The sequence below is a fragment of the Dama dama genome, chromosome 11, assembly GCF_033118175.1.
Source record: "Dama dama isolate Ldn47 chromosome 11, ASM3311817v1, whole genome shotgun sequence".
NCBI lineage: Eukaryota > Metazoa > Chordata > Mammalia > Artiodactyla > Cervidae > Dama > Dama dama.
This window is the reverse complement of record NC_083691.1, coordinates 95,536,823-95,608,542: the sequence shown is the minus strand read 5'-3', so window position 1 is coordinate 95,608,542 and position 71,720 is coordinate 95,536,823. Positions and strand designations below refer to the sequence as shown.

At 42.7% G+C, this 71,720-nt stretch overlaps 2 protein-coding genes across 19 annotated transcripts; both read left to right on the top strand.

The window, feature by feature from the left end:
- The first annotated feature begins 883 nt into the window (after positions 1 to 883).
- IL1RL1 (interleukin 1 receptor like 1) lies at positions 884 to 26,428 on the top strand. 18 transcript variants are annotated; one of them, XM_061155848.1, is made up of 14 exons: positions 6,018 to 6,125; positions 6,369 to 6,418; positions 6,507 to 6,605; positions 6,709 to 6,765; positions 7,061 to 7,211; positions 8,321 to 8,531; positions 10,126 to 10,300; positions 10,394 to 10,556; positions 11,976 to 12,047; positions 14,361 to 14,502; positions 14,599 to 14,738; positions 19,645 to 19,791; positions 21,082 to 21,249; positions 24,672 to 26,408. In XM_061155848.1, the coding sequence occupies exons 5-14, from the start codon at positions 7,151 to 7,153 to the stop codon at positions 25,055 to 25,057; spliced, it is 1,665 nt and encodes a 554-aa protein (XP_061011831.1). In that variant the 5' UTR covers positions 6,018 to 6,125; positions 6,369 to 6,418; positions 6,507 to 6,605; positions 6,709 to 6,765; positions 7,061 to 7,150; the 3' UTR covers positions 25,058 to 26,408. The 18 variants fall into 18 exon arrangements, with proteins under 18 accessions (XP_061011840.1, XP_061011838.1, XP_061011839.1 ...); XM_061155854.1 differs by lacking the exon at positions 6,507 to 6,605; XM_061155853.1 differs by lacking the exon at positions 6,507 to 6,605 and having other exon boundaries at positions 7,040 to 7,211.
- Positions 26,429 to 31,233: 4,805 nt separating this feature from the next.
- On the top strand, positions 31,234 to 68,810 carry IL18R1 (interleukin 18 receptor 1). Its single transcript, XM_061155844.1, has 11 exons — positions 31,234 to 31,682; positions 37,813 to 37,898; positions 39,730 to 39,973; positions 41,835 to 42,000; positions 43,369 to 43,516; positions 48,292 to 48,354; positions 49,567 to 49,687; positions 53,852 to 53,991; positions 57,295 to 57,456; positions 61,220 to 61,378; positions 64,934 to 68,810. Exons 2-11 carry the CDS (start codon positions 37,841 to 37,843, stop codon positions 65,287 to 65,289), a joined length of 1,617 nt encoding a protein of 538 aa, XP_061011827.1. The 5' UTR covers positions 31,234 to 31,682; positions 37,813 to 37,840; the 3' UTR covers positions 65,290 to 68,810.
- Positions 68,811 to 71,720: the final 2,910 nt, after the last annotated feature.

Genomic DNA, 71,720 nt, shown 5'->3' with positions numbered 1-71,720 from the left:
AAGAAAAAGAATCACACTGGGGCTTCCCTGGTATCTAGAGGCTAGGGGTCCACGTTGCGATGAGGGGACACTGGTATGATCCCTGGCCTGGGAAGATGCCACATTCTCCAGAGCAACTAAGCTCCTGGGCCACAAATATCGAACCTGTGCTCTAGAGCCCAGGAGTTGAAACTACTGAAGCCCATGTGTCCTAGAGTCCGCGCTCCACAACTAGAGAAGCCGCCGCGATGAGAAGCCTGAGCACTGCAACTAGGGAGGAGCCCCTGCTCACCGCAACTAGAGAAATGCGCAAGTATCAATAAAGACCCAGCACAGCCAAATATATATAATAGTAATAATAATAAAATCACATAGATGATTAAAGTCAGTTTATTCGGAATTCTCATGGAAAGAGTCCAGTTACAGAGGCTTTTGATTTTGGCTGTTGCCCTAAGTAGGGTAATTGATCAGCCCCTCTGAGCATCCACTAAGCCTCTGAGGAGTGCAGGGGTCAGCGTGTGCAGAGATCCCTGGGCACAGAGCCTGGTTCATGCCTAGGCACCCAATCATATCAGAGTTTTCAAAACATAGACATCGTGGCATCAACAGTAGAACCTCCTGCAGAGATGTACACTGTTGTTCTCAGAGCCATAGTTTCAGCTGCCAACTCACTGTAAGGGCACTGAGTACCTGCCACCTAGATGATGTCAGGACCCTTTGCTGAAAAAGTCAGCCACAAGGAAGGCAAAACAGAGCTAAGAGGAAACATGACCAACTGCAGAGCTACCGGTACAGTGGAAAGTGCATGCAGCTTCATCAGAGATCTTTCAAATAGAGAACATGGTACAAACTGAAGTCAGTATTTGTTAACAGAGCAGCTCATCAGCAACCTGGTTCCTGTCTCTTAACTGATAAGGAAAAGAAACGTGGCTGTCACATGAAGCACAGAGCTGTTAGAGGACTGGTCTTTCCAGTTAGCAAACTCTGCTGGTAGGAAGCTGAGGGAGGAAGAGCTCACCAGCCGGGTGGTAAGTGTCTTTCCTTGGGGCGTTTTTCAAAAATGCTTTGATCTCAAAGGGAATGGAATTTGAACACAAAAATTTAGGTTGAAAATAATCATTGCCCTTGATTTTCTGTCTTTGAAAAAGGTAGTCTTACCAATGGGAAAACCAAGGTACAGAGTGATGAAGTCCCTTAAAATCTTGTTTGTATTACATGGAACTTTGGCCTCAGGTGTATGCTAAGTCGCTTCAGTCATGTCTGACTCTTTGTGAGGTTTTACGGACTGTAGCCTGCCAGGCTCCTCTGTCCATGGGATTCTCCGGGAAAGAATACAGGATTGGGTTGCTATGCCCTCCTCCAGGGGATCTTCCTGACCCAGGGATGGAACCCACGTCTCTTACATTGCCTGCATTGGCAGGCGGGTTCTTTATTGCTAGTACCAAATGGGAAGCCCATTGACCTGCTGTACTAGAAAAGAAATGGAGGGGGGTGGGCTTGGGAGGGGGTCTTGTGGTATATAGTATGTGCAGAGTGCTCATATTCCAGAATTGTTCTTGCTGGAATCCGCTGAAATTCAGAAATGGAATCTGCTCAGGTGGTGGAGAAGGAAAAAAAAGCTTGGGAAGAAAGGAGCTCCTGGGTGGCGAGGGGTGGGGGGGTGGAGAGGAATGTGGTGTGTGGAAGGGGAGAAGGAAATAGGATGGCAAAAGAGAGTGGTATGCTTCAGGAGGAGGGCTGCTGGGAGCCTGTCTTTTGAGGGGAGTGGTGGGTAGGGAGGAATAACCGACTCAAATCCATGTCTGGCATGGACACCTCTGGTTGATGGCTCCGTTCCTCTCCTCTCTGAAGGCTCTCAACAAAGTGTGCAGGGTCAAATGTGGCAGAGCTGGTCGCTAAAGCTGTACCCACAGGAGAAGAGGGAGGTATGCATATTCATGTGCCATATTCAATGACATGTTCATGTGTCATTGCTCCCAAAGTCTCAATGTGGACTTTGTCATGCCATTCCTGCTAGTCTTTGAGAGAAAGCTCCAACACCCACAGAACCACATTTAATCCCTGCTCTTACTCTTACTGATGACTCTAACCTCTACTCTAACCTCTAACCTCTTACTGATTCATCTAACCTCTTTAATTCTTGTACTGTTGACGTATAAAGCCAGCATATTAGTACTAACGTCAGGCTCAGAGGGTGGTGTCTAAAGATGAAATAGGATCTGCCTGCAATGCCGGAGAGCCAGGTTTGATCCCTGGGTCAGGAGGATCCCCTGGAGAAGGAAATGACAACCCATTTCAGTATTCTTGCCTGGAAAATCCCATGGACAGAGTGTCGCAAGAGTTAGATACGACTTAGTGATTAAACCACCACCTAGCTAACATCAAATGCTTAATAATGTCAGCCCTCATCATCATCATTATTTTTTTACTTTTCCTACTTTGGGAACCTTCACCTCTGTGCCCTACTGTTGGCCCGCTGTGGCTGCTGATTTGAATCACAGAATCCCCAACAGGAAGGAGAGTTCTCTCTGCTCTTGAACAGCATGTGTAGGTGAGGAGCTTGATCCTTCTATATTTGGATATGTGGGCCAGTAGCTCAAAAAATTTGGGGACGTCTTTGGTTTTCAGATTCCTGCTTTTCCAGTAGGAGAACTCTTCATCTACATCCTTCAAAATATTTGTCCTATGATTATGAGGGTCTATATTTCTCTGCTTGCCCTTCCACACCTTCCAGTTTTTTGTGAGTATGGAGAAAGATGGGGCTTCCCAAGTGGCTCAGTGGTAAACAATTCACCTGCCAATGCAGGAAACTGGGTTCAGTCCCAGGGTCAGGAAGATCCCCGGGAGAAGGAAATGGCAAACCGCTTCAGTATTCTTGCCTGGAGAAACTCACGGACAGAGGAGCCTGGCGGGCTACAGTCCATGGGGTCTCAAAGAGACAGACACGACTCAGCGACTAACAACAAGAGCAAAATTCTCAATACTTCTGCAGTGATTTACACCCAGAGGTTCAAACTGATCTGTGAAGCAAAGATGAATACCTCTCTCCAGGGAAACTTTCCAGGGAAGGTGAGCAGCTTTTCTATTGTGTAGCTTCAAGGTCTATCTGCTTGCACTCTGGAAGATCTCCTCCAGTCTAGTGGGTTTAATTTCACCTATACACTCATGTATCCCCAATTATATATATCTGGATGTAGGTCTCTAATCTACATGTGTCTCCTGAACTTCAGCAGCAAATAGCTCATTGATGCCTTGACATCTCCAGCTGTATGTCTAAGAGGTATACCTGGTTGTACACGTCCCATACTGAGGGACTCTCACTCCAAACCCTGTCCCATGTCCAGACTCCATCTTAGTAATAGGCAGAAAAAATATATGGCCAAATTTTGTGCAAAGTCGCTTCAGTCATATCCAGCTCTTTGTGACACTATGGACCATAGCCCGCCAGGCTCCTCTGTCCATGGGATTCTCCAGGCAAGAATACTGGTTTGGTTGCCAAACTCTCCTCCAGGGGATCTTCCTTGACCCAGGGATAGAACCCGAGACTCTTGCATTGGCAGGCAGGTTCTTTACCACTAGCATCACCTGGAAAGCACCCTATGGCCAAATTAGATTAATTCTGAAAATCCTAAAGGAGATCAGTCCTGGGTGTTCATTGGAAGGACTGAGGCTGAAGCTGAAACTCCGATACTTTGGCCACCTTATGCAAAGAGCTGACTCATTGGGAAAAACCCTGATGCTGGGAGGGATTGGGGGCAGGAGGAGAAGGGGACAACAGAGGATGAGATGGCTGGATGGCATCACCGACTTGATGGGCATGAGTTTGAGTAAACTCTGGGAGTTGGTGATGGATAGGGGGGCCTGGCGTGCTGCAACTTTATTTCATCTCCCTGTCTCAATCATAAGAAGGAGAGATTTACCACCATAATCTCTCTTTTTAGTTGAGATTAGGGGCAAAAAAAGATGTGTCTTTGAGGTTCAGCAAGTCTGATTTCAACCCCAGCTGCAACTGTGTGAGCTTGGTCAAATTATTTAACCAGTCTCATCCTTGGGTTTTTATTTTAATCTGTAAAATTTGAATGCTGCTGATGATAAGTACTATGCAATATTGTACTATCAATGCAAGGACTTAATTGTTGAATAATTGAATTATTTTATAGTGATAGCTTTTATTTATCACAATAGCTAGACTTTATTAAATGCTTCTGCAAGATATCATGGGTATGCTATTAAAACTCTAACTGAAGCCTTATTGAAAACTAGGAAACCAAGATAACCATGGCCTAGTCTAAAGGAATAAATGCCTAAACTTAATTTAAAATTTTTAAGATGTTTTAGGATACAAAATGTAAGTTTGTATTCAAATGTAAGCATGTTTAAGGTAGTATTATTTTGTTTGTCAAAATGATACCTAGAGGTTACAGTATCCTGGGCGCTGTTCCAAGCTTGCCTGCTCCTGATTCTGTGGAGCAGATTCTCATGCCAAAACCCATATGATCTTAACAGCTAAGTCAAGAAGAGTGGCAAGCCGATCTAATTCCTTGAAGTGATGCCAGCATCTTGTGGTGAATCTCCCAGCAGTGACAAGACTTTTCATCTCTCCCTCTGAGACCACATGACTGATATTGGTGCAGAAGGAGACGCCTGCCTCAGAAACACTGCCAGCCACAGGGGAGCAGGGCGGGGAGTGGTGGTGGTGTCAACTGGCTCCAAAAATCCACTGGAACTTTTCTTGGGCAGCACCTCCTCTTTTAACCTTCATCATACCGTAGCAAAATAGTACAGAATCTAAATTAGGAATCTGGCCTTTGGAGCCAACCTGCTTGGGTTCAAATTCTGGCTCCTTCTCTTAGCATAACATAACTGGTACCATTTGCTTACCCTCTTGGTGTCTCAAGGCTTCCCTGGTGGATCAGACAGTAAAGAATCTGCCTGTGATGCTGGAGACCCAGCTTTGGTCCCTGGGTTGGGAAGATCCCCTGGATAAGGGAATAGCAACCCACTCCAGTATGCTTGCCCGGATAATCCCATGGACAGAGAAGCCTGGTGGGCTACAGTCTATGAGGTTACAAAGAGTAGGACACGACTGAGCAACTAACACCTACTGTCTCAGTGTCCTTGTCTGTAAAGCAGCTGTAACAATAATAGTGCCTGCTTCACGGGGTGGTTGTGAGAATGAAGGGGCTAACACATGGAAGTCATTGAGAACTGTATGTGACATGCAGTGAATTCTAGAGAAGCCTTATCTTTGGTTATTATATTACAGTGCTGGTCTGGAATCAGTCCCAGAATCCTTCTGGGATATGGTGAGTTTTGAAAGTAAGTCAAATTTACTCATGACTGAGTCACACCAGCTCTGTGGAGCTAAAGGCAAATGTGCCGCTAACATTTGTTTGACATGGAACTCAAGAGTTGAGGTTTATGGTTTTCCATGTCATTCCCTGTAAGGCAGTCTTACAACGTCCCTCTGTTTCTATGAATTCCTTAGGAAAACCTGCCTTTCCCGTCTAAGAGCCTGTAGGGACTTGAATCTGAGAATCTGGAATCCGTGTTTGGATGAGACTATGTTAGTTCTGAACCTTAAATAGTACATTTGCAAAATTCCTTAGAGTCTGTTTACTTCTCATCTCTTGCCCCCATTTGCTTTTGAAACTCTCTCAGCACCAAAGCTGTTATAACTGCCTGAGCCTTCCTCGCTAGAGTCTGCCAAATGAAGTATCAAGAAGTATTTGGATGGGCAGTTGTAGGGTTCCCGGATTTCCAGATCATTTGGAACTCGAAGTGTAATAATATCGGAGCCACAAACACCAAACATTACCTTGAGTAACGGATGCTAAAACAGATAAGATCTGATTACTTCTTCCAAGGGATTATTCACTGTCGTCCTTAAATATTTGCGTATCAGGGTCAAGAGTTTTTGGTATACAGTGAACCAGCACTTTTGAACGAGTCATGGATTTTGGCTCAAGGTGAAATTTTAGGGTGGGTGGAGTGGGTGTGTGGAAGGATGTCTCTTATCTCCCCTTTAAAATAAAAGAGGGAATTTGTGAGTGTGAGGAGTTGGTAAGGAAGAAGCCGAAAGAACTGGAAAGTCTTCACGGCTCAGTCACTGACTTGAAGTTCTTTCCTTCTGCCCTTCACTTTGGGTAAGCATCCCTTACTTAACTAAAGTTCATAGTAAAAACGTTTCCATATTAGTAATGAGAAAATTACCAACAATTAATGCTCAGAGGAAATGTGCTATCCTGAATATATTAAGGGTTATTGTAGTCATCCTATATTTGTCAGTTTCTTTATTGGTTCCATCCTTCCTCCGACTTTTTAAGAAAAAAAATATATAGCTGTTATCCTTTTGTTGAAAGAAAAAAAAATGTAATTGTTTTTCGTAGACCTTCAACTCATCTTAGAAAGCCTTTGGTGGATCTTGGGGACAAACAGGGTGAGAGACATATTTTTCAGGGTTTGGTATAATGTCTAGGGCAATAATTTGATGGCCATTTTACCCATCTCTCTCTTATTATCCTTAGGAAATATGGGATGACAGCTTCCCTGTGTTCTTGGGGGAAGAAGGGGATCATGTGACCGCACAACCAGTTACCAGCCTGTGTGGATGTTTGTGGTTTTATGTCAGCATTTATAATACTGTGTTGTCTAGGGTCTCTTAATTTTATGATTTTCTTTTTTTTTTTCCAAAAAAATAGAAACTTATTTTCTTTCCTCTTAATTTAGCTTCATTCATGAGACAGTGAAACAACACGGCCATCATAAGGTCTGCATGGCCCCAAGGTCCAGTATTCAATAATGTGTGTCTGAAGTCAGCTTGTATACTAAAGATCTGCCAAGGATGAATGCTCCTTGCAGGGGACAGGGGTATTAAGCAAGTCAAAATCATGGCTGCAAATATTTTGCTTGTGATTTTTAAAAATTATTTTTAATTGGAGAATAATTGGTTTTTTAATTAATTTATTTTTAATTGGAGGATAATTGCTTGCTTGTGATTTCACATGATTTATTTTTTTTGGTAGCGATACTGACAGTTCTTTGCAACTATCTGTCTTAGGGAATATTATCAATCTCCTAGGTGGGAGCTTTGTCATTGGATGTCACAAACTCAACCTGAATCAGCTTGAGAATCGGTTCTCAACACCTGCTCTCACTTGAGAAACTGAGAATGAGACTTTGGGTCTCAGTAATTCTAACAGCTCTGATATCTTCCACACCAGCCAAGTTTAGTAAGTATTGCTTTTGAACTGAGATTTAAAACAATTTTAATTAAGTAATTCCAAGAACATGTGCCTTGCTATCCAATTGCTCTAGCTGAATGGCAATGTGGAGAGTTCATTTATGTTCTACAGTTATTCTTCTTTAAAAATTCATTTATTATTTATTTTTGCTTGCTCTGGGTCCTTGTTGCTGCGCACAGGCTTTCCTAGTTGCGGGGACCAGGGGCTGCTCTTCACTGTGGGGCACGGGCTCAGGCGCCCTGCGGCATGTGGGATATTACCAGACCAGGGATCGAACGTGCGTCCTCTGCATTAGCAGGGGCATCCTTATCCACTGCACCACCAGGGAAGTCCCTAGAGTTATTCTTCATCAGCAGTTCTTCATTTGTCCCCTTTATGGGGACAAATTTTCTATAACAAATACAACATCATTTTGATTTAATGCATTCAAATACATCAAAATGTAACATGGTGCCTGCACATAGAAGGTATGGTCAGCGTTTGTTGATTCGACAACTTGCTTTGTGTAGGTGAACTTGGCTGCTTTTCTTTGGAGCAATGTGGAGGATCAAGGTCCAGGTTAAACCACTAAATTATGTACCCATTGTTAGTCGCTCAGTTGTGTCCAACTCTGCAATCCCACAGACTGTAGCCTGTCAGGTTCCTCTGTCCATGGAATTTTCCAGGCAAGAATACTGGAATGGGTTGCCATTTCCTTCTCCAGTGTACCCATTAGAATATTTCATAAAAGAGCTTAGATGATTTACTTATTCTTTCTCAAAGTATCACAGAGTATGACAACTTTCTCAATTTAATCTTGCTGTTGTTTAATCATTAAGTCATGTCTGATTCTGTGCCACCCCATAGGTTGTAGCCTGCCAGGCTCCTCTGTCCAAGAGATTTCCCAGTCAAGAATATTGGAGCAAGTTGCCATTTCCTACTGCAGGGGATCTTCCTGATCCAGGGATTGAACCTGAGTCTCCTGCATTGGCAGGCAGGTTCTTTACCACTAAGCCACTGGGGAAGCTTAGAAGGGGATATTTAGAATACCAAAATTGTAATCTTTTCATATGATCACTTCAAGAAATTTATGTGTGTGTTTGTTTTTTTTAATGCAGGCAGATCATTTTTGGGCCTGGAAAATGAGGCTTTAATTGTGAAATGTCCCAGACAAGGAAAATATCCATACTCTGTGGACTGGTATTACTCAAAAACCAACAAAAGTATTACTACCCAGAGAGGAAATCGGATAGTTGCCTCAGGGAAGTGTCTCAAGTTCCTCCCTGCCAAAGTCAACGACTCCGGATTTTATACCTGCGTTGTCAGATGGTATTATCCAGGCCTGCTCCTTTGTCTTTAACAGCTAATATTCTGAGCCGCCTCACTTCTCTCCCCTTTCTAGACCTCTCTGGAACAGTCAAACTTATGAAGTAATCTGAATAAAAGAGCACTTCTAGGAATGTCTTCATGGTGAAGTTCAGGTGGTGGTAAACTATTTGTTATTATTACTTGGAGGCACTTCAAAGTATGCAGTACAGAGACTGAGCTCTGTTTGGGATGTGCCCCCTGCAGTAGACTCATAGAGTCTTAACCACTGGACCACCAGGGAAGCCCCTGGTGAGCTATTTGGATGTGTAATTGCAGGGCTTAACTTGTAGCCCAGTTAGAAACAGACCAGGTTTTTCTAGTGACTGTGAAGCTGAGAGCACTCGCTCACTCTGAGTTCCAAATAAGAACAACCTAGTATACAAAGCAGTGACCGAGATGTATGACATCCAGGTTAGGCTTGTGATGAATGTAAAAGGGTGGGCACCTGGGCCTTCCACCTGAGGGGCAAGCCCGAGTCCATTACTCTACAAGTAAATTGTCACAAATGTTGTGATTTTGTGTCCGTTTGGTAAATATAAGTGAGGAGACCAACTATGTCAAAAGGCAAGTTGCTCTAGCTCGGCACCTGGGCTCTGAGGTCAGATGGTATTAGTTTTGAGTCCACGGTCCTCACCACTTATCTCTGTGTTGTTGTTCAGTCACTGCTCCTTCTCTGTTCCCTCATCTGTCAAATACACGTGATAACAGAACCCACTTCAGAAGCTGTTATGAGCATAAAACGAGGTAATGTTACCACCATAAATGGTATATAGGAAACTCTTAAGAGATATTAATTATTTTCATTATTATATCAGGTGTTGGTGTGACGGCACATATAGTGTATAGAGAAATGGTGAGGGAGTCATTTTCAAGGCTACAGTAGGGGTTATGTTTTAAGCTTCCCTGGTGGCTCAGTGGTAAAGAATCTGCCTGCCAATACAGGAGATGTGTGTTCATCCAGGAAGATCTGCTGGAGAAGGAAATGGCAACCTGCTCCAGTATTTTTGCCTGGACGACCCCCTGGATAGAGGAACCTGGTGGGCTACAGTCCCTGGGGTTGCAAACAGTTGGACATGACTGAGCAACTGAACCGCGACTGCAAGGGGTTATGTTTTATTTAAAATGTAACCAAAAAACCAATTAAAACTTCAGATTTTAATGATTATTTTAAAATAAGAACTACTCTATGTCAATGGTTTTAGGAAGAAAAATTAGAGTTGCATTATTTCATAATGTTTGTATTAAGTAAAATTAGAGTCAGATTAAGTCATTTCATAATGCTAATATTAAGTAAAAATTAGAGTCAGATTAGGCTTCCCAGGTGGCTCAGTGGTAAACAACCTGCCTGCCAATGCAAGAGACGCAGCTTTGATCCCTGGGTTGGGAAGATCCTCTAGAGAAGGAAATGGCAATCTACTGCAGTATTCTTGCCGAATTAAGAGTTGGATTAAGTCATTTCATAATGCTAAATAATATCAAGTAAAAGTTAGAGTTGGATTAAATTACTGCATAATGCTAAGTGACTTTTTAAAAATTGCTTGATTTATTTTAATAGTCCTACCTCCAATAAGACTGGATATGTGAACGTCACCATTTTTGAAAAGCAATCAGATTGCAATGTTCCAGATTATCTGATATACTCAACGACATTTGGATCAGAAAAAAAGTCCCTAATATTTTGTCCTACAATTGACCGCTACAATTGGACACAGCCTGTTGAGTGGTTTAAGGTAAAAAGAAACTTGCAGGGAAATAGATGAAAATACACAACCAAAATAGATGTGAAAGAATTACTAAAAGTGGACTGGAACCTTTCATTTCAGAACTGTGAAGTTCTCCAAGGACCAAGGTACCTGGCACACAAGACGTTTTTGCTGATTCACAATGCAACCAACAAGGACACTGGTGATTATACATGTAAATTTATGCACAACGAATATGGAGTCAAATATATTGTAACTGCAACCAGATCATTCACAGTTACTGGTAAGCTACTAAATGTAACAAACGGCAATACTAAAAAAGATAGAGAAATTGTGTCCTTCTTGTTGATTTGCCTGTATTTTATCCTCCTCCTTGAACTTCCTCCTGGCTCATCTTTTCTTACACATCCTCTAATATGATGCAAGGAGATTTTCTATATTATACACCATCAAGTTTTAAGACATTTGGGGGCAGGGGGTGAAATTACATTACTAATCCAAAGCCACATCTGCTCTCTCCTCTATATTTTAATTTTTCAAAGGTAATGCAATCACCTAACATTTTTTTGAACAGCAGCTCAACTATTTGAAGAACAGGATTAGCTCTCTTTCTCCCAATTTTTTGTCAGACTTTCTGTAAATAGAGCAAGATCTGTTTACTCTCTGATATAACTAACTGGATTAGAAGTATAATGAGAAGCTTTATAAAGAGATACATAGATACTATTGGGTGGTTTTCAATCTTGATTTGCAAGGCTTTCATCATCATCTACAACCTTAGGTAGGTCAGTTAATTCTAATTTTTATTTCAAGTTCACTTTACATTCTATAAAAATCCATCAGGGGAAAGGTTTCACAATCAAACCTGAAAGATCAACAAAGAGTTGGGGTCTCCTCAACATAGCTTGATCTGGGAGTGTAGATGAAACCTATATGCCTGGCACATTTCTTCGGGCAGAACAATAGTGGACAAGAGTTTTGTCTGGAGTTTTCCGGTGCTCCACCCCTGTAAAATGAACACCACTGGACCACATTTGTGTTAGTATCTCTCAGTGATCAACATCAAATCCCACAGAGGTCCTTAATCACAGCATTCTGAAATAAGTGAGAACCAAGGGGTACAGGAATGCATCCGTGCTCCATTAGAACTAATTTCTAATTCAGTTAGTTATACTAGAGATTAAATAGGTTTCTCTCTATTTACAAAACCTCTGAGAATACTTTTACCATGTCTAGGCAACAATGCTACAGGAATTTGAACTTTCTGATACGGTGAGCCACACAGGTGGAAGGCTGTGAGTACAAGTGTAGACTTATGTGTTTATCACTTGCACGGGCCTTTGGAAATCTTCCCTGTAGTGTTCTGCCTACTCTATAGAATTGAGGTTTTCTGGCAATTGCTACATTATGCAATTCATTTAATGGTTTGCATAGTATTTGTTTTAACAATAAAAAAAGAGAAGAGAAAATATAAAAAAAACAACATAGCTGGTAGCAGAAAGGTGTTGTTTGACTGTTTTTGTTTTATTTGTGTGTGCGGGTGTATGTGTATACATGTGTACTTGTTGCCATGGATCACTTTCGAAAGATGTGAGAAACGTCGCTATAAAAATAGGACAGAAATAAGAAAATACAAGCTTTGTATTGATGGCTACTCAATACTCTCCAAATACTGAAATTCTGTCTTTGTCTTTAATTTCAGAGGAGCAGGGCTTTTCTTTGCCTCCTGAAATTAAAGCACCTGCACAAAATGAAATAAAGGAAGTGGAAATTGGTAAGAAAACGATAAGAGTACTGTAAAATTTTTGCCTGGAAAATCCTTCCGTGTGACCCCGGGGTCAGGCTGTCTCCATAGCAGGTCTTGAGGATTGAATGAGATATACTTGCAAACACCCGTCTCGGGCACTTTCTGGTATCAGCGGTATGTGCTCACCACCACATATGGCACTTACATTTGTACCGTGCTCTGCTTTGCTTTTTGTGTTTTGGTGCTTTTGCCCATGTTGCCTCATTTCCCTCTTGCTTCTGTCCAGGAGGTAGATATTATCCCACTTTATGTTTGTGGATGGTTAGGCTTAGACAGATCAATGTGTCACTCAGTCATGTCCCACTCTCTGGGACCCCATGGACTGCAGCCCGCCAGGCTCCTCTGTCCATGGGATTCTCCAGGCAAGAATTCTCCAGGGTGTCTTCCCAACCCAGGGATCCAACTCGCAACCCACATCTCTTACATCTCCTTGCACCAGCATGCGGGTTCTTTACCACTAGCGCCACCTGGGAAGCCTGATCTTTCTATTAGAACACTAGAGTACCTTGTGTTCCGATTATCACAGATTATACCATTGTCACCTTCTGGGAGACTCTAAGCTCCTTTTCTCTCTTCAGATGCCTCTTTTTTTTTTTTTTTTTTAGTATTTTTAAAGTCTTTCCTGAATGTGTTACAGTATTGCTTCTGTTTTACGTTTTGGCTTTTTGGCCGTGAGGCATATGGGATCTTTTAGCTCCCCGACCAGGGATTGACCTCATACTCCCTGCGCTGGAAGGAGAATTCTTAACCACTGGACCACCAGGGAAGTCCCTGGATGCCTAATTCTTGACCCAGGAATGATGAACTCAGTAGGAGACAGCTGAATGCACTGTCCTAAGGCAGGAAACAGCCCTTAAGTCCTTCCTCTGAAGGAGGAAGTCTCAAATTAACAGGAAGGAGACTAGAAAGGCTCTTGTTAGAAGATAATAAATAGTGGAATAGTTAGAAATCGTGAAATTGTAGCTGAGTCAGGTGAAATGGTTTTACCTACAAAGGTAATAACAGGGAAAGGAGGGGGATTTGGTAGGATGAGAAAGGAGTGGAAAAGAGCCATTAAAAAGAAATTGCAAATGACCCAATTTCATTCCCTTTTATGGCTGAGTAATATTCCCCACACAGTGAAAAAAGTCAGAAAGAGAAAAACAAATATTGTATATTAATGCATATATGTGGAATCTAGAGAAATGGGGCAGATGAACCTATTTGCAGGGCAGGAACAGAGACGCAGATGTTGAGAATGGATGTGTGGAAACGGTGGAGGGGTGGGGCGTGAACCGGGAGATTGGGACTGCCATATATACACTGCCGTTTGTGAATCAGACGGCCAGTGGGAACCTGCTCTGTCGGGCAGGGAGCTTGGCTTGGCGCTCTGTGATGACCTGGAAGGTTGGGATGGAGGTGGGGTAGGGTGGGGTGGGGTGGGTGTCCACGAGGGAGGGGATATGGGTATACATACAGCTGATTCGTGATGTTGCACAGCAGGAACTAACAGAACATTGTAAAGCAAGTATGTGTGCTCAGGTGCTCACTCGTGTCCCACTCTTTTCAACCCCATGAACTGGAGCCCGCCAGGCTCCTCGGTCCATGGGATCTCCTAGGCAAGAATGCTGGAGTGGGTTGCCCTTCCCTTCTCTAGGAGATCTTCCCAACCCAGGGATCGACCTGCGTCTCCTGCATTGGCAGGAGGATTCTTTACCACTGAGCCACCTGGGAAACCCAAACAACTCTATCCCATTTTTTTTTAAAGCAGCTATATCCCAATTAAAAAAGATAAATTTCAATGTATAGTAAAGGGAAATCTTAGATTACAATGTGGCATTGGTGAAGCCTCTTGAGTTTCTGCTGCAGAGCAGGGGAGAAAGGAGAGGGGAGAGGGGGCTGAGCTTCACCCTGACCTGTGAGTGAAATGAAGATGCTGGGAGAGGAGAGGAGGAGGCAAAGGGGGGCAGAGAAAGAAGAAGGTGCTGACGATGAAGAAGGGAAATGGGGATCCATTTATGGCCACATATCTGCCTGCAGTGCAGGAGATGAGGACTGGCTCCCTGGGTCAGGAAGATCCCTCAAGGGAGTGGCAGCCCACTCCAGTATTCTTGCCTGGAAAGTTCCATGGACAGAGGAGCCTGGTAGGCTGCAGTCCATGGGGTCAAAAAGAGATGCGAGTTAGTGACACTTCCACTTTTTTTCATGGCACACAGAGGGTGTTCAGTGAATTTTTTTCATGTTAAATTAAATCCCATTTGAACAGAATTTTATTGGTGAGTTTCTTTCCTTCTCATCTAGGAAAACCCACAAACATAACGTGCTTGGCTTGTTTTGGGAAAGGCCATCAGGTCATGGCTGAGGCCTTCTGGCGGGTGAACGGAAGTGAGGTTAAGAACTTCAGTGAAACGAGAATACAAGTGATGCAGGAGCTCATGCAAAGGTACTTTTCAGTGGCAGTTAAAGCAGCCCCCACCTTCCCCCCGGTTTGCAGCTGCACGGTAAGCACTGGAAGTAACAGCCTGCTGTTTAATCCTAGTGGTGAGCTGACTTGCCGAAGAGCTGTTTTAAAAATCGAGGATGTCAGAGAAGAGGATTTGACATGGAAGTATGACTGTCTGGCCATGAATTTCCATGGCTTCATCACGCACACTATAACACTAAGGAGGAAAAATCCAAGTAAGACATGTTTCTGAGACTGCAGTCACTTGAGTTTGCTGTATCAACTGTAAGCTGAAATCATATTCTCAGAGAACAGTGTGTTGGCCGGTGGTTGCCGGAAAATCCATCAAGACAACAGAATGCTCCATCTCACAAATTGAAGAAGGCAGGGGGAGAAAAGATTTGTCTTGGGTGTAGGCATTACACATATATATACTGTATATAGAGATAGGTATATATTGTGTAGAGAGAATTCAAGACAGAAAGGAAGCCCTTGAACTGTCACTGTGCTTTTTACGATCAGCACATTCAGACCCTGTTAAACCAGTCAGTAAGGACACACGCCTTCTCCCTGGGAGTGAGTGCATCTTTCTTCCACTCCCTCCATGTACAACTGTGCACAATGATGGCTGCAAAACATAGTTTCACAAACACTTCCTTCCTGAGCACCTGTCAATTCTCTCACTTGTTTGCACATCTAAGTAAAGACACTCTGTTGGTTAGATGAAGCATTTATTCCAGTGTAACAAAGGGTGCAGAGAAATTTTTGATATCTTTTCTTGTCACTCCATGTGTGATGATGTAGAAATTATTTAATGTGTTTGTCATATAGTCACAGGGAGAGTTCAACTCCCAGTTTATACCCATAAGTGGGGTACTGTGCTGTGCTTAAGTGCTCAGTCGTGTTGGACTCTTTGTTACCCCATGGACTGTAGCCCTGCCAGGCTCCTCTGTTGATGGGGGTTCTCCAGGCAAGAACACTGGAGTGGGTTGCCATGCCCTCCTCCAGAGGATCTTCCCAACCCAGGGATCGAACCCAGGTCTCCCGCATTGCTGGTGGATTCTTTACCAGCTGAGCCATCAGGGAAGCCCAAGTTGGGTACAGTCCAGATTAATTTGGATAAACCCACAGAGGCACCACTTGATTGGGAGAGATGGGAAAGTTTAACTAATTTGATAGGGTTATTTAGTCTTTGCCTGAGGTGGTCTTTTGGATTTTTCTTGTTTGAATTCAACACAAACCACTGATTTGCAAGTTTTTATAAAACAACAGAACCATGACTACTGTAGGTGATTTTAAATATTATTATCATGTTCCATGGGTTGTCAGGATTCTGCTAGTTATATATACATATATATATATATCCATGTCATCTCAGGATGTGTTGACCCTGATGAGATGTCATTTTATGGTGACATTTGTGGTGCTGGTGGGCACAGAAGACCCCACAGGAAAGGGGAAGCCACCTGACCCAACTCTGCCATGGTGTCCTTATCCCATTGCTGTCTGTGCTCACATTGTCATTTTATGAATGTTCTCTAGGTCCCTGTGTATTGGAATTGCTTTCTTTCTTTCTTTCTTTTTCGATCGGAATTTAATTGCTTTTGTTGTGTTCATTTCTGCTGTTCAACCAAGTGAATTGGCTATGCATATACATATATCTCCCACCTTGGATCTCTCTCCCATCCCTGCCCCCATCCCACCCCTCTAGGTCATCACAGAGCTCCCAGCTGGAATTGTTCTCATGTTACGCATACATGTGATTTTGTTCCTTCTAAATCATCTTTATATGCTAACTTTCACCTGTTTTTCTTCAAAGCAACACAATTATACTCTGTCTCAATAACTGTGTAAATTAAACAAAAATTGTTGCAACTGTTTTTAATGGTCACAATAAGTTTCTTTGTTTCTAATAATACAGTAAAAGAAATTATACACTGTCCTGAATTTTAAAAATGAAAACTTAAAAAGCCTATGTCCCCATATGATTAAATATTCAACATTTGATGCTACTACTATTAATAATAATAATGTGTGTGTTCAGTCCGTGTTCAACTCTCTGTGACCCCAAGGACTGTAGCCTGCCAGGCTCCTTTGTCCATGGGATTCTCCAAGCAAGAATACTGGAGTGGGTTGCCACCCTTTTCTGCAGGGGATCCCCCAATCCAGGGATTGACCCAGGTTTCCTACATTGCAAGCAGATTTTTTACTGTCTGAGCCATCAGGAAATAATAATAATAATAGTAATAATAAACATTTATGCATTGTTCTCTAAGTATGAGGACCAGTCACTATTTTTCATATAATTTTTCATTTGTTTTATAAAAAATCCATAATGAAGTTACTATTATTATTATTATCTACTTTTATAGATTAGGAAACTGAAAGAGAGGTTGACTAATTGTGCAGTATTATGAGCCAGGACTCAGACACAGCTTTTCCTGTTTATAAACACTTACGGAAAATATTCAGTGTTAGGCATCACATATAAAGAGTATTTATATCATGGCATCTGGTCCCATCACTTCATGGGAAATAGATGGGGAAACAGTGGAAACAGTGTCAGACTTTAATTTTTTGGGCTCCAAAATCACTGCAGATGGTGACTGCAGCCATGAAATTAAAAGACGCTTACTCCTTGGAAGGAAAGTTATGACCAACCTAGATAGCATATTAAAAAGCAGAGACATTACTTTGCCAACAAAGGTCCATCTGGTCAAGGCTATGGTTTTTCCAGTATTCATGTATGGATGTGAGAGTTGGACTATAAAGAAAGCTGAGTACCGAAAAATTTATGCTTTTGAAGTGTGGTGTTGGAGAAGACTCTTGAGAGTCCCTTGGACTGCAAGGAGATCCAACCAGTCCATCCTAAAGGAGATCGGTCCTGGGTGTTCATTGGAAGGACTGATGCTGAAGCTGAAACTCCAGTACTTTGGCCACCTCACAGAAGAGTTGACTCATTGGAAAAGACCCTGTTGCTGGGAGGGATTGGGGGCAGGAGGAGAAGGGGATGACAGAGGATGAGATGGCTGGATGGCATCACCGACTCGATGGACATGTGTTTGAGTAAACTCTGGGAGTTGGTGATGGACAGGGAGGCCTGGTGTGCTGTGATTCATGGGGTCGCAAAGAGTCGGACACGACTGAGTGACTGAACTGAACTGACTGATGCATTTGTAAAGTAACATTTAGGAAGACACTGAACTTCAACTTCTCTTAATGTCTTGAATTAACTTCTTTCTGCTTGTAAATCAGTCACATGCATATTGTGCAAGAAATTGGGATTCCCAGCACATGTCCAAATATTATTTTTAGAAAAAGTGACCTGGAGAGGAATCGAGTTGAAATAATTTACTTAGGGAATATTTATCATTTAAACTGATGATAAGACAGATACTAGGCTCACTGCCAATTTTCAGTTTTGAATCAGCTCACTTCAGTCATTCTTTGTACATTTTTTTTAATTAAAAAGAATTTTTTTTTTGGTCGTGCCATTAGGCATGTGGGATCTTAATTCCCTGACCAGGAATCATACCTGTGCCCCCTGCAGATGAAGTGCAGAGTCCTAACCACTGGACTGTCAGGGAATTCCCCACCTTGGTAATTCTTGATTTCATAGTGCTAGATAGTCAGGGAGCTGATGAACTAATGAAGGAATTTGCAAATCCGGACCAGTGATTTTCTTTGGCAAAACTGGGAGCCTACGTTTTGAGATCAGATGGAAATGAAAAGGGAATTATACAGCCAAATCTCATTTGAGTCTCCTCACATTTATCATTAAGTAGGACTATTTGTCAGATAGGATGGTTAACAATTTTAAAGAGGGAAGTAAACTTACAACAGCCAAAATTACTATTGATGAGCACAGTCCCTACATTCAGTTTGTATATATCTGATACAGCCCAGATGGGGACCATCTTGCATATATATGTTGTGAAGCAATGAGTAAAGGTAAAGGTGCAGCAGTAGCTAAAAAATGTTCAACAGAAGGGAAATAACGGTGTATTTAGGACCAAAAACCCAGTAATTTGGCTTCATCAAACACTCATTAGAGACTTACAAAGTTCTTGTTTTCCCCTTTGCTTTCCTGTGTCACCAACCCCAGATGTGATAAGTCTCTAAAGACCTGTTGATTATTTCTCCCTGATGCCACCAATGCCAAGCTTGTCCATTCCTCTCTCCTTATTACACGAATCTGGCCCCTCCCATACTTCAGAAACTTCTCATCTCATTCTACTCCGAGGATTTATTGGCCACGGAAACAAAACTTCCATACCATCAGACTAATCTTGTTTGAAAACCACCTTTATTGTTAAGGAACCACTCAACACTCTTCAGTGGCTCCCACAACCAGGATAGAGACAAAATGCTTTAGCTGGACCCTCCAGTCTGATCAGAACCTAGGCCTAGATCCAGCTTTCCAATCATGTATTCCAGCAATTCCCCAAATTAGAGTATCTGTCTCCCTCAGAAAACACACTCCCATCTCTGCCCTTGGGATCACAGCATCCTTCTGTGCCAGGAGTGCATTTCTTCTTTTGAAACTCTCCGAGTCTCACTCATCTTCCAGGGACCTCATTCCGCAGGAAGTCTCCAATTGCTAGTTCAGCACACAGCGGGTACACCTTCCTAAAACCTCTTTTAGCTAAAACTGATGCTTTCACTTCCTATCTTAGCTAAGTTAACATGTGTCTCTTTATCTTTTATATTGAGAAGACCCTGATGCTGGGAAAGACTGAAGGCAGGAGGAGAAGGGAACAACAGAGGATGCGATGGTTGGGTAGGATCACTGATTCAATGGACATGAGTTTGAGCAAACTCCAGGAGATGGTGAAGGACAGACAAGCCTGGTGTGCTGCAGTCCATGGGGGTGCAGAGAGTCAGACCTGACTGAGCGAGAACAACTGTATGTCTTATGCTTTGAAAATCCCCTACAATGTCTAACCCGGTGCCTTGCACAGAATAGAGGCTCAATAACCATTAATTTACTGATTCTTGAAACAGCCATGAGAATTCCACATAGGCAGTCCTTGTGCGAATCTCTTGTCCTCCCAATGGATGCCAGCACCCACGTGTTTTTTTATTTTCTTCTGTTTTAGAAATAATAATGGTCATGTTTCTCCTCCCCCATCTTTTGAATAGTGGATCAACAAAGTACCTACTACATGCTTGCAGGATTTAGCCTGTTATTATTACTAATCAATGGCTTGGTGATAATTCTAAAAGTGTTCTGGATTGAGATTATTCTGTTCTGGAGAGACATAGCTAGACCTTCCAAAACTAGGAATGGTAAGTGGCAAGTTTCAAATTTTCTTTAATAGAAAAGGTTCTATAATGGCTGTTGTTTGCTTCTAATAATCTCTTAATAGTTATGCTACTAAACCTAGATTTTCTCTTGCTTATTATTAGCGCATTATCAATAAATCTTTTTGAGTACTCAGAGGACACTCTTCATCCTGTCTGGTCATTCCTTGTGGTTCTGAAATTCACCTAAATGGCTCCAATTTTCTCCCCAGTAGAATTGCTGTTCTTACTAATTCCTCAATAACAGAATCTGCTCCCAGCCCAGAAAGGGCATTTGGGGAAATTTGTACTGGTAAAACTTTACGGAAGTCAAACATTTACAAAACTGTTCCTCTTTTCCAGAGGTGAACATGTTAGAAAGTTCCATCAGATTGTAGGTGTATTTTTACCAGAAACCCTGTTCCATAAAGAGTCTTACCTCCCTACGTATGTATACACATGAAAGGAAGCAGTTATACCTGCTAAATATGAACACGATTCTTTTATTAGGAGGCAGATAAAATTTAGATTTTCCATATGAGTCACTCAACTAGAGCTAATTGTTTGATTTGTGAGAAATTCAGACCTCTTAAACATTTCTCCTCCCTTGCCACCAAGAACTACCTTTTAGCATTTTCACTTCCCCATGGGGAAAACAAAAACTAAAATTTAGATTTGCCTGGCACAGCAAAAAAATCCCTTATCTGTGACTATAAATACTTATTAATATATTATTAATCAAACAGGACAATATGGTTTGAACTAAACTGGTCAGGGACTTGTCTGAGTTCAGTCTGAACAACTTGAACTCTGTTTAAGTTCAACTTGAACCCTGTTCAAGTCTGAGACAGTAAAAAGGAGAATGTTGGGACTAAGACTAGTTTCCTGATGACTGTACTGTGTGTGTGCTCAGTCGTGTCTGACTGCTTTGTGACCCCATGGACTGTAGCCCGCCAGGCTCCACTGTCCATGGGATTTCCCAGGGAAAAATACTACAGTGAATTGTCACTTCCTGCTCCAGGGGGGTCTTCCCAACCCAGGGACCAAACCCAAGTCTCTTGCATCTCCTCTATTGGCAGGTTGATCCTGTATCACTGTGCCACCTGGGAAGTCACTTCCTGATGACATTTTGGGGACAGTAGATTGTTGTCATCCTCTCCAGATTCCAGAATATTTGAGGGGATGTGGCATATTCACCAATAATCCTAAAACTCCAAGAGAAATGTCTATCAAGAGTGAAATGAGAATTTTTTAAGGACCAGTTAATAACATTGTGTTCCTTGTTCTCATGTTCAGATGGGAAGATCTATGATGCTTATGTGATCTATCCACGAAGCTGCAAAAACAGTCCAGAGGGGGCCAGCTCTGTGGAGTACTTTGTTCACCAGATTCTGCCTGATGTTCTTGAAAATAAATGTGGTTACAACTTATGCATCTATGGGAGAGACCTGCTCCCTGGACAAGGTAAACTTATCCACACCCATCAGGGCCAGAAACTCTCATTCTTCAGAAAGCTAAGTGATGAGCTCTTGGATCAGGAGTTGCGATCATTATTCCAGGTCTTAGGACCAGAACTTATAAATATTTCTCCAGAAGAAGGAAGTACTTCTTGTCTTCTCCTGTCCCCATCACCACTCTGATCCTGAGGTCTTCACAGGAGTGGCAATGATGTGAAGACAGGGTAAGACATCCTTGCTTGTGAATCTGGCAGGGCTCAGCCCCTACTTCGGGCTTCCCTGGTGGCGCAGTGGTTAAAGTGCACCTGCCAATGCAGGAGATACAGAAGACACAAGTTCGATCTGAGTCGGGAAGATCCCCTGAAAAGGGGAGTGGCAGCCCACTCCAGTATTCTTGCCTGGGAAATCCCATGGACAGAGCAGCCGGGTGGGCTACAGTTCTTGGGGTCACAAAGAATTGGACGTGGCTGAGCAACTGAGCACATCCACCAGCCCCTGCTTCACTTCCCATGTCCACCGTGAGGAGAACTGACATCTCTGAAGTCTGTCTAGATCTGAAAGACTTAACATCCAAAGAATTACATTCTCCTATCCAGAGGCACTGGCTAACATATTTGAAAGGACTCAAAGTTTTTATAACTCTCCTGACACTGAAGAAACATTTGCAAATTTATGTCCTCACAAGAACAGATAGAATTGTGTCTTCGGTTTCTTAATACTCCTAGTCAGTTTCACCTGCGTTTGACTGTTGGGTCACAATTCTAGCATTTCAGTAGTGTTTCTTCCTCCCCTAACTAACATCTCAAAATAATCAACTTGTTGGGGTCTGGATGCCAGGTTCTTTTATAGAACAGAGATGGGTGGGGGAGGTGAGAAAGCCAAGTAAAAAGCCCATTCATCTTTCAAATATCTCCTAGAATGGCCAGCCTCAGGGAGGGAATGTGTTAATTTCCTCCTTCCTGTAGCTACCCCCAGATGGACAGGGTCCTGAACAAAGGCACTTTGGAAACCCTCCTTCTAATGCTACTCGAATTCCTCAGGGACGGGGAAGCATTTGGAACAGGAACGAGGGAGGGTTCATTTCCTAGACTGTGAGTTTAAACGGGCATTCCTACCGCAAAGAGGGACTCAGAGGCCTACATGCGAGACAGCAAAAGAGACACAGATATAAAGAAGACTTTTGGACTCTGTGGGAGAAGCCGAGGGTGGGACGACTTGAGAGAACAGCATTGAAACATGTCTATTACCATATGTGAAATAGATCACCAGTCCAAGTTCGATGCATGAAACAGGGCACTCAAAGCCGGTGCACTGGGACAACGCTGAGGGATGGGATGGGGAGGGAGGGGGGAGGGGGCTTCAGGATGGGGGACACATGTCCACCCATGGCTGATTCATGTCAATGTATAGCAAAAACCACTACAATATTGTAAAGTAATTAGCCTCCAATTAAAATAAATAAATTAATTTTTTAAAAAAGAAGTAAATGAACACATCACAGGTGAATCTGAGTTATCCTGAAATATTTAGGTAATGTCAATGGCCTAGTACCAGCTTGGGAGAACTGTAGAGTATACAATTCAGGAAGATGCAACCCACATCTCTCCCGAGGCGCCCTTCTTCCTCCAGCTCTCCCCATTGGCTATTTGTGGACCCCGTGGACTGTAGCCCTCCAGGCTCCTCTGTCCACGGAATTCTCCAGGCAAGAATACTGGAGTGGGTTGCCATTTCCTTCTCCAGGGGATCTTCCTGACCAGGGATGGAACCCACATCTCTAATGCGTCCTGCATTGGCAGGCGGATTCTTTACCACCAGTGCCACCTGGGAAGCCCATGTTCCTCTGATGTCACCTCAACCAAAATAAATAAAAACCAACACCCAAAGTCACTTTTTCCTTAGAAAAAGTTCATAACTGGCCCCTGCGGTGCATTTCTTCTCATGACGGTTACCCGCCATCTGCCCTTTCAAGCCCGCTCCGCACCACCCCCCGACCCTGCTCCGTCCAGTGGCCTGGTGACTGATCTTTATGGAAGGCGCCATCTGCTTCACACCGGGCGTGGCCAGCGGGAGGCAAAGGCAGGTGCTCAGAGGGCAGGGTGTATCCCTGGTCCCCTCCGGGTGGGGTAGCCCAGGTGGCCGTGCTTCTCCCTGCTGAGCACTGGCCCCTGTCAGCTGGTCCTCCAGGTACACACCTCGGGCTCTTTCACACCTGGAGGGTGACTGTCACTCTCTGGTGTCACCAGTTGTGGAAGTCTGAGCGTCTCTCATTGATTTCCCTTGGCTCTGCCCACATCTTTTATCCTTTCATTAAACTCTCTCTACTCATTGCTTTCAAGTATTCTGAGATTTCTGTTAGGATCTACTGACACAAGGTCTCTGGCTGGCACTATTGACATTTATTTCCTGTTTCCAACCCTGTGGACTGGCAGTCTTTGGCCTCTGCTCTAGACGAAGGTCTGGACTTGTTTTTTTTTTTTCATGGTTGTTCCTCCATCACAGTTCCCTCCTTGCTCTGACAGCTGTGTGTTTTACATGTTTTCACTCCACCCAGAAGTTAAGGGAAATCACTGTAGAGCTGATGGTCCACAAACAGTGGCTTGACAAAGGATCTCATCTTCCATAAGATTTTCCTAGTTTGATTCAAAGTAGCTTCTACAATAGAGATTACGGGGCGGAGGAGGGTTGCTGGGGGGGGGGGGGGCGGGGCGGGGAGGGTTGCTGGGTATGGGGAGCAAAGTGGATCCAAGACTTCCTGAGACTTGAGTCAGTTTAGAGAAGCAAAGGTTCCTGAGTTCGTGCTCTTTAATAAGAGAGTTAAAATTCTAAGTCAGAGGGAGAGTAGCATGGAAGTATAAACATTACAATGGATATTGGAGCTATACTGCACAGGGAACTCAGTTGGGAGCCCTGTGATGACCTAGAGGGTGGGATGAAGCGGGGTTGGGAGGGAGGCTCAAGATGAATGGGATATGTGCATACTTATGGCTGATTCATGTTGTACAGCAGAAAGGAACACAACATTATTAAGCAATTATCCTCCAATTAAAAATTAAAACATTTTAATAATTCTAAGTCCTTTTGCAACACGTAAACTAATATTTTAGGAAGATATTGTGTAGATAATTCCTCTGTCCATGGACTTCTCCAGGCAAGAATACTAGAGTGGGTAGTTGTTCCCTTCTCCAGGGGATCTTCCCGAACCAGGGATCGAACCGGGGTCTCCCGCATTGCAGACGGGTTCTTCACCAGTTGGGCTACCAGGGAAGCCACAACGTGTAGACAATGAACCTGAATTCCAGGTCTCCTGCTATGGAACCGTCTGAGCTGAAGAACTCTGGGCTGCTCTGCCTGGAAGAGAAGAGGGCTTGGCTGGCGCGGTGACCGCGGTGTGCGGGTCCTAACCTCTCCCGCCGTGTCTTTTATCACTAGATGTAGCCAGCACAGTGGAGACCAGCATCCGGATGAGCAGGCGCCATCTCTTCATCCTCACTGCCGAGATCCTGCACAGCAAGGAGTTCACCTACGAGCGGGAGATCGCCCTGCACAGCGCCCTCATTCAGCAGGACTCCAAGGCCATCCTCATTGAAATGGAGGCTCTGTGCCCGCCTGGCGGCCTGCAGCTTGAGGAGCTTCAGGACTCCCTGAAGCATCTCATCAAAGTTCAGGGGACCATCAAGTGGCGGGAGGACGACGTGGCCAACAGGCGGTCCCTGAATTCCAAGTTCTGGAAACACGTAAGGTACCACATGCCACCGGCGCCAAGCCGACTCCCCAGGAAAACTCCAAGCTTGGCCTCCTTGAGTGCCCAGGGGTAATAGTGCTTGCTTTGACGGCGAATGCATCCTGTGTTGTGCACCCGAATTTCTCCTAACTGGGTCACGCTGCTCTACCAGACGCTGAGCTCCGGTAATAGGACTATAGCGGGGAGATTTCAGACCTCAGGCGTCATACTCTAGCTTACTTGGGTTTCCCTGACTCCGGGGGCATGCAAAATGCCCAGGGATTTTCAGCCTCAAGCTCCCGGACTCCTGACCTCACGTTCCATCTCCCTTGGCTAGTCCTTCTCCACTGTGGTCTAGCATCTTCTAGCTACTCTTCCTTTCTCTCACTCTCTCATCCTCTCTCTCCTTATTCCTTGTCTATATTACACATTTTGAACATATTTTGAAAGTTTTAGAATTAAATTTTCATGTAATCTTAAAGGACACTCAGATCATCTCTACCGGAACACCGGTATTAAATCTTCCTCACTCTGCCAGAACATGTTAGAGTTTATTCAACCAGATGCTTAATTTTTATCATCTCAATATTGCCGATTTTGCTGGCATACTTTACTCAATTACCTAATTGTCATTATATTTGTTATTTTTGATTCTAAAATTTATTTCATATGAGAGAAATGAGAATAATCATACCAAACTCCTTGTATTTCTGTGTTAATCAAGTGAGAAATAAAAGTATTTAGACCAGAGTAAGAATTCATTAAATAGTGACAACTTGTTAAGACATTTCTTGTAATGTGGATTTCGTTCTATGTTCTGTTAAGCAGAGGTCCCCAACCTCTGGGATCTAATGCCTGATGCTCTGAGGTGGAGCTGATTTAATAATAATAGAAATAAAGTGCACAAGAAATGTAATGTGCTTGAATCATCCTAAACCATCCCCCCTACCCCCTCCTCCCCCCACCCCCCCCCACCTCCCGGCCTTGGAAAAATTGTTTTTCATGAAACCGGTTCTTGGTGCCAACAAAGTTGGGGACCACTGCTATAAAGAGTAAATTCTCTCCAGATTCACTACCACCTAGAATGACAGAGGCTTTTCTGATTTATGAACACAGGATATTTTGGAACTGATTTTACTTCCTTCTTTGCATTAACTACTTGAAAGCATAAAGCCAAATATGAAATCTTTCTATAGCAAATACATGGGATATCATAACAGGGAATTGAAAATAATCCCTTCCCTAGCTCCATAATAAAAGAAACTGAAAAATTAGGATGGGGAACACATGTACACCCAAGGTGAAGTCATGTCAATGTATGGGAAAACCAATACAATATTGTAAAGAAAATAAACAAATAAAACTGAAAAAAAAATTCAAATGTCTGCTGATAATTCTCACCTTACTAGTCTCTTTGGGAGGGGCAGTTCCTTTTCAGAAAGAAGTAAGGTAAGAATTTTTCCAGGTTTGCCTATTCATTTTTTAAATCACCGATTATTGATTAGCAGACATTTAAAATTTTGATTATGCCCAACTTATCAATTTTTGTTACATGGATAGTGTTTTCTGTGTTCTAAAATATATATATATATATATATATATATATATATATATATATATATATTTTTTTTTTTTGCTTATCCCAAGGTCATGGAGAATTTGTCTTATGTATGTACTCTTATGAACTGTGCATGATTCAAGCTTTTCTGCTTAAGTCTATGGTCTATTGTAAATTAATATTTGTATATAGAAATATCCCCCTATCAGTTCAGTTCAGTCGCTCAGTTGTGTCCGACTCTTTGCGACCCCATGAATCGCATCACGCCAGGCCTCCCTGTCTATCACAAACTCCCGGAGTTTACTCAAACACATGTCCATCAAGTCGGTGATGCCATCCAACCATCTCATCCTCTGTCGTCCCCTTCTCCTCCTGCCCCCAATCCCTCCTAGCATCAGGGTCTTTTCCAATGAGTCAACTCTTCGCATCAGGTGGCCAAAGTATGGGATTTTCAGTTTCAACATCAGTCCTTCCAATGAACACTCAGGACCGATCTCCTTTAGGATGGACTGGTTGGATCTCCTTGCTGTCCAAGGGACTCTCAAGAGTCTTCTCCAACACCACAGTTCAAAAGCATCAATTTTTCGGCACTCAGCTTTCTTCATAGTCCAACTCTCACATCCATACATGACCCCTGGAAAAACCATAGCCTTGACCAGACGGACTTTTGTTGGCAAAGTAATGTCTCTGCTTTTTAATATGCTATCTAGGTTGGTCATAACTTTCCTTCCAGGGAGTTAGCGTCTTTTAATTTCATGACTGCAATCACCATCTGCAGTGATTTTGGAGCCCCCCAAAAATAAAGTCTGACACTGTTTCCACTGTTTCCCCATCTATTTCCCATGAAGTGATGGGACCAGATGCCATGATCTTAGTTTTCTGAATGTTGAGCTTTAAGCCAATTTTTTCACTCTCCTCTTTCACCTTCATCAAGAGACTTTTTAGTTCCTCTTCACTTTCTGCCATAAGGGTGGTGTCATCTGCATATCTGAGGTTATATTTCTCCCGGTAATCTTGATTCCAGCTTGTGCTTCATCTAGCCCAGCGTTTCTCATGATGTACTCTGCATATAAGTTAAATAAGCAGGGTGACAATATACAGCCTTGACATACTCCTTTTCCTATTTGGAATCAGTCTGTTGTTCCATGTCCAGTTCTAACTGTTGCTTCCTGACCTGCATATATGTTTCTCAAGAGGGAGGTCAGATGGTCTGGTATGCCCATCTCTTTCAGAATTTTCCACAGTTTATTGTGATCCACACAGTCAAAGGCTTTGGCATAGTCAATAAAGCAGAAATAGATGTTTTTCTGGAACTCTCTTGCTTTTTCGATGATCCAGAGAATGTTGGCAATTTGATCTCTGGTTCCTCTGCCTTTTCTAAAACCAGCTTGAACATCTGGAAGTTCACGGTTCACATATTGCTGAAGCCTGTCTTGGAGAATTTTGAGCATTACTTTACTAGCATGAGAGATGAGTGCAATTGTGCAGTAGTTTGAGCATTCTTTGGGATTGCCTTTCTTTGGGATTGGAATGAAAACTGACCTTTTCCAGTTCTGTGGTCACTGCTGAGTTTTCCAAATTTGCTGGCACATTGCATGCAGCACTTTCACAGCATCATCCTTTAGGATTTGAAATAGCTCAACTGGAATTCCATCACCTCCACTAGCTTTGTTCATAGTGATGCTTTCTAAGGCCCACTTGACTTCACATTCCAGGATGTCTGGCTCTAGGTGAGTGCTCACACCATCGTGGTTATCTGGGTCATGAAGATCTTTTTTGTACAGTTCTGTGTATTCTTGCCATAGGGATACCCAATTACTTCAGCAACATTTGTAAAATACTTTTCATTCCCCACTGAACTGACATGGTATTTTGGTTAAATAGCTATAGACTATATATGTGAAAGTGAAAATTGCTCAGTCATGTCTGACTCTTTGTGACCCCATGGACTATACAAATCCATCAAACTCTCCAGGCCAGAATACTGGAGCCTTTCCCTTCTCCAGGGGATCTTCCCAACCCAGGGATCAAACCCAGGTCTCCCACATTGCAGGCAGATTCTTTACCAGCTGAACCACAAGGGAAGCCCAGACTACATAAGTATGGATCTGTTCTTTTATTTTCCACGTAATATGCTTATGCTAATATCACACTACCAAGATTACCATTGCCTTGTTGTAAACCTTCAAGTTGGTTTGATTCCTCTTTGTTCTTTAAGATTGTTCTGACTATTCTAGATGGTTTGCATTTTCATATGATTTTTAGAAAGTGTTTCAGTTTTTTTGAAAACTCCTCCTGTGACTGAATGTACAGACTCTATAAATTCTGTAGTTTGTGGAGAGTAGATACCTTAACAATGAGTCTCCCATTCATAGACATGGTCTAGCCCCCCATTCACTGAGGTCTTTCCTGTCTCCTAGTGGTATTTTGTAGATTTCATAGTAGATATCTTGCATATCTTTGAAAAAAATTATCCTTTAGTATTTGATTTTTTTATGTTTTTGTAAGTGGTATCTTTCTAACAAAGTTCATTTTCCAAATTTCTATTATTAGTATATAGAATTGCAATCTGTTTCACTAATGGTCTGGTAGCAAGTGAGGAAAATGAAGACAACATGAAATCTGGTGCAATGGGTCAGCGGATCTGCAGCCTCTATGGACTGAGGTGCAGAGTCCATTCTGAGTCCAGCTTTTATTCCTAATTGCAGACTACAAGACTTTCTCAGGTCTTATCTTTCTCAAGACACATACTCCTAAATGTCATGGACTACGCTGACAAAGTCCAGATCTCCTTGTGTTTACCCCAGGCCTTTCCCTTTTGGGCTAGTCTTGGGAACGATTAGCAAGTGCGTAGGCAGTGTTAGTGCCTGACACTGACCAGCATTGCAAGGTCCATGCTTTTATGATCCCAGTCATACTCCCTTCTGGGTTTGGACTTGGGGTTTGTAACAGGGAGATTATTCTTAAGGAAAACATGAAAGATAATCATTAACATAGTTTCTTAATATATGCTATTTTTCCAGGTGCTATTTCTGTGAAATTTCTCAAAGCTGTGAAAGTACATTATTAGGAATTCCCACTACACAATCGATTTCTATATATTCACCTTGTATTTTGTGATCTTGATAAATTCATTAATTTTTTCCAACAGGCTTTTTTTGTAGATTTCAAAGGGAGGTCAACATAAAATTATGCCCTCTGCCAAAACCAGTAGTTTTATTTCTTCCTTTCCAATCTTTATGCCTTTTATTTTTATTTCTTTACTAATTACAAAATGATTGTCCTAGGTGAGAGCTGACATCTTTATATTATTCCCCATCTTAGGAAAATCCGAAGGGTTTCACTATTAATTATGTAGTTACAAACATGTAGCTTTCTTATAGGTGTTCTTCATCAGAGTAAGAATGGTCCCTTCTGTTCCTAATTTCCCTAGTGTTATTAATCAAGAAACTGTATTGAATATTGCCAGTTGCTTTTTAATTGCATTTATTGAGAAATCCTATGGTTTTTCTCTTTTATTAGATGAATGACTTTGATTGGATAAAAAGAATGAAAATCACTCTCTTTAAACCCTTTACCTGTCTGCCATGGGTTTCATTTCTCATTTTTGTTTGAAAGATACAATCACAGCCCAGTCTAAAAATACATCCTGAGTTCCATCTGCTGATTTTTTTAAAAAATGCACAATGTGGGAGTTGAGAGTTAAAGTTGTATTTGGGGCAAAATAAGGTCTGCATCCCTGAGATAGTGTTTCAGATAGTTCTGAGAAACTGCTGTGAGGAAGTGAGGGGATGAGCTAGGATATTTAGGAGCTTTGCAACCAAAGGCAGGCAGTTGGGAAGATCAAATGATTACTGTTAATGAAAGAAACCAGATGCTTCAGGTTAAGGAATTTAGCTCTTTTTTATGTGTGGGAAGATGGAAGAGTCTGGGCTCATTGTAATTATTCCTTTGATGTGCATCTCAGCTGTCTGGGAGTCATATCCTGTGTTTGCACGTCCTGAAGTGCCTCAATGTTCACCTTAGGGAACGGCTACATTCTGATGACAGCTAGATGGCAGGTATTCTTTCCTTCCAGAGTGTCCTTAGGGCTCACATTGGAGGGCTGAAATCGTGGATGTCTGTGACATCCTTATTTACTGATATGGCAGGAAATGTTCCATTTCTCACAGCACACTATAAAAACTTACAAACACACCTTCTCCTTTGGCCTCCTTTTCTTCTAACCCTATTAAAATTTCAATTTAACACCTCTGTGCTTCTTTTACTTCCCAAGACGGAACGCCCATCCATCAGGCTTAGCAGAAAGCCTTAGGACCCAGCCAGGACCCCAGGGCTTAAAACACCGAGTCCTCCGCACCTTTGGTTAGCCTCGCGAAGCCGGGCCCCCAGGATTAGGACTCCTCTTCTGCCTCTTTGAGGTCGCCTGCTGGCCCAGCCCCTTCCCCTAAAGCGCAAATGCTCTCAGTCCAAAGCCTGACTCCGGGGCTCTGGTGCAAGCTGCCCGCTGCGCCCAGGGTGCGTAGGAGCTGCCCAGGCGCGCCCCTCCTGGCCCCGGGGGCCCCTCGCCAGCTTCGGGGACCTAGGCGCGCCGCCCCTCGCCGCAGCCTCCACGGCCCCCTCTGTCCCCGGCTCCAGCGAGCCGCTCCCCGGAACCCAAGGGCGGGGCGCCCAGAGACAGGAGCCTGTACCCCGAGCGCGGCGAGGAGCGCGCACTCCGCTCCCGGTGCGCCGCAGGCCGGGACACCCAGGACCCAGAACGGGCCGAACCTGGGACACCGGGGACTCTAAGCGCCCCCGTCCTAGGAGCATCGCCAAACTGGGAGAACCCCGGACCCGGAGGAGAAGCCAGACTCAGAAGAATCTTGACCGGAGCAAACCCGGACGCGGAGCATCCCAGACCCAGGACACGTCCCCCGGCCGCGGAACTGGAGCAGAGAGCAACCCACTCGCAGCTGAGTTCTGCCAGACTCTTTCTCTGTCTTCGCGTTCCTTTCCTTTTTTCTTTTCTTTTTCAGCCTTTCCTGTTTAATTACACTTGCGGCTCCTCCTTTCTTCTTTCACGGTGGGAGAAAGGCAGCAGGTATTGTTTCTCGCCTGCCTCCGTCGTCTGAACCGTGTGGCGGAAGGCCCCGCTCCAGCCTCGGGACCCCTTCTGAAGGTAAGAAAGACCTGTCTTTTTCACCTTCACATTCTTCCACTGCCCTCTGCTGCCAAGGAGGCGGCCAGCCTCTGGGGCAGCATTTCTGAAAGATCAGTTAAATATGTGTGCATATACATGTGAGGATGTATGAACGTGTTAGTCGCCCAGTCGTGGCTGACGCTTTGCAACCACATAGACTGTAGACGGCCAGGCTCCTCTGTCCATGGAATTCCCCAGGCAAGAATAGATCTAACGGAGTCTCCTGTATGTGTCTCCTCCATTGCAGGTGGATTCTTTACCGCTGAGCCACCAGGGAACCCCATTATATATGTTATGCATATAATTTTAAATATTAAGTATATGTGCATACTTACATGAATAATTGGTGATTCAGCATCATCAACTTTCCCTGATAGTGTAATTTTAGAGGCTAAAACCGTCCCATTGTTTTTTTTTTTTTCTAGAAAGGTGAGAACAGGAAAAGGAAGTGAGAGTTTTCATTTACCAGTTACTTGTGTCTGACACTGACTTTTAGGTGCTTCGTTTTCGATTTAGCCTCCTTCAGGCCAAATGAAGTATGTTTCCCATTCTCTTTTCTTGGCGGGGTGGGTGTAATTGCTTTATAATTCCGTGTTGGTTCTGCTGTACAGTAAAGTGAATCGGCTGCCTGTGTACATATATCCCCTCCCTCCTGAGCCTCTCTGCCCCGTCCCCCCAGGTCATCACAGAGCTCTGAGCTGAGCTCCCTCCGCTGTCGGGCAGGTTCACACTGGTTATCTATTTAATACATGATAATATATATGTCAGTCCTAATTTCAACTCGTCCCACCCCCCCTTACCCTCCCTCTGTCCACACGCCAGTTCTCTATCTACGTCTGTGTTCCTGTCTCGGAAACAGGTTCATCAGTACCATTTTTCCACATGTATACGTTAATATATCATACTTGTTTCTCTCTTCCTGACTTACTTCACTCTATATGACAGACTCTAGGTCCATCCACGTCTCTACAAATGACTCTATTTCGTTCCTTTTAGTGGCTGAGTACTATTCCATGTAACCCACTCCAGTACTCTTGCCTGGAAAATTCCATGGATGGAGGAGCCTGGTAGGCTACAGTCCATGGGGTCGCAAATAGTTGGACATGATTGAGTGAGTTCTCTTTACTTCACTGTTCCATGTAGTACCACATCTTCTTTATCCACTCATCTGTCACTGGACGGATTTAGTTGTTTCCATGTCCTGGCTATTGTAAATAGTGGTGAAGTTTGCTTCTGAAAAGGAGGGGGACCTGAGCACAGGGAGGTTCAGTAGTTTACCCAAGGGGATCCAGCTACTAAGTAACAGATTCCCAGATTCACTCCTAAATTTTCCTAATTTCAAAACCTTTGCCTTTCTCTGAGGTGCCTCCAAGGGTTTTAGAACCCCAGCGCCTGTACGCAGTTATCAAATAGATGCCTGGGCTGTGCCTTCAGATGTAGGTACCTGAGCTCAGTGTATTATTGACACACCACACCCATTTGGTGCTGTTGTCCTGGGATCTGGAACCCCGCTTCCCAATGCAAGGGCCTTAGATGGGCTGGGAGGGAGCACAGGTTCGATCCCTGGCCAGGGAACTATTGATAAGATCCCATGTGCTGCATAGCTCAACCAAAAAAAAAAAAAAAAATTACAAAACAAAAGAATGATAGATTTGAATTCATAAATAAAAACTTGTCCATATGTTAAGACATCAAAACAGGGATTAAAAAGGGAAACAATGCAACAAATTGAAATTTTGCAACGAATTTCTTAAAAATTTAAGAACTGGATAAAAAAAGCATGAAGACATGAATATAAAATAACTGAAAATACATGATTGGTATTTTGCCTCATTTATATCAATAGAAATGCAGGTTAATAAGCCATGAGATACTATTTTACCAATTTAAATGCCCAATCAGATTTAAAGAAGGGGAGAACTCAACACTAATGTGGGTGTAGTAGGGGAATATTGTCTTGTGCTGGTGTGTTAGACACTCAGTCATGTCAGACTCATTTGTGACCCCACAGACTGTAGCCCACCAGGCTCGTCTGTTTTTCCAGGCAAGAATACTGGAGTGGGTTGCTATTCCCTTCTCCAGGGGATCTTCCTGACCAAGGGCTCGAATCTAGGTCTCCTGCATTGCAGGCAGATTCTTTACCAACTGAGCCACGAGGGAGGGTGCAGGTCTTGCGCTGGTGAGGGGTATGAATTATTACAGTTCTGGGTACAGTTTGGTGGTATGCATTTATCATGTTTAGAATATATTCTTTGACTCATAGCTATATTGCCATATAGTAGCACCAAGGAAAAAATAAGAAATACAGAAAAATATTTGGTTGCCCAAAAAGTTCCTTCTAGTTTTCCACACAATGTTACAGGAAAACCTGAATGAACTTTTTGGCCAACCAGTAATAATAGCTCAGTGATATTTACCACTCACCAGGCACTTTGCAGCAGTAACTCATGTAACCTTCACATTTCTGGGAGGTAGTATTGTTATTCCCTTTTATGGACAAATTGATTGAGGAACAGAGGTGATAAGTGACCAACCCAATGTTATTCAGCTGCTAAAGAATAGAATGAGTTATCTATTTTATACATACTATCAATAGTGTATATGGGTCAATTCCAACCTCCTGATTCATCCCACATGCCCCCTTTTCCCATTGGTATCCATATGTTTGTTCTCCACGTCTGTCTCTTTCTGCTCTGCAAATAAGATCGCCTGTACCAGTTTTTTCAGATTCCACAAATGTGGATTCATATGTGACGTTTGTTTTTCTCTTTCTGACTTACCTCACTCTGTATGGCTGTCTGTATAAAAATAGATAGCTAATGAGAACCTAATGTAGCCCACAGGGAACTCCACTCCGTGCTCTGGCATGACCTAGATGGGAAGGAAATTTAAAAAAACACCAAGCAGGGGATATATGCGTGCGTACAGCCGATTCCCTTTGCGGTTCAGTGGAAGCTGACATGCTGGAAACAACTATGTGTGTATGCGGTCGCTTCAGGCACGTCCAGCTCTTTGTGACCCTGTGGACTGCAGCCTGCCAGGCTCTTCAGCCCGGGGAGTTTTCCAGGCTAGGATACTGGAGTGGGTTGCCATTTCTTACTCCAGGGGAAGCAACTATACTCCAATAAAAATTATTTGTTTAAAAAGGGTAGAATGAGGGTTCAAATCCAGCCAGTCTTGTGCCAGAGGCTGTACCCCAAAAACTGATCTATGCTGTCGTACACAGGAAGATGGCCACAGAGTCATTTTATAATAAAATATATCTTGTAAATTATAGAATATCCATAAGAAGGAATATCATGTGGTAGTTAAATTCATAACAAAGAGTATTTTTTGATACAGGAAAAGGATATTTCATTAAGTAGTAACTGCAGGATATGAGATGATTTTAAATCTTATTTGAAAATATACAGAAAGAAGTATGAACCAATGCTAAAGTATGATGCACATTGAAATTATTTTCTTCTTTTCAATCTTTATTTTATAAATGTTCCGTAATAGGAATACATTACTTTAGAAATCAGAAAAATTGTTTCAAAGAAAGAAATAAAAAGAAAAAATTTTAAACTATGAAAAGGCAAAAAAAAAAAAAATGGTATCGACATCAAACATAACACTAAAAATACACACCAAACTTCCTGCATGTAAGAAATGTAATACTTACCTCCTGCTAAAGGATATATAAGGATTGATAAGTACCAGGGTGTCTATGACATTTATCAAAATAGCTTTTATTTTGGAAATGACTTTCATAATTTAATATCTTAATGTTTTAAATCCATAATAAGTACATTAAAAATTTTATATATACACATACAGAAAGCAGTGCAAATACCAGCTAATCTGTATACTAGGATCTTCACATGTTGCATATTGAAACTCAGAGTTAAATCATCAGAATGCTGAATAATCTTGTAATAACTTCATCTCTTAGCAGACCTTGAAAATTTTAAAAATAAAACAAACAAAAAAACCCCAGCAGTGTCCTTTACAAGACTGTATTGACCTCAACCAGAGGAAATGAAGCTTTTCATTCTACCTGAGATAAGAAGATAGCGTTAATAATAAAATTGTGTGTGTGTGTGTGGTCAAGGGATTGATTTCAAACCATAGATGTATTCTAATTTGGTTATGATCAGTTGGTACTTTCCACTCATACTATATTCCTTTGTCTTTACATTATTGAGTATTCTCTCTCAGAAATTACATCAAAGCCTTGGTGATGTTATTCCTAAGGCTTAATGTGAATGGTTTGGCAGGTTAGCCATTAAACTTCATTGAGGATTCAGGCATTAACAATATTCTAAGAGCCTCTTGATGAAAGTGAAAGAGGAGACTGAAAAAGTTGGCTTAAAACTCAACATTCAGAAAACGAAAATCATGGCATCTGGTCCCATCATTTCATGGCAAATAGATGGGGAAACAGTACAGACTTTATTTTTTGGGGCTCCAAAATCACTACAGATGGTGATTGCAGCCATGAAATTAAAAGATGCTTACTTCTTAGAAGAAAAGTTATGACCAACCTAGACAGCATATTAAAAAGCAAAGACATTACTTTGCCAACAAAGGTCCATCTAGTCAAGGCTATGGTTTTTCCAGTAGTCATGTATGGATGTGAGTGTTGGACTATAAAGAAAGCTGAGCACAGGAGAATTGATGGTTTTGAACTGTGGTGTTGGAGAAGACTCTTGAGAGTCGCTTGGACAGCTAGGAGATCCAACCAGTCCATCCTAAAGGAAATCAGTCCTGAATATTCATTGGAAGGACTGATGCTGAAGCTGAAACTGCAATACTTTGGCCACCTGATGTGAAGAACTGACTCATTTGAAAAGACCCTGATGCTGGGAAAGATTGAAGGCGGGAGGAGAAGGGGACTACAGAGGATGAGATGGTTGGATGGCATCACCGACTCGATGGACATGAGTTTGAGTAAACTCAGGGAGTTGGTGATGGACAGGGAGGCCTGGCGTGCTACAGTCCATGGGGTCACCAAGAGTGGGACACGACTGAGTGACTGAACTGAACTGAACTGAGTGGCAATTAGTGAAAGCATTATTTGGAGCAGAGAGACTATCACACCTCTAGGAATCCTTCATAAAGATTTGCTCATTTAATCGCTCAGTACTTTTTGGAGATAGGCCTTGTTATCAACACTATTTTGGTAATGAGCAAACAAGCCTTGTGACTTCTAAATAACTTGCTCAAGGTTGCACCGCCTGTGAGGACTCAGGCAGGAATGCCAGCCCAGTTTTGTATGTCCCAAACCCCAAGCTCTTTCCACCGTGTTTCACTTCCTTTACAGGTGTGTGTTACATAAGGAACACGGGTATCCTTTATGAGATATTCAGTCTTGATCTATGAACCCCAATGTACCCATTTTTGTATTCTCTCTCAATTTGTATTATAATTAGTCAAACAAAAGATGGGTTGGATTAGCATCAAAATTCAACACAGATTTGAGTACACTGAGTCCATTTAGCTTAGGCATCTGGATTGTATAAAACTCTGAAATTTGGGAGTTTTTCTATGGTCATGTGAGTATAGACACACTTCTTCCTTTTTAACAAGTATTAACAAGTACTTACTATGTGGGAGGCTTTGACTTTAGTGATATAGTGATGAGCAAGATAAACGTAACTCCTAACTTGTGAAAAACTTAGTTCTAAAAAGAGAAAGGTCAATATTTAAAAATTCAACCCATATGAAGATTGTGATGAATATTTTGGTGTAGTGGGAGGGAAAAAAAGAAGCTTCAATGCACACACACACACCTCCACACAGGCAGAATGTTCATTTGCAGGATAGTGGATTTTCTAGAAATACTGTTGTCCTCACCTTTGACCTTTGAGGTCAGATTTAGTGGACCAGACCTAAAAAACAGCAGGCTGTCTTAGAAATTTGCATTCCCGCTGAATTGCCTTGAAATTTTATTAATTCTACATGGCTAAAAGTTCTAAGGAACACTGGTGACTGTATGAAGTGATATGAAAATTTGTTGAGCTAATTTTTTAGCCTGTATGCCAGAAGACTTTTAAAACCTCTTTCATGAAACAGGTATGCTTTTGTTTGAAAGTCTTGGCTGAATCTGTTTTATTCTGTTTTCCAGAGAAACCGTTTGAAGCAGAATCCTAAACATGCATTGTAGAGAAATACCCCTGACAGTTTGGGTACTTATGTTTATAAGCGCCTCAGGTGAGTAGCTATAATCAATCACAAGCTTGCTTCATTGGTGTTCTAGAGAGAATATCAACGATTACTTATTTATGTGGAGCTGGTTACTAAAGATTTTGAACTTATTAAAATTTGTGATTTAAAATTTTACTTTAGAAAATTACCAACCCTTTGATATCCCTGGCATAGAAAATGAGATATTCATAGGAATGGAATCAAGTAAAAACTCATGTGAGGTTACTGATAAAGATTGAACCCTGGGAGTTTATGTAGAGAGCAGGAAGTGAAAACTTTTATTCTGAAATACATTTGTCTGAGATTAAAATTGGCTTCATGTTATTTGAAACCAAAGAGGCCACAACCATCCTTGTCACTGATTTTTACAATTTTTCACATGTGATTTCCATCCCAGAGGGAGGTTATGTCATGGCTCCCTGGGGTTTCCCTGGTGGCTCAACAGTAAAGAATCTGCCTTCCAAGCAGAAGCCCTGGGTTTGATCCCCGGGTGAGGAAGATCCCCTGGAGGAGGGAATGGCTGCCCACATCAGTATTCTTGCCTGGGAAATCCCATGGACACTGGAGTCTGACAGGCTACATTTCGTAGGGTCACAAAGAGTCGGACACAGCTGAAGCTACTTAGTGTGCATGTGTATGTAGGTTATATCTCTTAAACTGGAAAATATATCAAGCTTTTATTGACCTACCATCCTTTCAGGTGTCAGTTAAAACTAACACCCTCATTAACACATGTATCACACCTTCTAAGTCCTGAGCTGTAAGTTAAAGATTTTGTAACAACCACCAGAAACAAGGTTGATGTTCATTAAGGGCTGTGCTTTGAGGTCGTTTTGACAGCCATGTTTTCAAAGAATGCTTCTGCCATTGGAACCACTTCCTCTCTACCTTGTGGTTAACAACACTGAATTAAAACCAGACAGTTGCTTTGAAAAATAAACCCTGACTATAGAGAAGGCACATACTTTGTATCCCCCCAGAGAACTGCTTGGTTCAACATAAGGGTTCTCATGTTCAAAATGCAGCCAGAGGGAACTTCCAGAAGACAGGATAGGGAAAAAGTCCATTCCTGCCTACTTTGAACTATTGGAAGTGAAGAAGGAGGGGAGAGGTGACTCAGGATGACCCAAAGGATCCAATAAATCCCTAAAGCCATAGTGTCTGGGTTAGTTGAGAAAGAGGGAAGGAGAGAGAGATCTCTGAAAGGAGAAGTGACCCAGATTTGAGTAAGTCAGTAAGAATTAATCATCAGTATGAATTATATGAGTCAATTATTGATTATCCACATGATAACCTAGAGAAGTAATGGATTTACACATACATAGGCATACTTTTAACCATCCTCACCCTTGCCCGGGGAATGGTTAGGTAGACTGGTTGAGAACAAGACCCGTGAGACTTCTGATGGTTTAGGTGGGAAACTGAGATTTCTAGGTTTCTTTTTCTCCCCATGGTGATGCCTCAACCGGGATGTTTCAGGGTAAGTGTGGCAACATTGTGACCTTGCTGACTGTCATGTGTAACCTTTTCTTTCAAGAGACTAGGTGCATTTATTTGCCTTCCAGCTTCTGTAGGTTAAGTTCCAGTATCTTCCTGTTTGGGAGACGGTGTTGGAAATTTTGTCTTCATTTACCTTCTGCAAGTGCCTTACTGTTAGAGAGATTGACCTCCTGTTTCTTAATGTTGGAAAGGTTGACCCTAAAATAAGAACCCACAGAAATGAGGCATCGAGTTTTCTCAGGATGTTCTTCCCAACCCAGCTTCTTCATCTGAAGCAAACTTATGTTGTCATTCTGTTTTGTTTTTTTTTTTTTTCTTTTACTTTGCTAATCTTCAGAAGAAACTTGTACCTCACGTCTTCATATTACCGCAGTCGAAGGGGAACCTTTCTATCTGAAATATTGCTCGTCTTCACCGGAGCATGAGAAAAAAACAACCACCATAAAATGGTACAAAAATGAATCACATGGACCTGTTGACCTGAACTTGAGCAGTTCACCCAGAATTCTTTTGCGTGGTTATGTTTTGGAGTTTTGGCCAGTGGAGTTGACTGACAGTGGATCTTACTCCTTCCAAATGGGGTGAGTACACCTTCTCTTTATGGTAGTATATTTCACAGAACTCTTGGACTTGGTTTGACAAATCAAATAAACAATAATAGGAGAAGTCTGATTATCCACACGTTTTCTTCTTCCTGTTCTTCCTACAACATGAAGTAATACGTTATTGTTGAAAAATTGAATTAAATACTGCTCTATATTTATTTTCTTAGTAATGTTAATGAAAGGGGATTGCCTCAGTGTGACTTACTTTTAGGTGATCCTTGCCAAAGAGAAGTGAGGCTTCAGTGAAATTCATTTTTTAATTCAGCTGTTCCTGTTGCCCAAAGTCACCAGTCAAAAGAATTAAGTGGTACAGGCTTCATGATGTTTCTAAGCATGAAGTGAAGCAGAACAGATTCCTGGGTGATGAACTCAGACTGGGGAGATGGGCTGGCATTGGGTAGACACTCTAATCCTGGTGGCCATGATTCTTTGGTGGCTCGGTGGTAAAGGATCTGTTTGCCAGTGCAGGAGACACAAGAGACACGGATTTGATCCCTGGGTTGGGAAGATCCCCTGGAGAAGGGTATGACAACCCACTCTAGTATTCTTGCCTGGGTAACACCATGGACAGAAGAGCATGGTGGGTCCCTGGGGTTGCAAAGAGTCAGACACGGCTGAGCGATGAACATACACACCCTAGTCCAGTTTCAGGGTTGATTGGGAGCCAGATGGCAGTGCTGGTGAAAGATGTGTGGGTCAGACAGTCACAAACCTCCCTCCCAGGGCAGTGAGAGGGGAGATCCAATGGACTTTGCACAGCCTTCTCAGGACTAAGCCTAGGTAGAATCTTCCAGGATACCTGTAGTCAAGAATCCTGAATTCTATGAAATGACGGCCACTCACTGAACGTGTCAGTGATTATTACTGAACTTAAATCTCTTTATACTTTATTTGGTGAGATGGGGAAGGAGTAACTGGGACAAGAAATATCTATGTGATGAACCGTTAGTGAGAACATGGGTGACGGTAGTGTTAATCTGGTACGTTTGTGATGTTGTGTATGTACTTATGTATACATGATATATGTGTGGTTTTCTTTTAAATTAATTTATTTTTGTTTTTGGTTGAACTGGGTCTTCACTTCCTCTAGTTGCAGTGAGCAGGGGCTACTCTCTAGTTGCAGGGAGCAGGCTTCTCATTGCATTGGCTTCTCTTGTCGCAGAGAACGGGTTCTAGGGTGTGCGGGCTTCAGTAGTTGTGGCACGTGGGGCATAGGTGCCCCATGGCATGTGGAATCTTCCCAGACTAGGGATTGAACCCATGTCCCCTGCATTGCAATGCGAATTTGTAACCACTTGACCATCAGGGAAGTTCCATGTGTGGATTTTTATAGAGATTTGAGACTGACCTGTAGAAAATAGCTCAGGGCCGGGTACATGGTGATGCAGCGCTGCTAGACATAGTAGATTTCTTTCACGAGCATCTCTGGAGTGAGTCTTGATTTATCATCAGAGCTCTTGAGAGCTGAGTGAGACCCCGCAGTGAAACCTTAACTGCACTCCTGTGGTTTTGCACAGAGTGAGGTCATTTGGGTTTGTTTTTACATATAGGAACTCTCAGGAGTCAGAAAGAAATTCAGAATCTCTTATTAACCTGTGAATGTTATGTGAGCTGTTAGCAGGGGTGATTACAGAAGTGGGTTACAGTTGGGTCTTTCCACACTAAGGTAGACTATATAACTCACAGTTGGGGTAGAAGAACAGGATTTGGGCATCCATGAACAAGTCTCTTTTTACAAAAATAAGGGAACATTATTTCACTGGATTGGTTACTGAAAAGTGGTATTTGAAAAGTCTCTGTCCTAATGATAAAATATCTCTAAACCTTTATTTTCTAGAAATGATACTCATGGCTGGAAATTAAATGTCATCCCAAGAAGTAAACATAGCTGTTTTACTGAGAAAGTGGTAACGAGTAAAGCTGTGGAAGTTAAGAAATCTTTGCAGATAGCCTGTGAACACAATTACTATCAACAACTGGTCAACAGAACGGTATTGTATAAGGTAGTGCTTTTAAGATATTTTAACTGAAGATGATAGAAAAGACAAAATCCCAGAAGGAGGGTCTGATGGCTGCGCAGCATTCTGGTCTCATAACATGTGACATAAAAGTCTCCACAGCTCAGCTGACTTGGCTGAGCTCCTACATCCATGGAGGATGCTCCAGGTTGGGCATTCGGTACCCATGTTGACTCTGCGTTGGCAGTCAGATGCTTAACCACTGGGGCACCAGCGAAGCCCCTCTTTACGCCTTTCTGATCAGCCCACTGTCTTCTGGTGAGGGCCTTCAGCGGGGCTGGGTGGTCTGCTAGGAACACGATTCTCTGAGTAATTCTCCTCCCCCCTCCACCACCCACCCCTAGGATGGGTAGTCCTGAGTGGAATTAGGCTAAAAGCATTAAGAAATAGTTGTGTGGAAAGTTTTGACCCAAACAGGGATATTTTTGTGGTAGTGGTCTTTTTTTCCTCTCTCTCTCTCCCCTTCCTCCTCTTCCTCCCTCCTTTGTGTGTATAAGAGGGAGATTAAAAGGAAATGATGAAAGCATTTACAATATCCCCATCCACTATTTCCCAGAGAATATTAATAATGCTAATGATAATACCAGAAATAGGATTGTATTTCTTTTTTTTTCTTTTTTTATTGTTCACATATACCCTTTATTCATCTTATCCTTATTAACCATATACATACATAACCATATAATACAACAGTCATAACCAGGAAATTAGCACTGATAACAATATGCTTTTGAACTGTGGTGTTGGAGAAGACTCTTGAGAGTCCCTTGGATTGCAAGGAGATCCAACCAGTTCATCCTAAAGAAGATCAGTCCTGGGTGTTCATTGGAAGGACTGATGTTGAAACTGAAACTCCAATACTTCGGCCACCTCATGTGAAGAGTTGACTCATTGGAAAAGACCCTGATGCTGGGAGGGATTGGGGGCAGGAGGAGAAGGGGACGACAGAGGATGAGATGGTTGGATGGCATCACCAACTCGATGGAAATGGGTTTGGGTGGACTCTGGGAGTTGGTGATGGACAGGGAGGCCTGGCGTGCTGCTGTTCATGGGGTTGCAAAGAATCAGACACGACTGAGCAACTGAACTGAACTAAACATTATTAACTAAACTACAGACCTCATTCTAATTCTACTAGTTTATCTTTTTTGTTTCAGGGTCCAATTCACTGATGGGACTATATTTCATTGTTCCAGTAGAGGCAGTACCAAATCACTGAGACATTTGTTCAAAAATTGCTAGTTTTCATTCTCTTTCCCTCTTTCTCTAAAGATCTTTAACTTAGCATTTTAAGTTCTTGTCGTAGGATACCATTTTTACTCAAGGTATTTTAACTTGCTTTTTCTAAAACAGAACTGTACAAAGATGGAGAACAATCAAAACCCATTTTTAAAGAATGCAGAGTTTAAAGATCAGGGATATTATACCTGCATGTTTTTCCTACATCATAATGGAAAACTATTCAACGTCACCAAAACCTTCAATATTACAATAGTTGGAGGTAAGATAAATTTTAGAATCAGGAAGAAACAAATGTGTCTTAGTAAAACGGACTGTTTTCTTTCTTCTAAAGTCATACAGGAAGGCGGAGGCAACTTAGTTGGACTTGTGACCACATCACTAGTTCACATATAAGGGTCAAAATCATTTTGGCATCATCTTCCACTCTGAATAATTTTGCACTGTTGGAGTGAGGGTGGGTAATGAAAGTTGATATAAGTGAACCTCTGATGTTCCCTCATTTGGTATTTCAGTACATTGTGAAATCTTTTATTAAGCATCTGCTTTCACTCAATATTACTTATTTAGCACCTATATTCAATAAACTGAGTATTTGGAGGTAAGAAAAGCAGGGAAATAGAAAATTAAGTGAGTAATGCACTGTTTTCAGGAATTTGATTATATATAGTCAGGAGAGGTTAAAACCAAATCTGAACTCTGGACCCTGACACTGAATTAAATCTTGGAGACAGATTTTTAGGTGAAGTAGAAAGAAATAGCTTTATTACTTTGCCAGACAAAGGGAGCCATGGTGGGCTAATACCCTCCAGATTGTGTGTCTCCACCTGGAGGGGGTAGTGAGGAGTCAGAGTCATGGTTCAAAGAGGGCGTGGTCAACCTGAGGACATTCTTCTGATTGGTTGGTGGTGAGTGAGCATCAGCATGATCAACCCAGTTGTAACCAGTCTGAGGTCTACATTCTTGTGGGCAGCATACCACTGTCAACTTAAAAAATATTCACAACCTAAAAGTTGACAGTGTTGAAGCCCAGAAGGCAGCATCTCAAGTAACCCTGAAAGAACTGCTCCAAGGAGGTGAATGGGGAGCCACGTTAGAAGTTTTGCAACAAAGGGCAGGTAATCTGAACCTCAAGAGTATTGTTAATTGAAGAAAACTAGATATCACAAGGTAAGGAAAATAGTGCTTTTCTGTGTATGGGAAGATACAAGAATCTGGGCTCCCTGAAGTCATTCCTTTGCTGTGCACCTTTGCTTCCGTGATGGCTCAGCTGGTAAAGAATCTGCAATGTGGGAGACCTGGGTTTGATCCCTGGGTTGGGAAGATCCCCTGGAGAAGGGAAAGGCTACCCACTCCAGTACTCTGGCCTGGAGAATTCCATGGACTGTATAGTCCATGGGGTTGCAAAGAGTGGGACACAACTGAGCAACTTTCACTTCACTTCACTTCAGCTCTCTGGGGCCAGTATCCTGTGTTTGCACATCTGGAGGTTCCTAAGGGCTCACCCTAGGGAGTGGCTGTAGCCTGATGACTGAGATGGCAGGTATGCTGCTTCCTGAGTTCCCTCAGGGCTCACAAGCTTACATTAGTGCTCTGCTCATTTGCCTAGTTGTGTCTGACTCTGCAACCCCATGGGCTGTAGCCTATCAGGCTCTTCAGTCCATGGGATCTCCCAGGCAAGAATACAGGAGTGGGGTGCTGTTTCCTAATTCAGGGGTTCTTCTCAACCCAGGGATTGAATCTGGAGTGGGTTGCCATTTACTCCTCCAGGAGATCTTCTTGACCCAGGGATTGAATCTGTGTCTTTTGTGGCTCCTGCATTAGCAGGTGGATTCTTTACGGCTAACACCATCTGGGAAGCCCTAGCTCACATTGGAGGGCTGCAATCTCTGATGAGGATAAGATGGTTGGATAGCATGACAGACTCAATGGTCATGAGTTTGAGCAAACTCCAGGAGATAGTGAAGGGCAGGGAAGCCTGATGTGCTGCAACCCATGGGGTTGCAAAGAGTTGAACATGGCTGAGCAATGGAACAACAACAGCAGAAGTCTCTGATGACTGTGACATCCTTTGTTAACTGATGTGGCAGAAAGTATTCCGTTTATCACTGCTAACTTCTCCCACCTGGTGGGGGTTTCAGTATTTGCAAAATAGCTCAAAGATACTGTTCTGTGTATCCCTTGAGGGGGAACCAGGACTCTGCCCCAAGGCTGCACTATTGTTTCTTGTCTGTTCCTCCCTTGTCCTGCATCCTGGAAACTCAAGGAAGGTCCTGGAGGCTGAATGAAGCCAATTTCCTGTATTCAATAAATGGAGGACATAGAAAGGCTTTTGTGCCCAGGAGCCCCACTGGATCCTGCTCTGTATCAAGATGATAAGCCACATAGAAGCACCACGGAATATGAAATTGGAGTCATCTGTGAGTTTCTAAGGGCTCAGAAAGAGTTCAGAGGTAGAAGAGAGGCTGGAGGCCATTTGAGCTGGTTCCTAGAGGGAGAGCATGAAGGACAGATAGGAGGACATGCTAGGGACTGTCCACTCAGGTGAGAACATGTAAAAAGCACAGGTTTGGCTGCGGAAGAAGCTTTACATTTTGAGATGATGGCTTTTATTCTGGTTTACCATGAACCCAGACCCTATGTAATGGAAACACTGAAGCCTGGACTTGTAGGGTATTGGAGACCTTGCTTGCTTGCTTGGAAAGTCTCTTCAGTCATGTCTAACTCTTTGCGATCACATGGACTGTAGCCTTCCAGGCTCCTCTGTCCATGGGGACTCTCCAGGCAAGAATACTGGAGTGGGGAGCCATTTCCTTCTCCAAGGGATTTTCCCAACCCAGGGATCTAACCCAGGTCTCCTGCATTGCAGGCAAATTCTTTACCATCTAAGCCACCAGAGCACCGGAGCTGGAGACCTTAGAAGTAATTATTTAATTAAATCCCACCCAGTGAAGAAATCCTTTGCATGGCTCAGCCAGTAATAGATCATTCAGTCTCTTCTTGGGAACTGCCATGGAAATGACCAAATCACTCAGCAGCTGGGTCAAGATTTTAATGCTTGATTGTCAATGAGTCTTTTTTTTCCCATTGAGTCCAGTTATGCCTTCACAATGAACTGTGGGAAATTCTTAAAGAGATTGAAATACCAGACCACCTGACCTGCCTCTTGAGAAATCTGTATGCAGGTCAAGAAACAACAATTAGAACTGGACATGGACTGGTTCCAAATCAGGAAAGGAGTACGTCAAGGCTGTATATAGACACCCTGCTTATTTAACTTATATATCATGAGAAATGCTGGGCTGGATGAAACACAAGCTGGAATCAAGATTGCCGGGAGAAATATCAGTAACCTCAGATATGCAGCTGACATCACTCTTATGTGAAACTGAAGAAGAACTAAAGAGCCTCTTGATGAAAGTGAAAGAGGAGAGTGAAAAAGTTGGCTTAAACTCACTATTCAGACAACTAAGATCATGGCATCTGGTCCCATCACTTCATGGCAAATAGATGGGGAAACAGCAGAAACAGTGAGAGACTTTATTTTGGGGGGCTCCAAAATCACTGCAGATGGTGACTACAGCCATGAAATTAAAAGACACTTACTCCTTGGAAGGAAAGTTATGACCAACCTAGATAGCATATTAAAAAGCAGAGACATTACTTTGCCAGAAAGGTCCATCTAGTCAAGGCTATCGTTTTTCCAGTAGTCATGTATGGATGTGAGAGTTGGACTGTAAAGAAAGCTGAGCACCGAAGAATTGATGCTTTTGAACTGTGGTGTTGGAGAAGACTCTTGAGAGTCGCTTGGACAGCTAGGAGATCCAACCAGTCCATCCTAAAGGAGATCAGTCCTGACTATTCGTTGGAAGGACTGATGCTGAAGCTGAAACTGCAATACTTTGGCCACCTGATGTGAAGAACTGACTCATTTGAAAAGACCCTGATGCTGGGAAAGATTGAAGGTGGGAGGAGAAGGGGACGACAGAGGATGAGACGGCTGGATGGCATCACCGACTCAATGGACATGAGTTTGAGTAAATTCCAGGAGTTGGTGATGGACAGGGAGGCCTGGTGTGCTGCAGTCCATGGGGTCACAAAGAGTTGGACATGACTGAGCGACTGAACTGAACTGACGCCTTCCTGTAGTTTCCACTTGTGGCTGTGGTTGCCTTCAATAACTCCACAAATTAAATCTGGTCCCTTCTGCAAATGACAGCTCCTTCAAGTGTCTGAAGACAGGTGGCTTATCCACCCTTCTTCTTCTTTCCCAGGAAGCTGTAAACTCCTAGGGTGATCCATCCAACAAGGTCATGGGCTCACAGTTTCTAGAGCTCATTTACTTTGGCAGCATCTTCCCTCTTCTCTCCAACTCTCCACTTACATAGCTGTGCTCCACACATGCATTGTGAGTGTACAAGTTACCACAAACTTCCTGTCTTCAAACAACATAAATTTACTGTCCAGTTTTGGAGGTCAACAGTCTAAAATGGTTTCCTTGGGCTAAATTCCAGGTTTTGGTAGGATTGTGTTCATTCTAGAGGCTCTGCAGGAGAATCAATACCTTGCCTTCTCCAGCTTCTAGAGGCGCTTGCATCCTTGGTATACGCCACTTAGTCAGTGCCTTGCATCCAGGAAGTCTATTTTGAGGCATTGAGGGCAGAGAGAAGGGAGAACACAAAGACAGTTCCCAGTGAGTCTGCATCTTCTGGGTCTGGAGGTTTCATTGTCTTCTTGCGTCTTCTGGCTTTTAGCTGTGCTGGGCAGAAGTCATAGGTGGAACTGAGGGGAGACCAAGTTCAGTAAGCTCTGTCCAGTTAGGTGAGATTTGAGTTGATGGAAAGTGAAAGGACAACTAGTGTTCCCTGTCTCCCTTATCTAATGAAAATACAATAAAATAATAAATGTTAAGTGATGATTGTTAGAATGTTTGTTACCTGGAATGATAAGTATATTACAACAGATGTTGTAATACGTCTGTCTTAGCAAAGCTCCATGCAACACTAATGCATTTTTCTCTTCTTTATTCACTTTCAGACCACAGTAATATAATTCCAGCTCTTCTTGGACCAAAGATCAATGAAGTTAAAGTGAAATTAGGTATATTTTGACATACGTGTATTTTGGATTTATGAACGGGGGGCATAATTGAGTCTTTGAAGGCCAAATCTGGTTTTTTATTGATCAACATTGTGTTCGTAACACATACCGTGTTTACTGAAGAATATAACAAAAGCAGGAAAACCTTGTCATTGTTTGAATGTTGCCCTTTTTAGTGATAGTTAATATTAGCAATGTGTTCAAATGATTATGGAAGTGCCTATGGTTTGCAGACCCGTGGTTTTAGTCACTTTCTATGTGGCTTTTCTCTAACAGTAACTGTTGTTTAGTCACTAAGTCATGTCCAACTCTTTGCAACCCCCTGGACGTGTAGACCTCTAGACTCCTCTGTCCATGGGATTTTCCAGGCCAGAATACTAGAATGGGTTGCCATTTCCTTCTCCGAATAGTAACTGTGGTCACTTTTAAATATGAAAACTCAATGAGAATTCTCTGGAGAAATTATTCAAACTTACTGTATGGTTTGAATATTTGATTAAGGGATTCACTTTGAATCAGTGGACTGACTTGACTGTTGTTTTTGCTATTCAAAAATTGCTGAGTTGTGTTGAATTCTTTTGTGACCCTATGGACCGTAGCCTGCCAGGTGCCTCTGTCCATGTACTTCTCCAGGCAAGAAGACTAGAGTGGGTAGCCATTCCCTCACCAGGGGATCTTCTGACCCAGGGATTGAACTTGTATCTCCTGCATTGGCAGGTGGATTCTTTACCCCTAAGCCACCAGAGAAGCCCCAGTTCACCCTGGAAGAACTTTATTCCTCACTGTGCTTTCTGTCCAACTGTTGCTCTTGGTTTGCCCTGCACTTTGACATCTTTAATTTTTAGCTCATTTAATTTTTTGTTTTTTATTCATTTTGTTTTTCTAGAAGTTACAGTGGGTGTTTTAGCCTGACACTACTTATTAGGCTATTGGTTGAAAAGAAAGTCCACTGGCCTTCCTAAGTTTTAATAATTGATTTCAACATAAATATTTGAATAGAGGCCAATTCATAGTTTGGTGATGACTTGTAATCACAACCAAATTTCTCTGCTTTATAAGTTTTTTTTTAAATGAAAACAAGGCATATTTTTCTTAGACGCAGCACTATATTAGCATTATATGTTACATTAATATACATTGGCTTTATTAATTTTAGCCTTTGGGAAACCTGAGTTTCTAAAATCAGAACATTGGTTGTCAACTTTTACCTAGGAAAAGATATACAGCTCAACTGCTCTGCTTTGCTGAATGAAAATGATGTGATTTACTGGAACACCTGGAGAAAAAATGGAGAGGATCCTAATGTACATGAAGGGGAAGTGACGAGAATTAGGTATGGATATGTGATATGTTGTTGTTGTTCAGTTACTAAGTCGTGTCTGAGTAGTTTTGCAACCCCATGGGCTGTAGCCCGCCAGACTCCTCTGTTCATGGGATTTCCCAGGCAAGAATACTGGAGTGGGATGCCATTTCCTAATTTAGGAGATCTTCCCAGACCAAGAATCAAACCCACATCCTGCCTTGGCAGGTGGGATCTTTACCACTGAGCCACCAGGGAAGCCCCTGTATCATATATATATATGAGATCAAAACACCAGACTCCTGAAAGACTGATAGGATGCTTGAGATGAATTTAACTTATAACTTACATATTTCATAATTACAGTTCTCATATCTAAGCTGATGAATGATGCAGAAATTTATTGCTGAGATCTAAATTAGAAAGAGAAGGTTGGGACTTCCCTGGCAGTCCAGTGGTCAAGTCTGCATGCTTCCAATGCAGGGGGTGCGGGTTTGTTCCCTGGTCAGGGAGCTAAGATCCTGCATGCCACGTGGTGTAGTCAATAAAGAAAAAGAACGTCAGTGAGGCTTATTAGCCTCACAGAAGTAGCTTTTGGTGAGTCAGGATCTGATGGGGGTGAAGACTTTACCTTAAGCATCTTATGGAAGAGTGATTAACTAGGCCACTGTCATATGAACTTTGAACATTGTGTTAAATGCTTTGATTTTACAAATGTGCCAGAGAAAAGAACAGGTCAGGAGACTGGGACGTGTACAAGTCAGTCTGGGCCCCTTGAGTGCACTCCGGACCCTTATTGCATGCCTGGCTGTGTTGCCTGTGTCACCGTGGGGCCAGCTGGGTGTCCACAGGTGACGCAGCGCATCACCAGTACCTCTCTGAGAGTCCTGGAACGCCTCTGGCCACAGGCAGGCCATCTATTAATACCACTTCCTCTCCAGATCTGCCCCCTGGACTTCCCCCGTACACATGTTTCTTTGTTCTGTTGCTGGAAATTATGGAAACGAGGAGAACTGAAAATCGCGAAGATGGAGAGAGCCCTTTGAAGACAGTTTTGTGTGTGTTTGGGGATATCTTCACTGGGCATGACCTATGCTGACATAGACACTGCCTCCTGCTCTTTAGGGATAGTTCAGAGCTTGTTTGTATAACGTTCCTTATAGTGATTATCTATTTTTTTTTTTTTAGGGTAGTCCAACTAATCAATTATATTTGCTTTTTAAAATTTTTTTTGGAGTGTGGTTGCTTTATAGTGTCGTGTTAGTTTCTACTGTATAGCAAGCCGAATCAGCTATACATGTGTGTGTGTGTGTGTGTATATACACACACACACACACATATATATATATATGATTATCTTTCTTAAAGGTGAGAATCAAGGAATTTCCTCAAGTCTAGGAGGATCTCCAAAGATTGTCAGGTGTATATGATCACTCAAGAAAACACTGATTTAAATGACCAATCACCTACCCCACGACATTTGTTGTTGGTCGATTGACATTGTTCCTAGTAATTATGGTAGCCTTTTCCTGTCAGTGTCCATCAATGGAAATAAGAAACACAATAGGAGCAGGTAGAAACACCCAGCAGGGCGGTGGTTATGTATAAATATCCAGGAGGCAGAGTTAGTGCAAAAAGTTCCAAATGGCATATAGTTTAATACTTAAGTATCCTATATTAAAGAACACGAGTTTGAGTAAACGCTGGGAGATTGTGGAGGACAGGGCAGCCTGGCGTGCTGCTGTCCTGCTGTCCATGGGGTTGCCGAAGAGTCGAACATGACTGAGTGACTGATCAACAGCAACAAACAAATATACTTTATTAAAACAAAATGCCCTGAACCAATGGCCATTTATTCATTTTTGCCTGCACCTGCCTTTGTGGGATCGTAGTTCTCTGAGCACCTCCTAAAGTGGAAGTGCTAAATCTTAACCACTGAACCACCTGGGAAGTCCCTCTATGGCCATTTAAATGGTTCTGAATGGTTTGGAGTCATTACTGTCATTATTAAGGAAATTGTACACTCAGGTTTTAGTGAGTTGTGGTCCTGAGGTGTCTGTCACCTTAGCTGTGTTTTTGAGATTGTTCTGCTTTTTTATACACACCATATATATATGTTATATATATATATATATTCTCTGACATTTTGCTGGCAGCCCTCAATTCTTGCTGACACATGTCTACAAGCTTCTTAGAGAATGCAAGGTCTATGCCCTCACCCAGAATCAGGTGTGAGATTGGTGCTCATGAAATGTTGGCTCAGCTGGACTGTGTGGCCCCCCGGCTGCTGTATCTATCTTGTCCTCAGCATCTATTCCCCCACTGGATTCCTGCATTTCCCCCTTCCCATGGTCTATCGCTCATCTCTGGAGGCACAGAAAACCAACTCACCAAACTTACAGAAATGGAACTTAAACTCAGCTAAGAGCCTAAGTAAAGCTGAATCTTTCTTTATAGTGGGTGCATGAACTTATGTCTTCTATTTTGGTTTCTCAGTAGGTTTTTTGTGTCTTGTTTGTGGATTTTACATTGATGTTGAAAGAAAGATGAAAGTGTTAGTCGCTCAGTTGTGTTTGACTCTTTGTGACCCCATGGACTCTTTATCCCAGGCTCCTCTGTCCATGGAATTCTCCAGGCAAGAATACTGAAGTGGGTTGCCATTTCCTTCTCCAGGGGATCTTAGCAACCCAGGGATCAAACCAAGGTCCTCCTGCATTGCAGGCAAATTGTTTACCATATGAGCCACCAGGGAAGATATTTCTGGTTTGGTGACTTCTGTAGAGAATTGGTTCTAAAATGAAACTGAGAGAGTTAGAGGCTGCAGTGGGTCCCACGTCCAGCTGCTGGAGGCCTGGCAGGTGAATGACTATACTTGGGAGTGCTGGTTGACCCTAAGCCTATACAGCCTGCCACTGGCAAGAGGCAGATAGCAAGAGCATTTGCCTTGTATCAAAGACAGGACATCTTGAATCCTTTCAGAAGAGAAAGACAGCTGGCTGCACTGGTGGTCTCTGCTCATTTTCTGACACTCTCTGAGCAGCTTAACTGGTATTTCTCATGTGCTTGGAGATGTCTGAAGATAGTGTTGTGTTTTAATTTAAATGCTGAATAAAATAAGAGTTATCATTAGGATTGTGAGGACAAGCTTGATATGCATCTGCATCTGTACTAATGATTCGCAGCCTTGTCACTGCTGGCAGAGACTTCACAGTGGGAGGGACACTGAATAGTCAGGACAGGAGGAATAGATGAAACACAGGCACATCTTGGAGCTATTGCGGGTTTGGTTCCAGACTACCACTATAAAGCAAATACCACAATAAAGTGAGTCCCATGAATTTTTTGGTTTCCCAATGCGCATGAAATTATTTACACCATATTGTGGGCTTTCCCAATGATTCAGTGGTAAAGAATCTAGGAGATGCAGGAGATGCAGGTTTGATCCCTAGATTGGGAAGATCCCCTGGAGAAGGAAATGGCAACCCACTCCAGTCTTCTTACCTGGGAAATCGCATGGACAGAGGAGCCTGGCAGACTACAGTCCATGGGATCGCAAAAGAGTCGGACACAACTGAGCGACTGGGCATGTACTGTACTCCATTAAGTGTGCAGTGGCATTAAATGTAAAAAACAATGCCCATACCTTATTTTAAAATACTTGATGGCTAAAATAGATGCCCAAACCATTACCATAGTAGCATCAAAGATCCCTGATCACAGATCCCCTAACAAATATAATGATAATGAAAAAATGTGAATTTCTGAGAATTACCAAAATGCAACACAGAGACATAAAGTGAGCAAATGCTGTTGGGAAAATGGCAGCCAGAGACTTGCTTGATACACCTTGAATTTGTGAAAAGTGCAATATCTGCAAAGTGCAATAAAGCAAAGTTCAGTAAAGTGAAGTATGCCTGCATTTGAGAGAATATTTTCTTATATTTTCAACTGACCATCGTCATCTTCCAGGCATTTTAGTTCTAGGCAGCACCTGCCCCAGATGGTCTCAGGAGGACTGACATCCCCAGGGAGCAGGCAGCTCACACTTGAACAGAACTCAGCAGAAAGCGAAGATCTCTGAAGTCCACAGAGCATTGCTTTTTACAGACGTATTTGCACGTACAGATTCCTCTCTCATGGGTCATGTCCCTGGTAACGGCACACAGCCTTTTGCTAAACCCTGTTCCTCTCTTACAGGACTTCAGAAGGCAAATGGCTTGCTTCCATAATACTGAGGATTGAGAACATAAATACAAGAAATCTAAACTTTGCATACAATTGCACTGCGGCCAACCAGGGAGGCATCGATACCAAAAGCTTCCTCTTGCTGGTAGAAGGTGTGAGAAATTTTATTTTTGGAAGTCGGTGCAAACCTAGAATGCTGCAAACGAGAGGCCCGCCATAGCTCATCACTTTCTCACCTTACAAACCAGGAACCAAGCTCCTAAGAAGGGAAGGGTCTGACTTATCACAGGTGTTCAGTGGCAGAGCAGTTGCTCAGCCTTCGCTGCTGTCCTTTGTGAGGAATGAAAGCCTCAGGTCTATCTTTGCTCTCAGTCATGTTCCAATCTTATGCAGCAGCCAGGAGCCCGGAGCAGGGAGGTAGGTGGAGCTCAGATGCTGGTGGGCAAGGATCGTGGGGGAGGTAGTCTGAACAGCTCCGCCACACTCTGGATAACCAGAGGGAAGTTTGCGGCTGGGTGGAGGATGCAGCCAGTGGTCCTGCCTCCACCCTAACTCAGCGGGGCCGTGGGCACAGGAGCCCTGGGCTGGTCCTTCATTCAACAAAGGCGAACTTAGGTTTCCCTCCTTTGGGCCAGTCCCTGGTCTTAGCAAGTGGACAGTTATTTGATGACTGATCACTGGACTCTTCAGGTGTTTCAGTACCTATCTGATGGAGTATTCCAGAATCACCCACCTTCATGTTGGATATCCCTGGTGGCTCAGTCGGTAAGGAATCCACCTGCAATGCAGGAGACCTGCATTCCATCCCTGGGTTAGGAAGATCCCCTGAAGAAGGAAATGGCAGTGTACTCCAATATTCTTGCCTAGTAAATCCATGGACAGAGGAGCTGGCAAGCTACAGTCCATGGAGTCGCAAAGAGTGAGACATGAGTTAGCAACTAAACAACCACCAACACCAACTCCAACCTCCACCAAAACAGTCCAGCCCCAGGACATGAACTCAGGAGATGCTCAGAAGTGGCTGCTCAGACAGCGGTGCACTGTCCTAGGTCAGCACAAGGCTGTGCTATCTCTGCCATAAAAGTTTCTACCCTGACCTTATCTTCTTCTCCTGGGCTCACAGATATTACCTAGGGAATTTGGTCTTTGACGCCATCATTTTCCCTGGAGGAGTGTTTGGGCCAGCATGAAAGTGTGTGCATTGTGTGATACAGTTACATTCTTCCTTTCAGAGATGCAGGAACCTCAGGGCCTATGTTTATCCAGAGTTAACTTATTAAGCAACAGCATTTGCTTTTGTTGTTTAGTCGCTTAGTCGTGTCCAACTGTGACCCCATGGACTGTAGCCCATCAGGCTCCTCTGTCCGTGGGATTCACCAAGCAGGAATACTGGAGAGGGCTGCCATTTCCTCCTCCAGGGGAATCTTCCTGACCCAGGGATCAAATTCACGTCTTCTACACTGGCAGATGGGTTCTTTACCACTGCGCCACCAGGGAAGCCCGGTGTTCGCTTACTTACATCCTAATAGTTACTTTTACTGGAAAGATAATCCCTAAAATTGTGTCAAGATGACAAGAGCTTTGTGTATGTTTATACTCTTTGACCCAGAAATCAATCCCACCACCATTAGAATGTACTCAAGGAAAATAATCAGAAACATAGGTAAGGGTTTATACATATATTCATTGCAGCATTATGTATATTTATGAAAAATTGGAGTTGATCTAAATATTGGGATGGCATGAATTATAATTGTAAGATGTAGAGAAATGCTCACAATATAATGTCAAGCAATAAAGAGTGATCACCATGTGGTTCCAATTAAATAAATGTTTTCAGGGAAAAAAGAAAATCTAGAAGGAAATGTACTAGTGTGTTGGCAGTGGCCATGGTCACACTGTGGAATGGTTATTAAAAATTATTCTATTGGGATTTCCCTGCTGGTCTAGTGACTGGGACTCCAAACTTCCAATGCAGGGGTGTGGGTTCGGTCCCTGGTTGGAGAACTAAGATTCCTCATGCTGTGTGGCCAAAAAATTAAAAAAAAAAAAATAAAGTGTGCAACTTTAAAAGTTTTTAACAGATTTATTTAAAAAATTATTCTGTCCTTTATACCTTTATGTGTTATGTTGTCCGTAATGAGCATAAATCTAGGAAAGGTACCTTTTTTTCTCGAAGGACATTTTCATATAAAAATATGCAAAAATTCTCAGATCTGAGTGCCAGGTAATGTGTTCGCTATTTATTTGTAATATTTAACCCACCTTCAAAACAGCAGCCCTGTAAGTGAAGGAGAAAGTGTTCCTAGCCTCCTTGCTGTCCTGTGTGTACAGATAAAACGCTAAGAGTTTAGGGCATCAGTGACTTTCTCCGGGACACAGAATAGGTGATGGGTCCAGGCTGGAGCCCACGTGATCTCACCTGGGCACTCCGTCTGTCAAGGTGACCGGGAGTAAGGGGTGGGGGAGGGGTGAATTGGAAGGTTGGGACTGACGTACACATACCGCTGTGTATCAGATAGATAACAAATAAGGATCTGCTGTATACCACAGGGCGCGCTGCTCAGCATTCTGTGATGGCCTATGTGAGAAAAGATCTGAAGAAGAGTGTGCATTTATGTGTACACAGAGCAGACTCACTTTGCTGTGCACCTTAGCCTAGCATAACAGTGTCAATCACCTGTGCTTCAGTTAAAATATAGTGAGCGCCCTTTGCAGAGACACGGGTGGGCCTAGACAGTCATACACAGTGAAGTCAGAAAGAGGAAAACGAACACCGCACATTCATATGTGTGTGCAATGTAGAAAAATGGTATGGATGATCCTGCCTGCAGAGTGGAAATAGAGACGCAAACGTAGAGAACACGTGTGTGGGTGCCAAGGGGGAAATGGGGCGTTGGGGTTGACACATGTAGACTCATAAGGTAGATCACCAATGAGAACATATTGCGTAGCACGGAGGACTCTGCTGAATGCTTTGCGGTGAGCTGAACGAGAAGCAAGTCCATACGGGAGGGGGGTGTGTATATGTGTGGCCGATTCATTTTGCTGTATGGTAGAAACTAGCACCACATTATAAATCAGCAAAAATTAACTAAAAAATAAAATACAAATTAATCTTCAAAGATCCCACACCTTCACAATATGTTCCCAGCCCACGAACTGAAGTTTAGTGTGGGTCCTTCTGCATTTCACCCTGGTGTCTCAGCACGCTAGAAATCTGACTTCCTCGGGCAGGAACAGACTTTCAGTTCACATCTCTGAATAATACACTTGTACACATTTCTGTGGAGCAGAAGGATCACCACAGGAGACTAAAGGCAGGAGTTCAGAGTAACTGGATAGACAAGTTGACTTGTGTTAAAGGTTAAAAAAACTGACCACGGCAATGTGACAGTGAAAAACTCTAATGAAATCTCCCTGACTTATTTTTCCCATTTTCTTTTTCTTTCTAGAAGACATGGTTGACATCCCCGGCCACGTCTTCACTAGAGGAATGATCGTAGCTGTCGTGATCTCAGTGGTGGCTGTTTGCCTTGTGACCGTGGGTGTCATTTATAGAGTTGACTTGGTTCTATTTTATAGACATTTCATGGGAAGAGACGAAACCTTAACAGGTAACAAATTTCTTAATGCTGGGATCTTTTATCATTACAGTTTCATTAAGAAGCTATGTAAATACATATTAATCTTCACCTTATGTTGGTTATATTGTTGAGTTAATGGCAGTAGAGGTTTTCCATAAGAAAAATTGATCTGATGAATCATCTGCTGTGGATGTTGTCTGTGCCACTTTTTCTTGTGCTTACTTACCTGTTGCCAAAAATTATCCTCTAATCGTTTCATGCACGTATGCTGTGTCCTGTGAGGTGTTCTTGCCCAAGGACTGTGTGTCTGAACGTCATTGCTCACACACCATCTGGTGCCTTACACAAAGTGCACACTCAATTAAAGTCATTTAAATTGAGTTGAGTTGTATCATGGTTCATTATTTAAACCTGGCAAAGGAGGCTGCATGATGGACTTGCAAGAACCTTGAACTCCATACCACACGACCTGAGTTCCAGTCCCCTAGATCTGCCATTTTTTTTATCTGCTCCTCCTATCTGGGGACTGTGGTTTCTCAGTTTTCGTAATTTTGAAGGTGATTAGAAGTCCTCAGAGTCTTCTGGCTCACCCGCTGCAGCGCGTTGCGTCCCGGGCCACCCACCACCCCACCCCCGCTCCCGGCACGCCCAGCTCCTCATGCTCGCTCTCCCCTGGAGAAGGAAATGGTAACCCACTCCAGTAACCTTGCCTGGAAAACCTCATGGACAGAGGAACCTGGTGGACTGTAGTCCATGGGATCGCAGAGAGTCGGGCATGACTGAGCGACTAACACACTAACAGAAGTCCTCAAGATTCAAAATAGAGGGGCTTCCCTGGTGATCCAGTGGCTAAGACCCCACGTTCCCAATGCAGGGGCCCCGGGTTTGATCCCGGGTCCGGGGACTAGATTCCACATGCTGCAGCTAAAAAAAGAGATTCTGAATGTCACTACTAAAAAAAAAAAATCCCACATGCCACACTGAAGATTCTAAGGGCTGCAAATAAGGCCAGGGCAGCCAAATAAAGAGATAAATATTTTTTTAAATTCAAAATAGTTACCAAATTAGAAAGATATGTGTATAATCTATTGCACTTGCTTTTGTATCTGTGTGTGTGTGTGTAGCACATACATAGCTCAAAACACCAAAACTCTTAGAGATGATGCATACATGTTCATCCAATACCTGTTTCCCACCTCACTCCTACTGGTAGTATATTCAAATGAATATTAATCATATAGAATCATATTTCACTCCTATTTGAAAGACAGATCTTGCCATGCTCTACACCCTATTCTGAACTTTGTTTTACTATATCTTGGATACCCTTCCATCTTAGTTTATAAAGCCTCTCATTTTTTCGGGTTGCACAATGTTTTATTTCTGTGGATTCGCCTTTGTTTATTGAGTCACCACTTGATGGACATTTGGGTTTCTTACAACCTTCTGTTATTGCAGAAGTGATGTAGTGGAGAAATTTGTATAGTTGTCATTTCGTTTGTATGCAGTGTAACTGAAGGAAAACTCCCTAAAGTAGAAGGACTAGAACTGCAGATGTGGATACAGTTGTTTTGATTACATGTGTGCGCTTAGTCACTCAATCGTGTCCAACTCTCTAGCCCCATGAACTGTAGCCCGCCAGGCTCCTCTGTCCATGGAATTTTCCAGGCAAGAATACTGGAGCCAGCTGTCATTTCCTACTCCAGGGGATCTTCCCAGGCCAGGAGTCAAACCTATGTCTCTTGCGTCTCCTGCATTGGCAGGTAGATTCATTTACCACTAAGTCACCCGGGAAGCCCAATGGAATCACTGGCTCTTACTTATACTGATAGATAGCTGTGTTTCACAACAACCTAAGAGTTATTCAAGGGACCCACTTACTGATTAAATTCAGAAGTAGCTCTATTTCTGCCAACTTTTCTTACCTTTGATATGCATGTGAATTCTGCAATCTTTACCAAATGTTCAGTCTTTCATACATGCTCTATTCTGCAAAGCAGTTGCTCTAAACCAACGATAAGTTCTGATTTGAACTGCTGAACCAGGATGCAAGAGGCAGAACTGGAGCATCTTTTCCCAGAGACAGAAAGGGTTGTTTTGTGAACCTGGACACTGCTGAAGATATTGGGCTGGGTCATTGAGCATAAGTGATACTCAACATAAAGAACATGGACCAAGAATACTTTTACCCTATTCTTTTGAAATAAAGAAGCCGATAATATTTAGCCTTTAACTCAGTAGTAAATTCATTCATCCCAATAATGTACCCAAGAATAAATCCAATTCCTCTAGCATCTAACCAAATGTCATGGGATAAGGTAGACTATTTTACAACTACTCTGCCTTCTTCTTCTACTGACCCCAACTAACATCATATCCATGGAGATCTCTGCTTACTCTTTGACCAAGTTACTTTATTTGTTTGTTTGTTGTTTTGTTTACACTGACTCATAGCTGCTAATATGTTATTTGTCAGCTTTTTCAAGTTGTTGCATGTGTCCACTCTGTCTTCTCAAATAGATTGGATGAAAACAGAAGAGGGGAATGTGTATTATTTTTTCAGTGACCCAGTTAGTAGAACGGTCCTTATTGTTTGCTAACACAGTCCCCTTGAACACTGCTGAAATAGGATCAGATGTCATCAATGAAAACCTTTAATAGACCAGAAGCTTTACTATTGCCATCTAAAGCATCATAGACCACATAGCATATGTTCCTGTAGCATATGATTTCAATCATCTCCCATCACTTCTTTCCATTCTCCAGGGTAAATACTCAGCTTTATTTTTATTCTCACTTTCAGGGGGTTGTTTTGAGAGTAGATTCAGATGGCGGTAGAATTAAATGATATTAATAGCAGTAGAATAAGCCAAGGTAAGATTTGCTTCCCAATCCTGGAAAGAGGGCATCTTTGGGCTCCTTGACCTTCTATTTTCTTTAAATTCCCTTAGTGCCCTAACCTATAGTTTGCACTCCTTCCAGTTATGGCCTTTGGGGGCCTGGTCTAGGACTTGAACTCTTCATCTGTCTTCACAAGTCTCTGTGGCAAGAGACCTTTTTGGTGTCAAGCAATGGGACTGTTAATGTACATGCTTAGGAAACATTTGCCAGTTGACTACTTGATTCCCATACAAGGTCTGAATATGTTATTTTTTTGTTGGCCTATAATAATAATTGAGTGTATTCCTTGTTTGTTGACAGCTTCAAAAATCAGAGATAAAGAGTGATGCATGAAAAACATGGAACCAAAGGATACTTGAGGGACCTTAGGCATCACCTAGTTTAAACATTCTTGTTATATTTTTTAATTTGTTTTCTATCAAAAATATTTTATTCTTTTATTTCATAGCTTCATAGAGGTATAATCAATATATGAAGAACTGCACAGATTTTTTTTTTTAATTGGAGTATAATTGCTTAACAGTGTGTTAGTTTCTGCCGTACCACGAAATGAATGAGCTATATGGATACATATGTCCCGTCCCTCTTGAACCGCCCTCCAGCAACGCGCCCCCTGCGCCCCCCCGACATCCCACCCCTAGGTCACCACAGAGCACCAGGCTGAGCTCCCCGTGCTATACAGAGCCTCCCACTAGTTCTCTGTCTCACACATAGTAGAGTATGTAATTTAGTGTATGCGCTGAGTTGGATTGATGTGTTTGAATGTGCGGATGCTATACTTAACTTTTCTTTTTCAGTGATTCCATCCCCACCTTCCAGGACTTTCACTCCGTCTTTAGTTACATAAAGCCTTGTTTTCACACTAATGAAAAGGGTCAACCTTATCTCGTAGATGGAAAAACATATGACGCCTTTGTGTCCTACCTGAAAGAATGTCAGCCTGAACACGGGGAGGAGCACGCGTTTGCTGTGGAGACTTTGCCCAGGGTGCTGGAGAAACATTTTGGGTATAAGTTATGCATATTTGAAAGAGATGTGGTTCCTGGAGGAGGTAAGAAAGGGAATACCAGAGAGAAAACTAGTGGAAGGGGACTTCCCTGGCTGTCCAGTGGTTAAAACTCCTATCTTCCAATACAGGAGGTGTGGGTTCAATCCCTGGTCGGGGATCTAAGATCCCACATGCTGTGAGGTGCGGCCAAATAAGGAAATACACATTAATAATAAATAAACACAGTACATCCAATTTTAAAAGAGGGCATTTAAAAAAAATAAGGAAAATTAGTAGAAATGGTTTTTAAAAGATGCATGAGACAAGTGCTCAGGGCTGGTGCACTGGGAAGACCCAGAGAGATGGGATGGAGAGGGAGGCAGGAGAGGGGATCGGGATGGGGAACACATGTAAATCCATGGCCGATTCATATCAATGTATGGCAAAAACCACTGCAATATTGTAAAGTAATTAGCCTCCAACTAATAAAAATAAATGGAAAAAATGCATTAAAAGAAAAATATTAATATCCAAGTAGGTAAATATACAGAAGATGTGATGAGGTAATTTACACAGGAAAAAACAACATGGTTCACAAACATGGAAAATGTTTAAACCTACTGGTATTTATAATAACATAAATCATTGTTGTTCAGTCACTAAAAAAAAAAAAAAATGAATAGCTTGCCTTATGAAATGCTCTCCTGTTTGCTTAAAAATGAAATAAAAGTGAAAGTGAAAGTCACTTAGTCATGTCCAACTCTTTGCGACTCCATGGACAGTCCAGTCCATGGAATTCTTCAGGCCAGAATACTGGAGTGGGTTGCCGTTCCCCTGTAAACCAGAAATTACGAGCAACCTGCACTCCTTCCAAGTGTGGCCTCATGGGGGCCTGGTCCAAGACTTGAACTCTTCATCTTACTTCACAGTTCTCTGACTCTGGAGAAAGGGAGCAAGTGCTCTATTTTCAGAACCAGGGCCAGAATTACTATCACAAAGCATTTAATAGACCAGACTAAGGACTTCCCTGGTGGCTCAGTGGTAAAGAATCTGCCGACTGCCAGTCAGAAGATGCGGGTTCTATCTCTGGGTGGGGAAGATCCCCTTTAGGAGAAAATGGCAACCCACCCCAATATTCTTGCCTGGAGAATCCCATGGACAGAGGAGCCTGGTGGGTTACAGTCCATGGAGTCACAAATCTTTGAACATGACTGAGCACAGGATGAATCCCTCTTTTGATGGTATTTTGTGTATAGCAAAACCAGTCCCTAATTTAATACGTGATTCTTTGGACTATAAACACAGGTTAATTCTTACCAAAAAATGTTTCTTCTTTATCATGTTGACATTGTGAGAAAATTGAAGTAGAAGTTAGGAGTAATGGTAAAGGTTAAATAAAATGAGATTGATGGTTCATACTATATTTTGATTGTGAAATTCAATTTTTAAATTAATATATGAATACAAATGGCTATAACATGATACTGAAGTATATTACAGCTAAACTCAAAGAGATTTAGTAACACTTCCACATTTTCTCTGAAAGTCTTTCAGAGATTTGGAATCTGGTGTCAAATTATTCTAGATGCTAGTGCGTCACAAATGATGCAACACAAATGTCTTGATAATTACCATCACTCATTCATTCATTCAGCATTCACTGAGCACCATCCTTGTGCCCAGCTCTTAAGTTTGGGCATTTAGGATAGGGCAGTAAATAAGAAACAGTTGTGGGGACTTCCTTGGTGGTCCAGTGGTTAAGACTTTACCTTCCAATGCAGGGAGTGCAGATTCCATCCCTGGTTTGGGAGCTAAGATCCCAAGCAGCCAAAATGTGAAGCATAAAATAGAACAATATTACAAGAAGTTCAATAAAGACTTTAAAAATGGTCCACATGAAAAAAAAGGTCTTAAAAAAAAAGTGTTTTTTCCCTCCTAGGTTACAAATTAAGAAGGGAAAATGTTACAAATTAGAAAGAGAAAATATTTTTAAATAACAAATCACCTCTCTAAGGAATAATATACCAAATTGTCAGATGCATTCGGCACTGTGATACTTTTGTGTGTCACTTCTTTGTATCCAAGAAGACATGCTGTCGCAAAGTATTTCTTCTTGACTTTGCATCCATTTTATTATTAATATATTTCCATTATTTTTTTGGAATCATTTAAAGAACAGGTTTCTTCTTCATTCTTAAATAAAATTAGGAATGTTTGTATTGTTGTTCAGTTACTTAGTCATGTCCATCTCTTTGGGACCCCATGAACTGCAGCATGCCAGGCTTCCGTGTCCTTCACTATCTCCCAGAGTTTGCTCAAACTCATGTCCAAATTCATGCCATCCAACCATCTCATCCTCTGTTGTCCCTTTTTCCTCTTGCCCTCAATCTTTCCCAGTATCAGGGTCTTTTCCAATGAGTCGACTGAGTGGCCAAAGTATTTGGAGCTTCAGCTTCAGCATCAGTTCTTCCAGTGAACATTCAGGGTTGATTTCCTTCAGAACTGACTGGTTTGATCTCCTTGCTGTCCAGGGGACTCCCAAGAGTCTTCTCCAGCACCACGGTGTGAAAGCATCAATTCTTAATTAGTTTGGATTGGAAACTCAGTCTGAAAAGGGCTAGATCTGGAGCAGAGGTTGGCAGTCTGTCAACCACAGGGCAGGTCCAGTCTTTGAAACAGCCACACGTGTGTGCTCCAGTGCTGTCTATGGCTGCTTTTGAGCTATATCAGCAGAGCTGAGTAGCTGTGACGACGACAGTATGACCTGCAAGGCTAAAATATTTACCATTTGGCCCTTTACAGAAAAGGTCTTTCAACCTGTGGTCTAGAATAATGGCAGTGTTGTGTGTGTGTGTGTGTTTAAATATGTCGATTAGAATTTTAGCACGTTCTTCCGTGCGTATAAAGAGGCAAGATGGTGTCATGGTTAGGAATAGACACTCTGGAACCAGACCACTTGGGTTCAGATTCCAGTTCTGCCATTTACCAGCTGTGTGACTCTGGGCAAGTTACTTAACCACTCTGTGCTTTGGTTTCCTCATCTGTAAAATGAGGGTGAGTACAGTACTTTCTTCATAGGATCATTGTGCTGATTAAAGGAGTTCATATACGTAACATGCTTAGAAGAAGGTATGGCACAGACTTGGAAAAAGAAATAACAACCCACTGCATTGTTCTTGCCTGGGAAATCCCATGGACAGAGGAGCCTGGTGGGCTACATTCCATAGGGTCTCAGAGTCGGATGTTGCTGAGCACACACACATACCAGGCACAGAGTAAGGCTAAGTGGGTATTCATTATTACCTTTGTGCAGTTGATTGCTTCTTTTAATAGGCATATGGACTTCCCTGGCAGTCCAGTGGTTAAGATTCCTAGCTTCCAATGCAGGGGGTGTGATTTCTATCCCTGGGCAGGGAACTAAGATACCACATGCCACACAGCCCAAAAAAAAAATAATTAGTTAAAAAAATAGGCATATAAAACTGAGAATGACTTGCCTTAAAATTTATTAGTGAAGTTGAGTTCAATAATGCAAAATAGGACTGTGCAACATGATTTTTATCTCATGTCCACCCTTTTGGTTTTCTTAAATTAACCTGCCACCTCTTGTATTTTCAGCTGTTGTTGATGAAATCCATTCATTGATAGAGAAAAGCCGAAGGCTGATCATCGTTCTCAGTAAAAGTTATATGTCTAGTGAAGTCAGGTATGAACTTGAAAGTGGACTCCATGAAGCACTGGTGGAAAGGAAAATTAAAATCATCTTAATTGAATTTACACCTATCGGAGACTTTAGATTTTTGCCTCAATCACTGAAGCTTTTGAAATCCCACAGAGTTCTGAAGTGGAAGGCAGATAAGTCTCTGTCTTATAACTCAAGGTTCTGGAAGAATCTTCTTTATCTGATGCCTGCAAAAGCAGTCAAACCCTGCAGAAATGAGTCAGAAGTCTTGCCTGTTCTTTTGAAGTCCTAATCTTCAGAAAAGCTGAGCGGAAGAAAGAGCTCTTGGCAGTCTGAGGACTGAGTGTCTGAGCCTGTGGATAACAGAGGGCATTATTTAAATATTTAACTCTACTCTGGGAATGTCTTACTCACAGACTGAAGATGAACTTGGCATTTAGGTTGCCGGGGATAAGCCTAAACATTCCTCTATGGCTGCGGACTTACACTGTGTGTGTACTTAGTTGCTTAGTCTTGTCTGACTCTTTGTGACCCCGTGGACTGTAGCTCACCAGGCTCCTCTGTCCATGGGGATTCTCTAGGCAAGGATATGGAGTAGGGTGCCATGCCCTCCTCCAGGGGATCTTCCCAACCCAGGGATCGAACCCAGGTCTCCCACATTGCTTGCATATTGTTTACTGTCTGAACCACTAGGGAAGCCCAAGAATACTGGAGTGGGTATCCTATCCCTTCTCCAGGGCAACTTCCCAACCCAGGAATCAAAGCAGGTTCTTCTCTATTGCAGGCAGATTCTTTACCAACTGAGACACCAGGGAAGTCCCTGGGCTCCCAGAAGACTGGGGAACTCAACAGAAATGTGTCTCCTGCTTCTCCTTCTGTAACTGGATGCAGGCAGTCTGCTCAGTCACATATTCAGCAACTGTGAGGTCGGTTGTTGTTCAGTTGCTCATTCGTGTCTGGTTCTTTGCAACCCCATGGACTGTAGCCCACTAGGCCTCCCTGTGTTTCACTATCTCCTGGAGTTTGCTCAGACTCATGTCCATTGGATCAATGATGCTGTCCAACCATCTCATCTTCTGATGTGAGGCTGGACACGGTGCAAATAACTTATGCCTTAAAATAAGGGCATGTTTTAAGAGCTTTTTAATGCTAAAAGTTGAGCTAAAGGATTTTAAGTTTACCTTGTGGTATTGTCTATGAGCCAGTGGGTGACACAGGAACCGGAATGGTGTCTCCAAGCTCTTGCAAGAGCTCAGCTCAGTTCAGTTCAGTCCAGTCGCTCAGTCGTGTCCGACTCTTTGCGACCCCATGAATCGCAGCACGCCAGGCCTCCCTGTCCACCACCAACTCCCGGAGTTTACTCAAACACATGTCCATCGAGTCGGTGATGCCATCCAACCATCTCATCCTCTGTCGTCCCCTTCTCCTCCTGCCCCCAATCCCTCCCAGCATCAGGGTCTTTTCCTATGAGTCAACTCTTCGCATGAGGTGGACAAAGTATTGGAGTATCAGCTTCAGCATCAGTCCTTCCAATGAACACCCAGGACCGATCTCCTTTAGGATGGACTGGTTGGATCTCCCTACAGTCCAAGGGACTCTCAAGAGTCTTCTCCAACACCACAGTTCAAAAGCATCAATTCTTCGGTGCTCAGCTTTCTTCACAGTCCAGCTCTCACATCCATACATGACCACTGGAAAAACCATAGCCTCACCTCTAAACACCTCAGTGCCTGGGATTTGGTGGGGGTGGGGCTGCAGGGCTATGTGCAGGGCAGGGTGTGAGGTATGAGTATTGAAACAGTGTTTCAACCTCAGGGCATCCTTAATTATTCTTGCTACTGTTGCAGGCCTACAGTTCTTGAAATCCCACTAAGATGCTACAGAGGGCTTGCTTACTTAGACCTATTTGTGGAAACTTCTTAAAAGGAAATGAGAACAACCTTTTATGCCAGACACAAATCATTTTCTGGGTTTTTTAAAAAACAGCCTCAGACATTTCATGATTTTTAAATGTTTAGACAAGGGATAGGGACCAGATCAAATTAGTTATTCAGCAGCCAAAAAATTGATGGTTACTTTCTCGATTTTTTTTTTTAACTTTTATTTTATATTGGGGTATAGCTGGTTAACAATGTTGTGATAGATTCAGGTGGACAGCAAAGGGACTCAGCTATACACACACGTATCCATTCTCCCCGAAACTCACCTCCCTTCCAGGCTAACATAACACATAATGTTACATAACACTGAGCAGAGTTTGCTGTGCTATCCAGTAGGACCTTGTTGGTTATGCATTTTAAATATACTTGCTCAATTTTTAAAAGGTTACAAATCTAAAATGCCCCTCAGCTCAGCAGTAAAATAAATCAGCCTGCCAATTTACTTGATCCCTGGCAGGATCGAACCTGCCAGGGAGACGCAGGTTCTGGCCCTGGGTTGAGAAGATACCCCGGAGAAAGAAATGGCAACCCACTCCAGAATTCTTGCTGGGAAATCCCACGAACAGAGGAGTCCAGTGGGCTGCATTCAATGGGGTCTCAAAGAGACCAGACTGAGCACACACGCAGAGACATCGGATGGAGGGACATGCACGGGAGTGTGCAGCCAAGACCCTTGAACTGGATCCTGGGTTTACTATGACTGTGACCTCTGGCGTCTCCTCTAACTCACCTGTGATGAGTTTTCCTCATCAGTAAAATTAGAATTTATAAGAGTTGTACAGGGGGACTAGATGAATCAGTATAAACGGAGCACTTCCATCAGTTACTGGCACAGAATTAACACTCTGTAAGTGTTGGCAGTGCCACTTTTGTCGTTACCAGTTGTTGCTTTTCAGTTGCTACATCATGCTTGACTCTCTGGGACCCCATGGACTGCAGCTTGCCAGGCTTCCCTGTCCTTCGCTGTCTCCCCGAGTTTGCTCAAATTCAGGTCCATTGAGTCAGTGACTTGAGGATATTCGTTTATTCAGAGAAGCATAGAGGAGAAGCATATCCTTAGGGCAGAGGATATTTCTGCACTGGACAATGTGCAACTTTCAATGTCTAAAGACATATATCTGTCTCCTTAAAGCGAACCGAGTACTCTGGGCCTTCCTGATGGCCTTAGTGGTAATGGCTGGACCTGAAAATCAGTGAGAGAGTGAGAGCTACCAGCCTTACAGAGAAAGGAAAGAGCTGGGTAAGCTTGGAAGCCTAGTTAGGATATATGGGTGCAGTATGACTGTTCCAAAAAAGTTTAAAGCAGATACTGTTTAAAACAGCTGTGGTACCACTGTATATAAAATAGATAATCAGCTAGGACCTACAGTACAGTCCGGGAAACTATTCAATATCCTGTAATGACCTATGTGGGAGAAGAATCCGGAAAAGAATGGATATATGGATATGGATACATGAATCACTTTGCTGTATGTCTGAAACTAACACAACATCGTAAATCAACGACGCTCCAACATAAAACAAAAAATTTACAAAATAAAAGGCAACTTAAATAATAGAACAGCTGTGGCAGATACTACTGAAAATCAAAAATAAGATTTTCAGTATAAGAAAGTGATCTAACTTTTGTAGCACTTACAACTTTGCATGCCAGTTGTATGGTTTAAAAAGTAAGAGGATTTAATTACTAAGAAGATTTATATGTGAAAATATATGGTCATGAGAAATTTTATTCCTGTCATCATTGTCTCTAACACATAGAGTGATTTGCTTTTTTATTATGTTTCTTTAAATACATTAAATGGATTTTGTAGTAAATGTGTTAAATGTATACATTAAATATGTGCTTTAAAATACATTAACGAATCATTGATGTTGTGCTTTTATTTTTGAAAAATCTCAGCATCTTTTTCACTTATTTTAAAATTTCAGGGACTTCTCTGGTGGTCCAGTGGTTAGGACTTTGCCTTGCAACGCAAGGAGTTTGAATTTCATTCCTGATCAGGGAGTTAAGATCCCATATATCTCTCAGCCAAAAAGTCAAACATAAAACAGAAACAATATTATAACAAATTCAATAAAGACTTTAAAAAAATGTCAACCCCTCATTCTCAATGTGGATTCCCACCTCTTTGATAAGATATGGGTCATTCACAATGAATGCTTACATCTATCTTTTTTTATGTCAAATTACTTTGTACCTACCTTCTTAGTTTCACCTTCCATCCAGGAGCCAAAAATGAACTTACTGTCACAAGGCCACACAGTGCCCAGCAGAAATATCAGGTTATTCACATGCCAGTTAACTCATGTGCATATTTTAAAATGTAAGTGCAAACATTTCCAACCAGGACCAGTGAGTAACTGGCTGATAAAATAATGTCACTCTCTTTTATGACTTCATATGTCCTTACATGTGGAGTCCATCTCGGAAAATCAGAGACTATTCAGCCATCTAAGATGTACAAAGAAGCACTCCATGTGTGTCCATTATGTGCTGGAAGCATTTACTAAATTATTCTGACACTTTCTTAGAGCAGGTGGTGGTTTAGTCACTAAGTCATGTCCAACTCATTGCGATCCCATGGACTGTGGCCCACCAGGCTCCTCTGCCCATGGGATTCTTCAGGCAAGAATACTGGAGTGGGTTGCCATTTCTTTCTCCACTTTGCCATTTCCTTCTCCACTCTTAGAGCAGAGAGAGACCTTATTACCCAATATTCTAAAGCCTGGAACCTGAGACATGACCAATCCAGGGACCAATCCTGAGCATATAGGTAGCTAGTGTGACAGGCTAGAGCAGAGAGGGTACCGTCCCCTCTCTTTGGAATCACCTGTTGCACAGTGAGACTTGAGGGAAGCTGTGGGCACTTCTTGGGGAGATACATTGTACCAGAGGGTCTAGACAGTCTTGCAGAGAGGAAGCAAGGCTGCTTAGGACTGGCTCATGCTATGCCTGCTAAGTCACTTCAGTTGTGTCTGACTCTGTGACCACGGGGACGGCAGCCTGCCAGGCTTCTATGTCCATAGGCTTCTCCACGCAAGAGTACTGGAGTGGGTTGCCATTTTCCTCTCCAGGGGGTCTTCCCAAGTTATGGCTCAGAGGAGGCAAAAGAGTACAAGGTTTCTTCTAGGCTACTATGCTAAGGATGGAGGGCAATAACACCCATGTTCTCCACAGGATGGGAATGTACACTCGACCATGGTACCTGCTAAGATACAGGGAGTCAGACCCCTGACAGGTACCAGGAGCGCATCCAATACGGATGCTAGCGGTTGACCAGCTGGCTCCAGAGGACTGTCAGCCAGGCGTAGAGAGGGTGAGCTCCCTGCAGCCATCATCAGCCTGCTCGTCTGAACGAGACACCCGCACAGTCGAGTTGGATCACAGCTCTAAATGCTCAGGGGAAGCAGCTCATCACATCACCCTGGTATGAGTGCAGCTCTGAGGGAGGAGACCTGGGCTTTGGGGGGGATCAGCTTCCTGAGCAGAAGCTACTCTGAGAAATGGGAGCCTCGCAGGGCTCTTCAGAGAGTGGCCAAACCACAGCTCTGACAGGAAACGGGCTGTGTGTGCTATAGGCAGGACACAGGGTACCTCCAGCCCCACCTCCAGACCACAGTGATAGTGATCACAAGCTGGGCTGGGAGTGCCGAGACCAACACTGTGTATCTGCGAGAGACTTGTGAAAACCAGCTTTCGTCTCTTTGCAGCCTGCTTTGTGGTTGCCCATACCGTCCAGGGGACACATGATACCCCAATTACACAATAGCCACAACTTGATGGGCAAGTTTAATAATTAATGGTGAGAACCTGGAGAGGCTTTCATATAGAGTGAAGTAAGTCAGAAAGAGAAAAACAAGTATTGTATATTTACACACATATGTGGATCTAGAAAGATGGTACAGACGAACCTATATGCAAAGCAGAAACAGAGAACAAGTGTACGATTCCAAGAGGAAGAGATGGGATGGGCTGGGAGACTGGGATTGACAGGTATACATTACTGATACTATGTGTAAAATAGATGACTGATTACTGTATAGCACAGGGAATCCTATTCAATGCTCTGTGGTGACCTAACCAGGGAGGAAATCCCAAAAGATGGGATATACCTGTATGTAATACTGATTCATTTTGTTGTACAGTAGAAAGTAATGGCATTGTACAGTAACTATACTCCAGTAAATAATAATAATACTTAGTGGTTAACATATTAAAATCAACTTTCAAATTGGGTTTCAGGAATCCCAGGGTTCATGAGAGGTGTCTTAGTGAATATCCAGGCAATGGGATGGAGTGAGGAGGGCACATAGGTGTGCTGGACTCCGCACCTCTCCCCACCTCCCACTCCCTCCAACATGTCAACCAGACCAGCACTGCTTTTACGCATTTTTATGTTGAGCTTTCATGTGACAATTTTATTTGGCAAAATTAAACATGTCTGAATAGGCCATGTTTTAGATGTAATGAATGCAATCAATCCTTTCTAGCTAAACAGAAATGATTATAGAATTGTGTAGAAAGGGAAAGAAATAGACTCTAGGCTAATCTTCCAAGGATATCTTCCAAAGTGTTAAGTGCTAGTCACTAAGTTGTGTCTGACTCTTTTTTGACCCCAAAGACTGCAGCACAACAGCCTCTCCTATCCTTCACTATCTCCCAGAGTTTGCTCAAATTCATGTCCATTGAGTCAATGGTGCTATCTAACCATCTCATCCTCTGCTGCCCCCTTCTTATGTCTTCAGTCTTTCCCAGAATCATGGTCTTTTTCAATGAAAA

Bases quoted from the DNA above. Each gene is read 5' to 3' on its own strand.
- IL1RL1 (XM_061155857.1), top strand. From the start codon at position 7,151: ATGAGACTTTGGGTCTCAGTAATTCTAACAGCTCTGATATCTTCCACA. The intron at 10,557-11,975 runs GTAAGCTACTAA...CTTTAATTTCAG, and splicing joins CAGATCATTCACAGTTACTG to AGGAGCAGGGCTTTTCTTTG. The intron at 21,250-24,671 runs GTAAACTTATCC...TTTTATCACTAG, and splicing joins AGACCTGCTCCCTGGACAAG to ATGTAGCCAGCACAGTGGAG.
- IL18R1 (XM_061155844.1), top strand. From the start codon at position 37,841: ATGCATTGTAGAGAAATACCCCTGACAGTTTGGGTACTTATGTTTATA. The intron at 39,974-41,834 runs GTGAGTACACCT...TTTATTTTCTAG, and splicing joins TCTTACTCCTTCCAAATGGG to AAATGATACTCATGGCTGGA. The intron at 53,992-57,294 runs GTGTGAGAAATT...TTTTCTTTCTAG, and splicing joins CTTCCTCTTGCTGGTAGAAG to AAGACATGGTTGACATCCCC.